Raw genomic sequence first — 72,089 nt, forward strand, 5'->3', positions numbered from 1 at the left:
GAAGCCTGTTTGGTAACCATTTCGTTTTCAATTTTCAATTTATATTTACAAAAATTTTAAAAATTGTCATAAAAACTTGTTTAATAATTTTTTTGTTTTATAAATAGTTGTCTCAATTTGTAAATTTGAGAAAAAAAATGTAAATTCAAAAATGAGTTTACATTGGTTTTTAAATAGAAATTTAAAAATTTTACTAACAATTTTTTTTTTCAATTAATTTTTTTTCCAACTAATACTAATCGAGGGGCCAATTGATGATGCTATTTTAAACCTTAGGAAGGGAATTGAAATTTCTAAAATGTGAAGGGTGTCAACGTAATTTACCCAGTGATGGCAAAATTGGTATTTAAAAAAAATTAAATTGCTGAGGGGAGAATCTGCCATGAAACTTTAAATCTCAAGGAGGGAGATGTAATTTTCAGAAGGTGAGGGGGGAACTGTAATAAATATAAATCTCAGGGGGTGTCAGTGTAATTTACCCTTTAAATTAACAAACACTTAACATATATAAATGGATCTCACTTTTTATCATATAAAGCAGTTTACTACATAATTTTAACAATACTATTACGCTGTGTTTAGTTAGAAATTTACAGAGAGATTTGAAAATAGAAAGGAAAAAAGTGTGTGAAATTAAATGAAATATAAGTATATTTTATTTACATTTTACTTACTTTTTTTATTTTCCTTTCTAAATTTTTTCTCAAATCTTTCGGCCAAATTCAACATTATGTCATTGGTTTTAAAATGATACAGTATATGTTAACATGTTATTGTTTAAAAAATAAATTATATTAAAATATAGTATTTTAATTAATAAAAATTAAATTAAAGTACCACATAAATTTATGTCTATTTCTCTACCTATTATGATCACGATCTAACCTCGTACGAACTGCCAATCCAGTATTATTTTATTTGTTTTGTGTTCTTGAGGTAGGAGGGACGTGATGATTGTGTGTGCGACAGTCCAACCATTCTTCTTCTTGATTCGTCAGAAAGTTTACCTTTTCTCTTTCATTTCCACGCGTCGATCATCCACACCGTCGACGCCTTTCTTCTAATTCTTTCTCCTTCTTTTTTTTTTTTTTTTAAATATCACATAATATAGTTTTGATAAGGTAATTACAAATTATAGAAAAAATTTATGACTAATAATTAAAATTATAATTTTTTTAGGAATTTATATTTTTTTTCTCACATCATTGGGATGTTTAACTCCGCTGGGGTTGTTAACAACTCCGCCGGTCCCAAACCCGGGTTAAGGAGGAGGGTTGTGTGTTAGGTAGCCGACAGTCAACACGTAAAAAAGCCGTTCGGATCCCTTATGAAAATGAATCTTACTTTGAATCGTTTAAATGCCAGGTCGTTCCCCTCAAGTGATGCGTTGCACCTGCCTCCGAGTGTTTCGAAAAGTGCGCAAGGGGCGCCGCATCGATGCCTAGATGCGATAAAAAATGGGCAAAGGTTTTCGCGTTTTTCTGGGCGAGCGCGGGTAAAGAAGATAGTCCATGACTATAGGTTTAGGGTAGCCACTTGGAACATAGGAACCTTAACTAGTAAGACGATGTAATTGGTAGCTGTTATAATTAGGAGGAGGGTTAGTATAGCTTGCATACAAGAAACTAAGTAAGAGTGAAAGTTAGGGAAATTGAGGATATCGGTTTTAAACTATATTATAGTGGTAAGGATAGACACAGGAATATGGTAGAAATCATAATTGCCAAGGGTCTTGTAGAGAGTGTAGTGGCGGTCACTAGGAAAGGGGATAGGATTATGCTAGTTAAACTAGTTATTGGAGGGAATATAGTGAATGTCATTAGCGCATACGCCCCTCAAGTAGGATTAGATAATCAGACTAAGAGGGATTTTTGAGAGCAAATGGATGAGATCTTACAAGAGATACCCGTAGGAGAGAACCTGGTTATAGGTGGAGATTTTAATGGCCATGTGGGCATAGATAAATTAGACTACAAAAGGGTGCATGGTGGATACAGTTTTGGTGACAGAAATGAGTCTGGATAGAGTATCTTAAATTTTGCGTTGGCTTCTAACCTGGTGTGGCCAATACTATGTATAAAAAGAGGGAGAAACATTTGATAACCTTTAAAAGTGAATTAGTTAAGAGCCAAATAAATTACTTCTTAGTGAGAAAAGTGGACCGCCTAAAATGCAATGATTGTAAGGTGATTCCTGGAGAGAGCCTAGTCTCTCAACATAGGATTTTGGTACTAGATTTATGTTTTAGATGGCAATACCAAGCTAGGAAAGATAGTGGGTGTCGTAGGACGAGATGGTGAGACCTAAAAGGGGATAAACTAGAAATATTTAAGAATCGAATGGATAAGGAAGGTACTTGGGACTTAGAAGGTGATGCTAACACTATGTGGAACTCAATGGCTAATTGTATGAGGAGAATCTCAAGGGAAGTGCTTGAAGAGTCGAAAGGAATGGGACCCAACTCTAGGGAAACTTGGTGGTGGAGGGAAGAGGTTCAAGCAGTAGTTAAGACATAAAAAGAGTGCTTTAAAAAGTGACAGAAGGATAAAACTGAGGAAAACCTTAAGAGCTATAGATTGGCTAATAAGGGGGTCAAGAAAATAGTGAGAAATACTAAGTTTAAAGCTTATAATGACCTATACATTATATTAGATAGTAAGGAGGGAGAGGAGAAGAGAGGGTATACAAACTTGCTAAGATACGGAAGAGGAAAATAAAAGATTTTAATCAAGTAAAGTGCATCAAGTGTGAGGATTCTAAGGTATTGGTGAAGGATGAAGAGATTAAGGAAAGATGGAAGAATTATTTTGAGAAACTATTAAATGAGGAACATGGATGTACGACAATAGGGGAAGAAATAGCCAGTAATACGATAAACCAAGACTATAGGTTCTATCGCAGGATTATGAATTTTGAAGTGGAGATTGCACTTAAGAAGATGAAATCCAATAAGGCTTTAGGACCCGATGATATCCCTATTGAAACTTGGAAGTATTTGGGTAAAAAGGGAGCTGCTTGATTGACTAAGTTGTTTAGCAAAATTTTATTGACTAGGAACATGCCAGATGCGTGGAGGAAGAGTATTTTAGTGCCAATCTATAAGAATAAAGATGATGTCCAGAATTGCAACAACTATAGAGGAATCAACCTAATGTGTCATATAATGAAAGTGTGGGAGAGGGTGATGGAATGCTGATTGCGAGAAATAACAAAGGTGTCAGAGAATCAATTTGGGTTTATGCTTGGTAGGTCAACAATGGAAGCGATCTATCTTTTGAGGAGAGTAATAGAAAGGCATAAAGAAAAGAAAATAAACATTCATATGGTGTTTATCGACCTTGAGAAAGCATATGATAGAGTGCTCCGAGATATAATATGGTGGGTGTCAGAGAAGAAAGGGGTGACAAAATATTACATTGACATGATTAGGGACCTGTATGAAGGGGTGGTGACCACTATTAGATCGCTAGCTGGAGAGACAAATGAACTTCCTATCACTGTAGGGTTACACCAAGGATCTACCTTAAATCCTTATCGTTTTGCTTTAGTTATGGACGAGTTGACGATAAATATTCAGGATGACGTGCCATGGTGTATGCTTTTTACAGACGATATTGTGCTAGTGGATGAGACTAGAGAAGGAGTTAACACAAAGTTGGAGATTTGGAGAATATCTCTTGCATCTAAAGGATTCCGGATAAGCAGAACTAAGACAGAGTACATGGAGTGTAAATTTAGTAACAGTAACAACGAAAGCAGAAGAGAAGTGAAGATTAAGAACCAGGAACTGCCTAAGAGTGAACATTTTCGTTATTTAGAGTCGATTATCACAACAACGGGAGAGATTGATGCAGATGTGGCCCATAGGATTAAGGCGGGATGGTGTAAGTGGAGAAGTGCGTCTGAGGTATTGTGCGATAAACGAATACCCACTAGACTAAAAGGTAAGTTCTATAGAACGGCTATTAGACCAGCTATGTTGTATGGGACGAAGTGTTGGGCAACCAAGAAACAACATGTAGATAAGATGAGTGTAACTGAGATGATGATGCTAAAGTGGATGTATGATAAGACTAGACAAGACAAGATTATGAATGAGTGTATTCGGGAATGGGTAGGAGTAGCACCGATAGAAGATAAGTTGAGAGAAAATCGATTGAGATGGTTTGGTCATATTCAACGGAGACCAACAGAGGCAGTAGTGAAAAGATGCGATACTGTAACAGTAGATGGAAGTGTTAGGGAACGGGGTAGGCCTAGATTAACATTGGCTAAAGTTATAAATAGAGATTTGAATCTACTTAATTTAACTAATGAAATGGCCTTTCATAGGGCCGCGTAGAGAAGAATGATTCATGTAACCGATCCCATTTGATGAGACTTACGACTTTGTTTAGTTTGGTTTGGTTAACATTGGGATGTAATTACCCCTGTTTTTCCTTCTCTTTTTTACCGCTCTAATTTTTTTTTTGTTTTTTGAGATATTACATGTCATCAGTGCAGCTTTCAAAAAATATATTTTGATGAAAATTTTTAAGATTTTAATTATTAGTATTTATAAAATTTATCATTGATTTGTGATTATTTTTAAAAATATTTATCATTGATTTGTGATTATTTTTAAAAATGACCATTGATGTGATATTTATATTTTTTCCAATAATATTATAATTTAAAACTTTTATTTTAAAATTTATCCGAGAATATTAATGTATGATTCATATTCATTTTCATACTAAGAACTCATTTGAGAACATACTTTTTTAGTAATTTTTTAATTTTTTGACTGAAATATGATATAAAAAATTAATATATGTGGGATAATTTTTTTATATAAATTATTAACTTTTAATTTTTTAATGATATTTTAACTTTTAAATTAAATGTTGTAAAAAAATTAATATATTAGTAATTTTTTGACTTTTTAACTAAAATATGATATAAAAAAATTAATATATTCGATTTTTTATTTTATTTTTATGTTTTTATGAAAATATATGCAAAAAAAAAATAGAAAAAAAATTTTAACCTTTTTTTTTATAAATTATTAATTTTTTAATTTTTTTTTAGTGATTTTTAATATTTTTTTTTGTTACAGGAAAATCCTCCTACTCTCCCGCAGGTCCAGGACAGCGTCCCTTACAAAGATCACCAAGGTGTCCTGTTGTCCATTCCGAGATAAGAGACTATAACATAAAAACTTGCCCCGACCTCCCAAAACAAATTCCACTTAAGTCAGGACTCGAGCAGCGGGGGAGTATTGGGCCCACGCTAAGTATTGTGGTAACAACAATTTAAGACTAACTGCCCTACGCCCAATAAATTGGCTCAAAAAATTTTGAACTTGAGACCTAGAGTCTTAACTCCCAAACTTTTATTAAATTACCAAACACCTTTGGATTAATTTTTAACTTTTTAAACTAATGTTAGGAAGGCCTAAGTCAAATTTTGCTTATCTCAGAAATAATTGAAGTTCGTGAAGGACATTTCAGGCAGCAAATCTGTCACTAAAACCGACCATATTTTTTAGACCGAGAGAGAGAGGGAGAGAGAGAGAGAGTAGTGACATTGATGGGGCTGCCACAAGAAGTACGACGGTAGAGGAGAGCGTAGAACACGGAGTAGTGGGAATCCCAGCCCCCACATACCGAACATTAAAAATTTATGGGAGGTTATTTGCTAGATAAATTATTCCCCCGTTTGGCCGGGAGTTTTTTACTCACCCAAAAAAAAACGGGAGTTTTTTTAGTTAAAATAGTTAAAAAAAAATAAAATAATTTTTTTAATTTAATAAAATAAAATATTATATTTAAATTATAATTATTTTATTTTTTCTCTCTTAAAAAATTAAAAAATTAAAAAATTTATTCCAAACAAAATTTTTTAATCCCAAACTCAAAAAAGTTAGAAAGTAAAAAATCAACCCACATCTCAAACGAATCCATATATAGTCGTTTGAGAAGTTTGGTTGAATTGGGTTGGGTTGGGTTGGGGTTAAAATATTTAGAAAAGGAGAAAATAAAGTTTTTAGTTTTAGGTTATAAATTATCTCATCTAAATAATATTTATTTTATTTTTTCTTTTATAAAAATCAAAAGAATTAAAAAAAATCAATCCTAAACTAGGTTTTTAGCTCTAGACTAAAAAAATCAAAAACCAAAAAGCTAACTCCATCCCAAACGAAACTTAAATATATTTCTAAAAATTTATTTAAAGATGAATTATACATATATCTTTTGAGATTTGTTTAAAATATAAATTATTTTTTGTGATTTTATAAATTATATTCCGTCTCTTAAAATTTCTAATTTCATAACAAATTATTCATTTTATTAATAAATTATCAAATCAAGTAATAATTTTTAATAATGTCATAAATATATTTCAATTGAGTAATGTTATGTAAATAAAAAATTCATACATAATTTTTATACATAATGATGTGGCTCATTGTGGACTTTTCACTTCAAAATAAAACACCACTGAAGATTTATTTATTTATAATAATAGTATTGCCACATCTTTCTTGTAGAGTTTTTTTATATGATTTTTATGTAAAAATAGTTTTTTTCATTTCAATGATTAATTCAAGTAATTTTATTATTATATAGGAGAACAGTTAAGGATTTTATTTTTTAATAAATTATGTAAAATAAAAAATTCTTATAAATGAGTGTTTTTAATTTTTCAAATTATTAGGGACAATCTGTATTTTAACTATATCTCAAATGATGTATTTATAATATATCCTTTATTTAAAATATAAATTATCTCATGTAATTTTAAAAATTATATGTTGTCCCTTTAAGTTTTTGTTCGTGTAATAAATGTTTCATTTTATTAATAAATCATTAAGTGAATTAACATTTGTAATAATGTTAGAAATATATTTCAATTAATAATTCAAGTAACTTTATTATTATATAGGAGAGTAGTTAAAAATTATATATATTTTCTGTTAATTCTGTTAACTAAAAAATTCTAACAAGATGATATTTGTTATTTTTAAAATCATAAAAGATAATTCGTATTTTAAGCAAAACTTAAATGGTGTACTTATAATTTACCTTTGATAGATTTAGAGTAATATTATGGCCTCGTTTGGGATGTTAACTATTTTAGTTGTTTTTTTAGATAGAGCCAACAAAAAAAAAAAAAAAGTATTTAAGATGATTTGTGAATTTTTTTTTTTTTTTTTGTAATTAAATAGATGGTTGTGAGATAAAAAATAATTGATTGATATATATGATGTGTCATCTTATTTTATTAATTATTTTAACATTTTTTTTTTATCTTTATTAATTATTTTAATCTCAAACCATCCTCCCAAACATGTATTAGAGTATCTCCCAGGGGTTTAACCCATTGGTAGTGTCAGTCATTAGCTGACTTGCTCAATTAACAAAGAATATGTAAGTTAAGTTGACAGACTTGTTAAACTTGTGAGAAGTGAACTTTTGTTAACTTATTTATTGTATTTTAGAAAGTAGGCTAAAAATTAAATTTTTGATTTTTAAATTTTTTTTTAAAAAATTATCTAAAAAATAGGGAAATTAAAAAATTTTAAAAAATCAAAAAATTACTTTTAACCATATTCCTAAAACAAGCCGTTATTTGCTCCTCGTCCTCCTTGGACAAATTCATGCTGCTTCTACTTCCTTTTGATAATCTTTTTTTTTTCAAATAAAAATTAGTTTGCCAAAAAAAATATATATATATATATATATTTTAGAATTTTTAGAAATTATTTTGTTCCAAAAAAAATCATATGGATTCACAAGTGTTTTTTTCCTTCAATTAAAATATATAACGAAACAAAATTTTAAATTTGCTATACTCTCCCCATAAAATTATTTTTAAAATAATATCTTAAAACACAAACCAAACCAGACTCAATTTTTAAGAACCAGACCCATACAATACAACCATATGAGCTCAACTCAGCCATCGTCTGGCATAAGGAGTTAGGAGTTTTTTTTTTTTGTTGCTATTTTAAAACCCACCCCCCCAAAAAAAAATTGTTATTTTAACTTAAAAAAAAATAATAAAATGATATAAGCTAAAAAATTAATAAAATAAAATGTCACATCTAAATCATAATTATTTTATTTTTTCTCTTACAAAAGATAAAAAAGCCAAAAAATTCAACCCAAATAAAACTTTTTAGTCCCAGACTAAAATAATTATAAAAAATTAAAAAACTAACCCACATTCTAAACGAACCCCCAAATTATGAGTAGGCATTAGAAAATAATATTTTTATAATATTATTTTAATTTAAACGGTAGGATTTATCAATTTTATTTACTTTTTTAGTCAATTACCTAAAAATCATATTTACAAATGTTATGGTAGCTCATGTCTTATTTAAGATTTTTTGAATTAATAAGTCATATTTAATAAAACTGAAAATATTATCAATTTTTTTTTTTAATTTTTAAAACTAAGAATATTATCAACTTTGCATAGTAATGTTTCAGATAATTGTTTCACTGACTGATAAAAAAAAGAGAGCATGAGATTAAATGTTTTTGCCATTTTACTTATTGGTTTGATTTAACTATCTAATAAAACTAATAACATTATTAGTTTTTTCCAATTTTAAAATTGAAAATATTATTAGTTTTTTCATTTTTCATTTTTCATTTTTTTTTCTTCAGTTTTGCACATCAATGTTCCATCATCATATTCCTTTATAAACACAATTTTTAGTTTTACACAAAAAAAAAAAATTTCAGTTTTTTTTTTTTTATTTTTTAAACCTCGGGGGCAAATTGTTATGAAAATACAAACCTTAGGGGGCGGGATGTAATTTCTGAAACTTCAGGGGTATCTGTAATTTAGCCAAATCTCAAGAAAGGTGTATGTAATTTGCCCCCTTTTTTTTTTTTTTATAGATAATCATAAATGATGAACAATCATTATTTAAAAGGTAATTCTGACTATTAAAAATTTAATGAGACTTAAATATTTAAAAAAATTTAATTAGAATATAAGTTCATAAATTAAAATTTATGTGTAAATGCCCATCTTTTTAATATAACAAATCAAGTGTTATAACATTGATAAGAGTATTACTCGAGGACTATAAAATAACTAGTCCAGCAGATGTGCCTTTCATTGCTCGAATTTCGATTAGCCTTTTTGATTGAATTTTCAAATATGATTTTCTATTTTATTTCTCAGAATTTTAAAATAGTTTGATAAAAATAAAAAAAATATTATTCATTTTCCTACAATTTTTTTTAGATAAATAAAATTTGAAAAATAGTTTTATTATTATTCTGTATTGAGCCAATTTAATTTTTATTTGAAAACAACAAAATATCGATTCTAATGGCTTAACCAAACAGAGTATCATGGGTTCATCATTGGTTTTACATTTTAATAATTTAAATGATTCATTTTTTTAAGTCAGTGTTTAGATTATATATATAAAGATTGAATCAATAATCGTAATAACATGATTTTATTATATTTATTTTTTTAAAATATTTATCATTTGTTTTTTATTAAACGAATGCAATGAAATCATGTGATTTCTACAATAATCGAATGGAAAACTTTACTCATACAAAAAATTCATATTAAAAAATTGATGTGATAATTTTATTTTTTTTGTAAATAAAACTCACCTCCATGAGTGTTTTATATAAAAATTATCTATAATTTTATATATATATATATATTATTACACTTATCAAATTAATCTTCTTCTTCTTTTTTTTTTTTTTTTGTAAAAAATGTACACATAAAAATTTATAAAATGAATAAATCAAATTATTAGAGTGAGACATGTATCATCTGGGGTCTACACATTTGTTATTCTCATCAATTGTGTTCAATTGCGGTCGGAGTCGCGAGAAGTAGAGATTTTGCAAGGCGCTTTAACTTAGTTGGCCAATTTTTCGGTCATCAAGTCTTTTCTTAAGTGGGAGATATTGGGTTCCATTCTTAGGAGTGAAAGGGTATGGTAAGATTTTCTTACAAGGTGTATGAATATGAATTTTAACTTTCTTAAGATGTTAATCTAACAACTAACCATTGATTTTTAACCATAAATATATATATATATATATATATATTCATATATGTGGAGGTTTTGCAATCTTGAAGAGAAGCACGTCAAGGCTAATGAATCCATGGTTAGATTGTAATTCATTTACTTTAGTATTTGTATTAATTTTTTTTTAAAAAATTTAATCCAAAGTATACCGATTTGTTTATGTTCTTTACTTTGTTATTGCTTACATATAACATTACTAACTATAATAATACAAGAATCTAATGCCACGTTTATTTGGCGGATTATGTTGGATGGAATTATTAATAAAATGATTGTTAGTGAAGAGATTGCTAATATGAGAATTGTTAGTGAGGGGATTAAGTAAAAGTGCGTTTGTTTTAATGATAGTGTGAGAGATGGTTAGTGATGGGATTGTTAAATTATTTCTATATAAAATAAATAAATAAATTATTTCTATATTAAAAAAAAATAAAACAAAAATTAAAACAAACAGTTGCACTTGGTAAAAATAATAATAATAATAATTTTTTTTATATAAAATAGATTCAATCCCCTCACTATTTTTCTAATCTCACCCAAAATTCACCCAAGCTAATCTCCCTACTAAGGGGATTAGCAAGCCGCTTGGAGTAGCAATCTCTTTTCACAAGGAAGCCACCAAACAAGTTATACTAAGACCCACCTCCTTACTACTCCAATCTCACCCCCTAATCTCCCAAACAAATATGACCTAAGTCCTAAAGTATAAAAAATAAAAGTGTGAGTTATAAAATATATGTTTTTAAATTATATAGATAAAGTATTAAATATTAAGGTGAACCATCAAAAAATCTGAAAATATGATTTTGTGAATTGTTTAGTCTTTTCATTTTTCTTATAAACCCAAATGTCCCATTATAGTGGAAATTATACAAAATGGTAATCACTTACAGGTTTGGGTTTAATTTTTTAGGAATAAAAATAGATTTCTTCAAATATAAAATTACACATTTGCGCAATCCGCACTTTATAGGTTTTGGATTTTTTCTCTTTTTGGAACAAATCTCACATTACGAACAAAAATGTAACACTCTAATATAATACTCTAATAACGGAACACTCCAATGTAACAACGTAATATTTAAAAAAAAACTATTTACTGTGTTTTTTTTCCAAACGTAACACTCTAATGTAACATACACAACATATTCTTTAGTGTATTTTTTTTTCAAACATAACACTCCAATCAATATAATCTCAAATGTAACACTCTAATATAATACACAGAAAAATATTAAAAAAAAAAATCCTTAATGTACTTTTTTTCAAATGTAATCCTTATAGTTTGAAATGCCCAAAGCTTACTAAGGAATTTTTATAATCCTTTTGGAATAGTTTGAAGAATCTCACATTTTTTTTTTTGAGAGTGTTACATTGGAGTGTTGCGTTTGGAAAAAATTCACCAAAGAGTTTTTTGTGTGTTACACTAAAGAGTTTTTTTTTTTTTTGAAGAATTATATTGGAGAGTTATATTTGAAAAAAATACACTAATAATTTTTTTTCTGTATTACACTTAAAGAGTTACAGTTTGAAATTATACATTTAGTCAAAGTTTACTAAGGAATTTTTATTCTCCTTTTGAAATGTTTGAAAAATCACAGATTTTTTTAGAATGTTTGAAAAATTTCGTGTTTCAAGTCATTTTTGTACTCATTTTGAAGTGTTTTTCAAATAAAAAAGATTCACATATAAAAATTGATCCCAAATTTGATTCTCATAAATTATATACCTTATCTTTCTAGCACAAAAGAGAAAAAGAAAAAGAAACATAATAAAAATAAGGGTGTAACTTTAAATTTAATTTTTAAATAATATAGCAAATCTACTTTTTCAGAATTAATAGGACTAATTAGATTATAAAAAAATATTTGAGACTATGAATTATCATTTTTCAAAATAAAATTTATAAGTAAATTTTTCTGAATATTATTATTAAATTTTAAGGGTTTGTTCGAGATGTAGGTTGGTTTTTTGACTTTTTAGCTATTTTAACCAGGGGCTAAAAAGTTTCGTTTGGGATAAGTTTTTTAATTTTTTTGACTTTTATGAGAGAAAAAATTAAATAATTATGATTTAAATGTGACATTTTATTTTATTAAATTAAAAAATATATTTTATCTTTTTGTGCCTATTTTAATAAATAAAAAAAAATCCCATTTAATTTATGCCAAACGGGGGCTAAATGGGGTTTGAATCAAAGTAGGGGAGTTAATAACCACCGCCATCTCTAATTATTCATCGGGACTGAAAAAAATTGGCATCTTTCAAGATTGATGCGGACCAAAACTGCCATCCCTTAAAAAAAAATAAAAAAAAATAAATAAATTCTTTAAGGGAGATAATTAATCATTATCTTTGACAAAAATTGATCCTCTAATTATTTAAATAGGTCTTATTTGAGAATATGTTATTTTATAGCTTGTTTAGCTATAAATTTTTTGGTTAAAAAAGTAAAAAATATGAAATATGTTAAATAAGTTAATAAAACAAAATGTCACATTTAAATTACAACCATTCACTTTTTCTCACGCAAAGTTAAAAAAGCCAAAAAAATAAAACTAACAAACTTTTAATCCTAACTTAAAATTGTCAAAAAGTCAAACTAAAAAAAAGTCAATTGTCAAACGGCAACTTAGTAATTTTGACTAAATGTGAGGTTGATAAAACTAGTTTATTTGTGATAACTTTTTGACTTTTTATAAAAAAAATATGTAAAAAATAAATAAATAAAATTTTTGAATTTTTTGTATAATTTGTTGACTTTTTAATTTTTTAAGTATTTTTGGACTTTTAGACTAAGAAAATGATATATAAACTAATTTTTTAAATCTATTTTTTAGACTCAATAATGAGTAAGTCATATGATTAGTTAACTTCCCAAAAGCCGACCATACTAGCGCAATTATTATGGAGTTTGATTACTTGTAAGGAATCAAACTAGTTTAATTAAAAATTGACATGAAAATGAAATTAATTGTTTGAAGGTTAAGCCTTCATCAGCGGCGGCCAAGCTAATTTGGGAATCTTAGGCATCATGTAAAATTGATGATTCTTGACCTTCAAATTTTAATTTAAATGTATAGACCTTAATTTTTAATATATAAATTTATATTAAAACTTCATTTTTCTTACTTTCGTGATACAAAATTATTAATTAAGTTTATATAATCAAGTTTTTTGGTAATCTTTTCAAATGATAATTTCGTTAGTTTATTTCTTTCTTCTTCTTTATTTATTTTTTAATAATTTGGAGCCTTTTCTCAATATGTATTTTAGACGATAGCCTAATTCGCCTTACATATTGGCCGCCTCGGTCGGCCTTTATGCAAGAGGTAAATAATTTAATTCTTATTTAATTGTCCAGATTCAAACAATTTTGGTGAGTTTTGGGTTGTCTTGCTTGACTAATTGATTGATAATGATGTAGTATTTGATTAATTAAAATGAAATAAAATAATTGTCTTTTGACCTTCTTACCCCTTCCTACTCTATTTTATGGACTCATTGAGAATCAACAAGATAATCGAAACCATTCATCCCCTAAGTTTAATAATAAAGATGATTTGTGCAAAAAATTTGTAGTACATCCGCCAATAAAATTGGAATAATGTTATATACACTAATTAGTGTACTAATTGATGATGTATCATAATTTAAGAAACTTTTGATATTTGTAATTTGATTAATGAGTTGGATCAATAATAATGTCATAATTAGTGTTAGTACACTAATTAATGCATATAACATCACCGATAAAATTGTGTGGTAATTGGGTCCTAATAAATGTTATTTCAAAGCTAAGGTCCCTATTTACTGTCATTCTAGGACTATTTTGCCCATATTTGTCCAACAAATCGTAACTTCATATTCACAAGCTTGAAGTGTCTCTTTGTTAACCACAGGATTTGTCAAAGCACTGTTGAAATTTAGCAACAAGCCATGACAAAAGAACAACTATCATCATTATTATAATATGAAAAATTCTTTTCATACATAATTTTTATACAAAAAATTTCATAAGAATAATATGGTAATGTCATTATTATAAATAAATATATTTTCAATAGTATTTTATTTTGAAGTGAGTAGTTTATAATAAATCACATCATTATATATAATTTTTTTATTTATATAACATGTCTAGATAAAGATCTTTATATATAAAAATGATTACGAGGCACACTTTAGTTCAGCATATGATTTTTATAATATATGCTGAACTGAATTGTGCCTCGTAATCATTTCTTTCAATCAGAGAAATAAGGTTATTTGGAAAACTTTGAGTTTGCTTTTTTATTGGTTTATTTTTATTTTTAGTGAATTTTTTTTTAAGTTATCATAAAGTTTTAAAGTTTAGATTCGACTTGATGAAACAAATGAAAAAATAAATAATATTTTTAAAAAAAAATTGAAAAAAGTCCATAAAAGACAAAAAGAAACCCGAAAAGAAGAAGAAGAAGTATATTTTAGACTTTTTGCTTAGTTTGGCCTTTTTATTTTTATTTTTATTTTTTTGAATTTTCTAAAAAAAAATAATAATTTTAGATTCGTTTACACAAGATGAACTAGCAAAGTAAAAAAAATAATTTTACTTTTCAAAAATAATAAAAATTAACTTGATAAAAATAACTAAATTTCTAAAAGATTTATTAATTTTACATAATTTTATCTTTAGTGGGTGTAAATAATTTTTAAAAATTCAAAAATATTTTTTTGACATTTATTTTTGTCAAAATTAATTTATATTCTATCAAATTGACGACTTTGCCATTGAAATTGAGTAATTGTATCTTCAATTGTCCTTATTTAGAACATGATTCAAAATTTAGGATCAAATGTATTACAATTAAAATGTTAGGAACCAAAGTGACATAATGTCCAAACTGTAAAGACCGTTAGTGTAATTCGCCTTAATAAATAATACTTTTGAAAGTCAATCTGCATCCGTCTGCCAATCCGGCAGATGTGGATTGAGCGGATTGGCGGATTAGCGGATGGATGTGAATCGGTTTGGCGGTTTAAAATTTTATAAATTTTTAACATAATTCAATTTGTGCATTTCCTAAAAAAAATGCATCATTCAAAGAAAAAAAGTTTGAAATTTTAAAATATTACAATCACTGCATGCCTCATTCACATATTACAATCACAGCATGTCTCATCCACATAAAGTATTACAATTTGTAGTTTTTAAAATATAAAAACAATTCAAACCACCAAAATCATGAACAGAGCAGTAGTAGAGATCGTATGCCTCTGTGTTGTTACATCTATATCTGTTTTTAAAACAAAAACCATTATTTTTAGAGTTAGATTTAAAAACAAAAAAATATAGATAAATAATACATTTATTTTTTTTCAATTCAAAAAATATATTCAAGTTAAAACTCTTTTTCAACAAAACATATTCAACATAATATTTAAACTCTTTTTTAATTGAAAACACAAATAAAATATTTAAACAAATTAAAAACACAAAGTCTTATAAATTACTAGAGATGCTCGCAGTTTGGTGGATTAGTTGCTGCCAAAGGAACCTCAAATCCGCTATCCGTTCAAAACTAGGCGAATTGGAAAAAATTAAATTGCAACCGTCCGCTCGGCATCATGCATCCGTCCAAAATGTGGCGGAACGATTCGATTTGGTTGGTTTAGACGGATCGGTATATCCACTGTTCACCCTTTTTATACTAGTAAAGACTTATAATGAAGGAGTTGAAAAAAGAAAAAGAAAAAAAAGAAAACCAAAAATTAATTTCATTGAATATCATGTATAAACGAATAAGTTATGAAATCTTGTGGCCAATGTATCTCAAGAGACTTATTGCAAATTTGTGATGATTATTTATGGGTTGGGCTTCCCTCCAGTTTGTGATCAGATTGGAAGGTACTGTTGGGTCCGTAGAGGCTCATCACAGGTCTTGTTTCGATAATTCGAACCGTTCAATGTGTATAACTCATCGAGTACTATATGCATTTAAAAAATCAAATTGATCAGATATCGATAGCTATCTCATCGAATTAGATTTCGGTTAACCATTTATTTTTTCACCATCCATTTTTTTATACAAAACGGATTTGAGCACATAGCTATTGATATCCGATCAACATGATTTTTTAAAAACATATAGTACTCGACGAGTTTTATATATTCAACGGTTCAGATTATCGAAACAAAGCCAGTGGTGGATCCCTACGAGATTAATAGTATTGTCTAAACCAATCACGGACCGGAGGAAACCAGCCCCATTAAGGATTTATTAGTCCCTAGAATTAGCAAAACTTATGTTGGGCACCACGAACAATTGTTTATATTATTATCATCAACCCATATAATATTTTGGGACTGGACTGTCTCTAGCTCTTCATCGGGCAGGACAGTCCAGTCTAGTCCATGGGTTAGTTTTTTTATCTTATTTTTATAATTCGAATCGTTCACATTTTAAAGTTTGTCAAGTTTATTATTTTTATAAAAAATTAAGTTTATCAGATAACAAAAAACATATGTTCAAATCAATTTTGTACAAACCATTTATTTTCGTACCGTCTAACTTTTTACATATAAAACTGATCTAAACATTTGATTTTCGCTATTCGAACATTAAGAACAGATCATAGATATGGAAAATCTAAAGCAGATCATATGGTAAATCTGAACTTAAAAGATGAGCAGTTGCGCTAACCGAACCAAAATTTTATCCTGAAATGAAATATTTGAATCACAACATCAATTTCAAATCTAAATCTTAAATTTTGATTTCATAATAAAATTAAGGTAAAATTTTTATGATACCAAAAATTGAGTCAAGATTTGTTATAGTTGATGATCTCAACTCTACGGTGAAGTTGATATATTATCGGACTAATTTGAAATCATTTCAGTAATTTGTACTGTTCATCTTATACAACTAATTAAGAAAATTATCCATGTAAAAAATCAAATTGACCTAATATTGATTGTCATAATATTAAATAATTTTTATTTATACGACCTTCATATTTTTAAGAATATGTAATTATTTATATCTGAACAATTCTCTTCTCAACTTGTCATATGAAATGAAATGTCCAGATAATTAACATGGGTACATATTTGTCCTACAATACGCGAAGTGCACCCATGAAATTGGGAAAATGGTAGACTTAAAAGATTTATTAAAATTTCTACTAAATATCTGTATGAGATTCACATGGCGTAGGTTTCACCCCCATAAAAATTTTAATAAATTATAAGATCTTTAACATTATTTATGAATTTGAGATCTTTAACTTCAAAAAATCCAAACTCCCTCAAATTATTAAAAAACGAAATAGATTGGACTTAACATCAAAACTTAAAAGAGAACCATAAATGGGCAAAAACTGTGATTCAATTAGAGAAATAAAAAATTAAATTTTTTTATTCTAATTAAAAAAAGCCTTAAAAAGGAGTCAAAAATGGAAAATGAGGGATCTCAACAAGGAACCAATCTGAGCCCTAGCCATGAGAGGGCAGCCCGATGTATCAGCAGTCTTTCTCTCCTCTCTTCTCTCCTTGATATATGGCGGTCAGGGTTCGGGTCAGGGCCCTGTCAATTCCACCCCAACCCAATTTTGAAAATGCTTGTAGAGAACGCAACATATGCTACAAAACCTAAATCTCACCATTACTGGGTAAGTTTTCATTTTCCATTCTCAGACGCTATTTACACTCCTAACATTTGTGGAATAGAGCTGAGTCAGTCGGGATTAAAGCTTTTGGTAATTTTGGTTCCTAGGATTGTGATTGATAACTGTTGTTGGTACACCAAATACCCTTCTCTCTCTCTCTCTCTCTCTCTCTCTCTCCCTCCCCTGACAAATCTCCTATCACCAACCTCCTAACCTCCTATCTTGTATTCATTAATTACTCATCCATTCTCTATATTTATACCCTCTTAAACTCCTTCATCACACATCCTTCTATTGCTTCCCTCTCTCTCTCTCTCTCTCTCTCTCTCTCTCTCAGAGTCCAATCCTTTGTAGTCATCTTTACTTCTGTTATCATCATCATCATCATCATCATCATCATATTTTTACCAAGTGGGTCTTGTGTTGTACAAACCCAGAAATTGTTTCGAAGCTTTTTTGATACCCTTTTGTTTTCTTAGCCCTTTCGCTTTACTTTTCTCTCTCATGGGTTATGGCTCTAGGGTTAGGGTTTTGAATTATTAGGGTTTTTTTCCTTCCAATTCTTTCCTCTTCTTTTCTTTCATTTTTGCATGGACTGATCATGAAGATGGAGACGATGAGCAAAGATCTCAAGGCAACAGCCTTTTTTAGCTATTGGAGCATCATCAAGATTCACAAAACCTTTTTAGAGCTTCATTGGAGTGGGTGGTTGGTTGTGCGTATAGTGATGGTGGCCTTTTGTGGTCCCTTCTCTTCTCTTCCTTCACTCCAGTGGCTCTTTTGATATGGGAATCTTGATGATGCTGCAGCGGCAATAAAGGGCTAATTTATTACTTTTATTTTTATTATTTTGTACTTTTTTGTTTTTGTTTTTGTTTTTGATTCTCAAAAACATCAGGTAAGGTGAAACCTATAAATCATTTTGTTAATTCTGTATAAAACAAAACCATAGATCATATGGAAAATGAATCTTGATATTCTTGATACTTGTGCTTTTTTTTTTCTTGTTTTTTGGTTAATCTTTATATGCTCATAGTCTTAGGGACACAGTTTCAAAAACAGACATATGGTTAGGGTTTGGTGTCAGCGAGAGTTAAATAATGTACGCCATGACCCATGCGGTAATTTTATGTTTATGTTTTAATCTATGTGGCTATGTGAAGTTTTTTTCTTTCAGCGATGGCAGGTCTAAGTACTTTCTCTGAAGTTTTGCATTACTGTAACCTCCTGGGTCTCAGACTCTCAGATGGTATGTCTGTAATTCTGTGGGACTTGTGTACTACTTGAAATCATGAGGTGCTTTTATTTCATGGACACTTGTGTTTACAGATTTTTACTCTTCCCACTCTCTTAAACTTTTTTCTTTTTGTTCTGTCTAAAAATCATTACTACTATTTTTTCTTTAATAACAGGGCGTCTGGAGAGTCGCCCCTACTAGGCCTCGTGTACATGTAGTTCTTGGCTCGTAAATATCATGTAATTATTGGACACAAATTACGTGACCATAAAAAAAAAGAAAAATGACGAATGGACCTAAGAAGATATGTTGCTTTGGGGTTTGATCATGATCTATTTTACCACTCTTAGATCAATTATTGGTTTGTCTGGTTTTGAATAAGTTTAAGATTACAAAAATTGATCTTAGAACTGAACACAGAATGTACATTGATAAGTAAGATTTTTTAAATGTGAATCTCTCCCAACAAATTTTATAAAATCTTATCCTTTCATATATTCCATTATCAATTTCTTATGAAAATCATTTTGTTAATCTTCATACATGAAAATCATGGAGTTCTTGGCTGTCTCCTGGTATACCTCAATGTGTTTCTCTGACTCTCTGAGATTCGTTTGTTAGATTTGATACTCTCAGTTTCTCTTTCTAACATATATATATGTATATATATGTATTTGTTTTGACTCTTTGGGACTTTAGATTTGGGTAGATCCTTTTGATGTCGTTTAATGGGTATCTAATCATTTTTTCAAAAATTGGGAAGATTTTTGGATTTTTGAGTGTCCATAAAATAGAGAAAGATATATATTAAATTTGTTGTACATTTGTGTGCTTGTATGTAGATAAATTTGTGTATGTAGTCAGAGAAAATGTTATGGGTTCTCTGGTTTTGGCAGTTTTAGGGTTTGGTATTAGAGCTCATTACATTTTGTGTCTATTTAAGATCGGTTTTATTTCATCATCTTTTTAGAAATATTAATATAGTAAAAGTCATCATATGTATATATAATTATGTAAGAAATCACATAGGAATTGTAGAGTTTTATTTAATCTTATTTTGCTGATATATAGCAACCTCTAATTATATCATACATACTGATTGAAAATATGTAAAGATTTGAATGTCAATGGTTTGATCACTCACTTCAACAACCACCAAACCACGCCCCCCCCCCCCCCTTTAATCGGTAAAAGTGTTAATATTAATAAAACATAAATAAATAAATAAAACAGAGCATATAGCCTAGACTTGCATACCTGATGAAACACATAAAAACACCATGACAATCAATGATTTGTGAAATAATTTATAATGATTTCATTTGCCTATTTTATCATTTTATTTATTATCACTTTATTATTAGTAACAAAATACAAGTGGTAGGATCTATTAAATTAATGCAATGATAATGTATGAGATATATGAGGTAATAAACAAAATATTATTATCACATTGCTATTATTATTTCTATTATTTTGTGTTATTATTATTTGTATGTTGAAGAGTCTTTTGAGGTGTACCAAATCAATCTCATCAACAATCAATCCAGGTTTAGCTGTTAACTATAAATTTGAACACATTTTTGGCTACTTAATTTTGTAGCCCTCATTCTAGTATTTAGAGTAGACAAGGGAAATCATTTATTTTTTAATAACCACGTATTTGGTTCAGCTTGTGTGACCAAACTGTGTACATTACTAAGATATTATTCATTCGCGAAAAAATAGAGAAGAAAGATTTATTTCATTAGCACTATTATTTGACATATATTTTTTGATTAAAAATTTGAGAACGGATTTGTAAATTGAAAATAAAATAAAATTTAAATAATTGAAAAGCATTAATTTTGAGTTTCATACAAAAGAGAAGAACCCTTTAAATGACCAAGGGATGTGCAGCATGATCCTCTAGATGTCTAACTTTACATAACAGCCTAACATGTTGAACTTCTCAGAGTTGGAGTTTTATTGAATTAAAAAGACTAAGAAATACAGAAATAGATCACATAATCAGATGAAGAAGTATTGTGGATCTTACACGAGAGAGTTGTGTTTGCTTTTGTGATTAATTTCCACCTAAGTAGAAGAATTGTATTAATAGATTTCCTTGGTTGTTTTGTAGGTTTCCAGTAATGTATAGTTAAAAGGTGAAAGTTGTAGATGAAGGAGCGTCAAATGCCCCATTCATTACTTGTTCATTATATTAATCTTAATCTCCTGGATTAGTTGGTCTAGTAGACCGGATACTAAATTATAAATAAATAAAAAAATTGCACTAATTCTTTGGTAGTGTGTTGTGTAGATTCTTTTGTCTTAGCTCTTTTTTCTTGGCAATCTAAGTGAATTGCATATTGGAGTTTGGTGCAAACTTACAATGCTTTGAACAATGTTCCTATACATTTCAATTTAATTTGCTACACAGTTTCAATATGCTAACATTTGTTCATTTTCCTGGGATGTTTTTTTATTTTTTTGGATAGCCATTTTCCTGGGATGTTAGACCACCCTCTTTAGTTTCTTATTTTTTTCGTTTGGGAATATGTTATTTTAGTACTTTTTTGACTTTTTGAGTAAAATATGAGGTAAAAAAAAAAGTTTGAAATGACTTTTTAATTTTTTATGAAAAGATGTGCAAAAAATTTTTAGTATAAGTTGTTGGATTTTTGATTTTTTTAGTAATTTTTTTAACTTTTAGACTAAAATATTGAGTTGTCAAACGAGTGTGCTAATAAAAAAAACTAGTCTAAAAGACAATTTTTTTTGTTTTTTAACTTTAACAAGGATAAAATATGTTGTCCAAATTAGCTCATTATTCATTGATCATGGAAATGTTTTTTGTCACGCTAAATGATTAAAAAAATACGAGAAAGTTTTTGGCAAAATATCTCTGCCAATCTATATACACATCAAAATTTAAGAAACTTTTTGAAGGAATACGATCATTGAAATGTTTTTGCAGAAGAGTTGAAAAAATTTATAGTTACGAATTTTTTTTGAATCGTGAATTTTTTTTATTGAATTACACCTTTTTTTTTTTCTTCTTTTTCTTTTAGGGTGTGTGTGTGATGAGTCCTTTTTCAACTACTTGTAAAAATGTTGAGACTCAAATGAACTCAACTTCTTGATTTTAAAAGTAGTTTCTTGTTTTAGTTCAATCAGGATCAATGATGATGCTTGTCATATTCAATTTTTGGTCAATAAAAATTATTTGCAATTGGCAAAAACAAAAATCCTTGAAATGTTTTCATAAAAAGACTACACCCCCCGCTGTATATATTACATTTTAGTTCTTCGTTAAGTCATTCTGGCAAAATGTTAAATGTGTGTCTGTCTGCTTAATAATAAGGGGCTAAAGTTTCCTTTTTTTGCTGATTTAAAAAAAAAAAAAAAAAAAAAACAAACAAACAAACAAACAAACAAACAAACTAAATGTTATCTCTCTTTTTTCATCAATGCTACATTGTGTGGTTTGATAAATTACAAAATACTATTTCATGAACACACCATTTATCGGAATGTGATAATTTCTGCATAGAAGGACCTACCTACTCATGGCCTTCTTTAATTATTTCAAATTTAGTACAACCAAACGACAAATGTCCTATTTAGATGCCATATAAAAAGAGCATAGTGGTAGCATTTGATCCAATTAACTGATGAGTTGTTGCTTTAGAACCTTTTTAGTACAATCCTCTTTTCTTTTTTTTCTTTTTTAAAGAATGGTCAATAGTTTTGCCAATCAAAATTCAACATGGCCACACAAATCACCCCCGCCTCCTTCACCACCACTACTACCATCATCATCACCATCGTTATCATCATCCAAGCTGAATTAAGCCTAAAATGATCAAAACAGCTATTTTATGTCTCCAATATTAAAAGATCTTGGCTTCAATTCTCTTTAGAAAAGGGGAAAAAAAATGTATTTCCTATTTGAAAATTCAGAAAAGTTCTTCTTGTTTGGAGTTTAAAAAAAAAAAAAAAAAAAACTTTTTTTAAAGGCCACCAATCATAAATACTGAAAATAGCTTTTTGTTTGATAATAAAATTCTTTATCCAATGGCCCATAAAATTTATATAAAAAAAAAAAACCTCTTATTTAAAGATTTCAATAGTAATCATTAAAACATATTTCTTGTCTATATATATATTTTTTTTATCAGCAAAAAGAAACTTTCTTGATGATAATCCAACATGAATACTTATGATCATACACTACAAGAAAATACAGTTTTGGCGACCACTTTTGCCGACTAAAAATATTTTGGTAACCAAAAGTTATGAAATTGGTGACCAAAAATTATGTTTGTCGGTAAAAGTATAATATTTAATTACTAAATTTTTTTAGTCGGGGTATATTAATTTTTGGCGACTAAAAAAAAATTTAGTCGCTAAAAATCTCACAATTGGTGACTAAAATAAATTTAATCGCTAAATTTGCCACAATTGGCGACTAAAAAAATATTTTAGTTGCTGTATAGATAGTTTTGGCAACTAAAATTATTTGGTCGCTGAAAGAAAAAATAAAAATTTACTTTTTATCTTTGGCGACCAAAATTTTGGTCGGCAAAAATGTAATTTCAGCGACTAAAAAATAATTCAGTCGCTGTATAGATAGTTTTGGCAACTAAAATAATTTAGTCGCTGAGTGAAAAATAAAAATTTATTTTTTATCTTTGGCGACCAAAATTTTGGTTGGCAAAAATTTAATTTCAACGACTAAAAAATATTTTGGTCGCTGTATATATAGTTTTGGCAACTAAAATAATTTAGTCGCTGAATGAAAAATAAAAATTTATTTTTTATTTTTGGCGACCAAATTTTGGTCGGCAAAAGTTTAATTTCAGCGACTAAAAAATATTTTGAACGCTGTATATATAGTTTTGGTAACTAAAATAATTTAGTCATTGAAAGAAAAATAAAAATTTACTTTTTATCTTTGGCGACCAAAATTTTGGTAGGCAAAAATTTAATTTCAGCGACTAAAAGATATTTTAGTCGTTGTATAGATAGTTTTGACAATTAAAATAATTTAGTCGCTGAATGAAAAATAAAAATTCACTTTTTATCTTTAGCGACCAAAATTTTGGTCGGCAAAAATTTAATTTTAGCGACTAAAAGATATTTTAATCGCTGTATAGATAGTTTTGGCGATTGAAATAATTTAGTCGCAGAATGAAAAATAAAAATTTATTTTTTATCTTTGGCGACCAAAAGTTTGGTCGGCAAAAATTTAATTTCAGCGACTAAAAAATATTTTGGTCGCTGTATATATAGTTTTGGCAACTAAAATAATTTAGTCGCTCAATGAAAAATAAAAATTCACTTTTTTTCTTTAGCGACCAAAATTTTGGTCGGCAAAAATTTAATTTTAGCGACTAAAAATATTTTAGCCGCGGTATAGATAGTTTTGGCAACTAAAATAATTTAGTCGCTGAATGAAAAATAAAAATTTATTTTTTATCTTTGGCGACCAAAAATTTGGTCGGCAAAAATTTAATTTCAGCGACAAAAAATATTTTGGTCGCGGTATAGATAGTTTTGGCAACTAAAATAATTTAGTCGCTGAATGAAAAATAAAAATTCACTTTTTATCTTTGGCGACCAAAATTTTGGTCGGCAAAAATTTAATTTTAGCAACTAAAAAATATTTTAGTCGCGATATAGATAGTTTTGGCGACTAAAATAATTTAGTCGCTGAATGAAAAATAAAAATTTATTTTTTATCTTTGGCGACCAAAAGTTTAGTCGGCAAAAATTTAATTTCAGCGACTAAAAAATATTTTAGTCGCGGTATAGATAGTTTTGGAGACTAAAATAATTTAAGTCGCTGAATGAAAAATAAAAATTTATTTTTTATCTTTGGTGCCCAAAAGTTTGGTCGTCAGAAATTTAATTTCCGCGACTAAAAAATATTTTGGTCGCTGTATATATAGTTTTGGCAACTAAAATAATTTAGTCGCTGAAAGAAAAATAAAAATTTACTTTTTATCTTTGGCGACCAAAATTTTGGTCGGCAAAAATTTAATTTCTGCGACTAAAAAATATTTTAGTCGCTATATAGATAGTTTTGGCAACTAAAATAATTTAGTCGCTGAATGAAAAATAAAAATTCACCGTTTATCTTTGGCGACTAAAATTTTGGTCGGCAAAAGTTTAATTTCAGCGACTAAAAAATGTTTTAGTCGCGGTATAGAGAGTTTTGGCAACTAAAATAATTTTGTCGCTAAATGAAAAATATTTTGTCACTGTTTATCTCTGTCTCTGTCTCTATCTCTCTTTGTCTCTCTCTTTCTCTCTCTTTCTCTTTCTCTCTCTGTCTCTCTTTCACTCATCACTTTTCTCTCTCTGTGTCTGTATGTCTCTCTCTCACTCTTCTCTCTCTCTCTCTTTCTCTCTGTGTGTCTGTCCGTCTGTCTGTCTCTCTTCCCCATTGTGTTCATCTTGCTCACTCTCTCTCTCTCTTCTTCTCTATTTACCGAGCTCTTCACTACAAGAAAATGCACTTTTAGCGACCACTTTGTCTCTCTTTCGCTCATCACTCTGTCTCTGTCTCTGTCTCTCTCTCTCTCTATCTCTCTTCTCTATCTGTCTCTCACTCATCTCTCTCTCACCACCCATCTCCTCTGCTACATTCACTACTGCTGCAAATGTCATTCCACTACCAGCATTATTACCATTGTTGCCACTCTACCTCTACGACTACCATTACTACCACCATCGTTACCACTCCACTACTACTACCACTACCACTACCACCACTACTACTACTATTACCTCTCCTCGACCACCGCTACACTATCTCTTCTACCATTACCACAACTTCACCACTAATCTCCTTCGCCATCACCACCACCACCACCACCACCACCACCATCACCTCTTATCCACCACCTTCACCACTACTGTCGCTCCCTCTCCTCTACCACAAAAAATTAGTTCTTGATTTTTAGTAACAAAAAAAAAAATGGGCCACAAAAAAATATTTTTCATTGACCATAAAATATTAATTTTATTTTAACGAAAAATATTTTTCATTAAAATATTACCCCTACTTCTACCAAATAAAAAAAATCATTAAAATAAAAACAAAGATAATTTTAATTTTAATTTTAAGATAATTTTAAGATGATTTTAATTTTATAGGCTAAATTTTAAGATAATTTTAAACATGATCAACATTAAGATAATTTTAATTTTATAGGCTAAATTTAAGCATAAGAATTATTGCAAAACATTATTAATAAAAACAAAGCAAAATTCTATAATAATGTATAATAGCTCGGTGCAGGATGTTGATGTAAGTTTGTAATTTTAGCACAAAAAATTATGATTCAGTTGATTCCTAATTTTAGAAAATAAAAACAAATCATTTATAGTACAAATTATTATAAAATTTATTAGAGTACTATATAACTGGGACCAAATTCCCTGGGACCAAAATTAAAATTTGCTCGACAAAGGTTGAATATGGAAGAGCAAAAAAAAAGCAGGAAAATTGAAAAAATAAATAAAATTACCGACCAAAATAATTTGGTCGCACATAACAAAACGATACTGTTTTGAATGTAATTTAAATTAAGTGAAGCACAGTGCCAACCAAACGGTTTGGTAGGGAAAAAATGGCCTATAACAGCCAAGTGAAAATTTCAAACTCTTTTATACAGTATATACCGCTCACCACTCCCGCTCACCACTCCTCACACGCACCTCATCGTCGATTCTCCTGCTCCATTGCAGTCACCAAAGTCGCTCCTCCTTCATCATTGCAGTCGCGCGTGTGGCTTCTTCGACCAAGCATCAGTGGTGCTTCGAGAAGTACTTGGGCCTCCATTGTTAGGTATGTATGTTATCTCTCTCTCTCTCTCTCTCTCTCTCTCTCTCTCTCTCTCAATCTTTGTATTACTCACATGGTTGCTCTCTATTTTCGCACCTAACAACACCACCATAACCATTTTTTCGCTACTACTAGTTCACCTATCTTCAAACAACCCTGAGATCAAGTATGGGTCATCTCTTTCTCTGTCGCTCAATTTCTCTATTTTCCTTTGTTTTCCCTAATTTTCAAGACCAATTTTTTTGTTTTCCCTAATTTTCAAAACCCTAATGAGTGAATGTTTGAAGGGATGGTCTCAAATCATAGTGCGTGGCTTTGGTTAGTCAATTCAATAAATATAATTAAAATATTAATTTCTTGTTCGAAATCAATACTTTACGCAAAATCCCTCTTCAATCTATCAATTATTTGTTGATTCATAGTTGGGTCTATAAAAAGAGGGTTCGAATCAAACTCCATGCTTTATAAATGCCAATGCGAATAACATAAAATAAAAAAGAACATCTGAAGTCTCTGGTGGTGGGTCCTGAGCCAGTTATTGACTAAGTAAGGACCGCGGTCAGTGCTAGTGCTGGAGATGAGGGTATTTTTGGGGCTTGACAGTTGTGCATAGTGGTGAAGAATGTGAATGGCGATGAATTTGTAAGGAGCTTAGGATGGGGAAGAATATTTGTAATTGAAGAGTGACTGAAAGAAAAGTTATTTCTGTTATAATGCAATTTACAGGCCTATAACTGACTTATTTATTGGAGCTAAAGAAAGAAAAATTTTAGTTGAGGAGGATAGTTCCTACACAGATGAGGGTTCTGAGTTTAATTCTTCTGTCAGTCATGTTGATGGTCGTAGATGGAAATTTTGTGAGGAACCTGGTGTATCATCAAGAGGAAATATGTTGAAATCGATACCAGTATCTGGTTTGGTGCGGAAGTTATGGTGGAGTACTCTTGGACTGCAATTTGACTGGTCCAAGGTCATTGCTAATTTCATATTGTTCTTTTTCAGTTTTTATCTCAAATTGAGTACTATGGTCTTTATTTCTTTCAATACTAGCAACCCATTTGGACCATGATTGGCATTGCTTCAAGCTATGAGGTCACCACTGTGAATTTCTATATCGTTTGATGTGTATTGAACTTTCATAAGATATTTGCACCAATTATCTGTTTTGACCTGTGTCCCGTGTAAGTTTTTTCATCAATTGGCTTGAATTACAATTCTAGTACATATGTCATATTGCACATCTTTGTTTAATTAGCATGAACACCGGTCATCAATTTATTTTGAACATTGTTTCATTGTAGTTCTGTGAGATACACTCGTTAAGTAACTTTCTTACATGTTTGTACAGCGGAATTACAATGTATCTCTTTTACACAACAAGATCCCCGATGCTCTTTGCCAATTGGCTAAAAAGATGGCAGCACCTGCAATGCCAGGTTGGGAAGAATTTCGCCCAGAAGCTGCAATAGTGAATTACTTCGGGTTAGGTACTCTTTAGTCATAGCTATCTTTTGAATGTTGTGTTTGGGTTTAAAGTAGATTAGTTGAATTTGTGTATTTGTGTAGTTAATTTTTTTTCTTGAGAATTTAGTTATTGAGATGTTAGAAGGAAAGAGCTCATAAACTCAACAAGCCAAATTATTTAGTAAAAAATGTTTGTGCACTGCTCATGCCAGGTGATACACTTGGGGGCCACCTTAATGACATGGAGGCGGATTGGACTAAACCTATTGTTAGCATCGGGTATCATGCTATTCATTATACGCTCACATTCACACACATGCACACACTTCCAATAGAAAGAGCTAAAGACATTATATTGGGCCTTGAAATTTCTATTTTCTTTCAGTTTGGGCTGTAAAGCTGTTTTCCTTCTTGGAGGGAAGTCTAGGCAGGATCCGTCAGTGGCAATGTTCCTTCGAAGTGGTGATATTGTGCTAATGGCTGTTGTTGTGCTAATGGCTGTTATTGTGGCAATATAGTAATATTCTACATATTTATTAATCTGAGGTGAATTGTGTCATCCTGTTATTAATGTTATCAGGGAGCTGTCTTTTCCATTTCATTCTCAGAGGATAGCCCCTTCTTGCTAGCTATAGGAGGCTCCAAGGGAAAATTAGAAGTGAGTGGATATAACTTTTTATGCTTCATGCTTTTGCAATTCTCTCTCTATTTTCCCCTCTGAATGTTATGTGCAACGGAACAGAAGTAACTTTTTTTTGGCTCATATATGCAGGTGTGGGATACACTATTTGATGTTAGGGTCTCTCAAAGATATGGGAAATGTAGTAATCGGAACATATCTTAATCTTTGGTTCTTGGTATTTTCTTTCCTTTCTTTTTTTGTTAGAAAAAATAGAAGAAAAAAAAGATGTTGTGGTCGGGGTCATAGCCCCAATCCCTCCCTAGGAGGATTTGGCGTGATTGGCCCATGGCTCTTGCTACCAAAGGCCTAAAGCAAAAGCAGTCATTGTGGAAGTAATAGAGCATGTGCTTAATTCATACATTCATCTTAAAATTAAAATATGTCCTCAAGGTTGTCGCCACACTTGGGCTGTCAAAATAGTTTATATACACGGGCCCTATGTCGATAACACTAGTGTTGACATAAGGACTCAGCATAAACTTTCAAAAGCAAGGATCACAAAGGATTTCCACCTAGGTTCATTGGCCTCTAAGGTTTCCATGTTTGCACTCATCATCTGTAATCACATAGCAAAAAGGGGGAAAGCTAACAAGCTTAGTTAGCAACCTAACTGAAAGAAGTTTTAAAACCATGGATATCAAAAATCCGTTATTTGAAAAGCAATAATGTACTCAAATCATGATAATATCAAGAGCATGTAATTTCCAAAAGGTACAAAAATATAGTAAAAGTAAATGTCAGTAGCTTTCACCAATCTCCTGACATGGTACGTGTATTAGAATTAGTATAGGAGTTTGCAATACATATATCCTTTCAATATCAGATAGACTCCAAATGGAGGCCTATGCAGTGGTAAACAGAGGGAAATATAACATTACATAAAGAGATTGAAGAAGTGGCTCGTATAGATTTTAGAGGTAGCTCCCACTATGCATTTTAATGCATTGTAGCGCTTAGTTTTGGAAAACTCTTGTATCTGTAATTGAAGAGTGACTGAAAGAAAAGTTATGCCATCCTTCATTCTTAATAAGATTAAGTTTTTAATGCTTTACCTTAGTCTTTCTGTTGAGAATGTAGACAAATATGTTTTGGAATTCGAAGGTGTTCACAGTCTGACACATTGTATCTGTTTCGGCACTTGTATCTGTATCCACAAATTATAGGCTAACAGTTCTTTTTTTCAGGATTCAAGTCATCTGTTTTACTGTGGCAAAACTTCATTTGTTTATAATTTTTATGACCTTGCTATAGTTGATTTTCAGGTTCAAGCCGTCGCATGGAATCATCATGTGCCACAAGTTTCACTTAGTGGATCCTTTGATCATACAGTAGTCATGGTAATGGAAATGTTTTATTGGGTCTGTTTATTAATTATAAACTTCAAAATTATTGTTTTCCTGCATTTTGCTTCTTTTTTTTACATTTTTTTTTGTGCGCATTCGTGCATTCACTTTGCTAAGTTGCCTTGCCTCAACATTATTTTGATTAAATTTATGTTTATGTGATTGCAGAAGGATGGAAGGATACCTTCTCATACAGGATTTAAGTGGTCAATTTCAGCAGATGTCGAAACTGTAGCATGGGATCCACATACTGAGCATTCATTTGTGGTCTGTGTTTACACTGTATCTATCTTGAGCTATTTTCATTTTTTGTTTTCCAAGTATGCAAAGCACAGGGGATTTCATTTTGAATTGGGAAGGCTTATAGGATCTTTCTTTTTAAGCACATCTTAATTTAGTTTTGCTTGGAGACGTCCTCTTGAAACAGAATTATCATTATCTAATTGTGTTTTCAGGTCAGTCTTGAAGATGGTACAGTTGAAGGTTTTGATATTCGAGCTACTAAGTTTGATCAATCTTCTGACTCAAAGACAAGTTTCACTCTTCATGCACACGATAAAGCTGTTTGCATAGTCTTCTACAATCCTTTGGCACCAAATGTACATATTTCTCTTCTATAGACATTTTTATTACTCGACTTCACTATACTTGCTATACTAACTGTTTGTTCCTCTGTTTTTTGTAGCTTCTAGCAACTGGATCCCTGATAAAATGGTAATTTTCTCTTTCTGATTTTGAGTTTCTGTCTCTTTATTTCTATTGGCCTCCATATTCCCAAAAATCATATTATAGTAATAGTAGTACTTTCTCAATTGGTTAATCTTTATTGCTGCAGGTAAAATTGTGGGATTTGTCAAACAACCAACCATTATGTGTTGCATCAAACAATGGTACAGTTGGATCTTCAATAATCTTATCAAAATGGGATTTGCACAAGTACTCTACTTTCGTTTATAATTGGCTTCATATCTCAAAAAGAATATCATGAATAATAGATAACAAAGAAAGAAGTTCATTAATCTCACGATCATTAAGATTTTCAAAAAATTGAAGTTCTAAACAAATGGTGTTGAATAAGAAAATACAATAGAAGCAATAGAAGCATTATGCGAATGAGATAATTGATACAAATGAGGAAGTAAATAAACTAAAGAAACCTCACCTCTCATACATCCTTCGAGAAGCGGATATTCTCCCTATTTCCCACAGTAAAACAAATAAATAAAGAGAAACGAGATATACCTTGAGAAATTAATTTCCATGGAACTCAAGAATTTTTCCAATTAACCACTAGAGAATCTAATTGCCAACCATTGTTCTGAACCCCATAAATTGTGCTTAATTTGGCAAAGCAGTGAAAAAAATAGCTTTTATAATTGGCTTTTGTCATCTTTAGTGGACTGTTAAAATTTTAATTTATATTTTTAAAATTCCAGGGACTTTTACTCTAAAATCTCTTAAAATCCAAAAAAATTGAAAAAGTCTACTAAAGAGAAAAAAAAGCCACTTAAATAATGATTTTTCCATTGATGTAGGATTGGCCAAGTTGATAATTGCACATATTGTTGTTTTTATTCCCCTCCCCCCTTGTAATCATCCTTTAGTGTGAATAATGATCACTATCTGTTGTTTACCATTTGTTCTTGTAGGACTTCTTCACAAAAATACTCACCTTTGGATTGGTTGGGCTATTTTGACCAAGAAGATGATATTCACATTCCAGATTCGAATGATGTAAGTGTAGACACCCCATTTTTGACCGACCTTGAGACTCAGACGTCACCAGTTGAGCGCTCGGTGATATTGCATATCGTGCTCATTCAGAGGTTTCAGAGTCTCGGCTGCGAGCCTTGCCTCCGGACTTCCGGACTCTTTTGTGCTTTGCCTCGGTTTGCGAACCAGGCTCCGTTTTCTCTGTTTTCTCTTCCCGAAGGCAGGGAGAGGTCTCGTAGATCATCTCTTAGTGGCCGTGGGCTACGTTTCGTGGCCGCAGGCCATTTTGCCCGTTTGGAGTCTGGTTTCCGGTTTTTCAGAGCCGTTGGCCGTATGCCTCGGTTCGGGACCGTTTAACCACCTCTGTTTGATCCAGTTTTTGGCATACACCTTATTTGCTCCCTTTCGAGGGACACTGTGGTCCGAGAGACCAACTTCGTGGGCGGACACCACTTCCGGTGCCTAATAGCCAGTTTTCGGGGCCTCGGGCTGCGCGTTTCGGCCCCCGAACCTTCATTTTGCATCGGTTTTGGTTCATTTTTGACAGGGACCTCTGTTTCATTGGTAAGAAGGCCATAGAAGGGTGGGAGGCCAGTAATTGTTCTGTCAGCCAGCTTTATCCCTTCATCACCCTCCGTCGCCCGTTTTTCCTCACTTCAAAGCCAATGTTGACCACCCTTGGGCCATTTTCTTGCACCCTAAACCACATATTTGTGATGTACACATCTGGGAGGCCACCAATATTTGGTGGCCGGCCAGTAATTGCTGTTGACCCTTTTGAAGCCCTTTGAAAAGTGGGTTGTTCTCTCTCCTGGTTCACTATCTCCAGTTTTTGACCACAGGGTTGTGTTGTGCACACATGGGAGGCCACCAATTTGGTATGGCCGACCACTAATCCTCATTGAACCTTTTGACCCTTGGCCGGCCGGCCATGGGAGGTAGCCGGCCGGCCACCTGCAACCTAGATAGCTGGCCGGTCATGATCCTTACACCCTGTTCCTTACAGCTGTATATTCTTTTTCCCCCTAGATTGTGCATCCGGGGGGGTGCATTTTTGGGGGGAAACTTGGTTGTTTTCCCTCCATTTTCCCCCCCTTTTTCCCCCTCTTCTTGCCTATATAACCAGCCACCCAGCTCTGGTTTAGGGGTTGAAAAAATGACCTAAGAGTTTTGCATACATACACCTTCCTCTCCCTCTCTTCCAAGCTTCAAACCTCTCAAACCCTACACCATTTCTTCACCAACCCATAGCCCCACTCTTCCATCCTCCATTCCAGCAGCTGGAGGTTGTTTTCCAGAGCTAAGGAGCCACCAAAATCAAGCCAAGAGGCTGTCAAGACTTAGTCTACAAGGGTAAGCTCCATTTCCCCATTTTTTGTCCATACTTTGCATGCTTTCTAAGTCATTCTTTCTTGCTGTTTTGGGCTCCGACCCTAACTGGGGTTAAGCTTATTTTGAGCTATTTTTCATGTTTGATTAAGGGCCTTTACCTGTTTGAGGCCTCCTTGTTGCACTTGCTTCATTACCCCTCTTGTATGCCATCTTCTTGTGTAATATTTTTGGCCTATGTATAAACTGTTTTGAGCTCTGTCATGAACTGAAAAGTACCTTATTTTGAGCCCTTCTTCAACATTGTTGAAGGGCTCATTACTGTTTGAGACTTCCATCTGCTACTTGCCTTTATATCTCTCTTTTGGCCATATTTTTTTGCATGATTTATTAGCCTCTTGTGCTTCTGTTTTTGGACTCTGGTCCGAACTTAAAACAGCCTTATTTTGACCCTCTCTTCATGTTTTATTAAGGGTCTTTCACTGTTTGAGGCATCCTTTATATACTTTGTGTTATATCTCTCTTTTTGGCTTTATTTTACATGGTATTTTAGGCTTGCATGCATACTATTTTGGGTCTGGCCATTAACTGTAAAATGTAATATTTTGGGCCCCTCTTCAACATTGTTGAAGGACCCATTTGTGTTTGAGGCCAGAAACCACCGCTTGCTTCTTTGTCCCTCTTTTGGCCCATTTCTTGCATGAGAGCTTAGCCATACCCGTGTTGGTTTTTGTAGTTGGTTGTAAACTGTAGAAAGTCATATTTTGGGCCCCTCTTCAACTTTGTTGAAGGGCTCTCATCTGTTTAGAGCCGGAAGCCATGACTTGCTTCTTTAGCTTGCTTTCGGGGCCATTTTTGCATGCTAGTTTAGCCCCATTTTCACTTGCTGTTTGACCTTGCTTAAAACTGTAAAAATATTTTTTTTTGGGCTGTCTTGACTCTGTCTTTACATTCCATGTTCAAATAGTGCATGTTTTGTATAGCTATAGGCCAATGCATAGGCCTAGTTTTGTGTTTCGGTTTCATTTCATGCATCGGGTACTATATCTCCATGATTCGGGACTGTTTTGGGTCATATTTTAGCGCTGAAATTTGCATGTTTGCATATCATATTTCAAGCCTTGCCATGTCTTGTTAGAGTGGCATTTTGTGCCTTAGGTTCGGTCCTCGGTTTACGTGCATGTGTGCACGCATTCCGAGTTGTCTCATTTTCATTTGATGGCCTCTTATGTGAGTGTGGCTGAGGTCCACTTGTGTTGGTGTAAGTCCATTGTGCATCGTGTATGCCATTTCATTTCATAGCATTGTGTATGCTAGGTTGTATGTTAGTGCATTGTGTATGCCATGTTACCTCGTGCATTGTGTATGCCATTTCATAGCATTGTGCATGCTAGGTTGTATATTAGTTGCAGTTATGCATGTCATGCATATTGCATTGTGTTTGGGATAGGAGTTAGCCTAGGCACGGGAAACGAGGTACGTTTCGTACTCCGAGTGACGGAACGTGTCTCAATTCCCAGTCGCTGACACTCCGGATTATCCATGATGGAGTCTAGGTTTTGTTTTGTTTTTATGTGCATTCATCCTATATTGAGTTGCACAATTCGACTCCTCGGCCATCATGCATCGATATGCGTAATTGATGGCACAAGGATCGAGGCATGCATACATTTGTGAAAATACATTGCTATGCCCCTTTCCTGCTCTCTGTTACAGCAAATCAAGAATTAGCAACCTTCCGGAGCTTGGCGCGCTTTCCAAGAGTAATTGTAAAATAGAGGCTAATTGGGGCATCCCAGTGGATTTCCGCGCAAGGCAGCCCAGACATGCATCATCCATCATCTGAAGAAGAGTCAAGGCAGTCCCTGGCTTGCATGCCAGTTTATTATTTTTCTTAGTTAATTTGTAAATTAATTAGGAATTTGTTTATATTCAGATTGTATTATTGGGACTGTGCTATTTATTCGGACCCTCTGCGCGAGGGCACAACTGTAATAAGTGTGCGTGTGTGTGTTGTATGTCTTCCAACCCCACGTCTTTCTCCCTTTTATTTATCCGCTTATGATGATTAGATTATGGCATATTTCAATTAGCATACAATATGATAGCATGTTTGCATTCATTCATCTGTTTTGCATGCACCGGGCTCGGCGCATCATACTAACTGCATTGTATTTTCAATTCCAAATTGAATACATGTTAGCTGTAGCATTTCATATGCCACGTTTAGAATAGCCGAGCCTGCTATAGTTGCATTTTTGCATGTGTTGCATTAGGCATTTTTTTTTTTTGTATAGTTAGGATCATGCATGGATTTCTAACATAGTTTTTGTTTTGGCTTGGAGTACACGGTAAGTTTTATGCCTTAGCATCCTTGCATGCGTGTGAGTGACTGCCATAAAAAGCATGCTTACCATGAGGCTATGTGCTTATGTGATATAAACTGCCTGAATGTCTGTGGGTGAAGGTTGGGTTATTTGGATTGGAACAAATCATCAACTGTGAGTTTTAAGCCCACTAGATAGTGGCAAAACCATCTTTTCTAAGCCCACCCGAGGGTGGCAAAATCTGCATTTTAAGCCTACTTGCGGGTAGCACCATCAAACCATTTTCAAAACAAACAAACATGAAATGTTTTGTTCCAATTCAGGCGATCCAGTCTATACTTGTATGCTGTGCGCATCACATAGTACATCTAGGCTAATAACCGGAATAAGAACACACAATGTTTTCAAAACTTGATATCATGGTTAGTAGAGGCCGATCTTTGATCGGGCGAGCGGGGGTGCTCACGAAGTGACCTTCCCCAATCGTACCCAAGTTCCCGAGCCGAGGCAACTTTGGTGATGATGGACACGTGGCCTTAGGCAACGAGTCAGGGTTTCCTAAATTTCTCAAAATAAAATATTTAGGTGGCGACTCTGTATTTAGCAAAGCAGTCCATGTTTGGCACTTCTTTCAAAATCTGTTTTCTCAAAACGATTTGCCGGATTTGGACTCCTTGGTTCAGATTACGAACCGTGACAATTTGAGAGTCCTGAGCTGTAGTGAACCCCAAAATGAACGGAACGGGACTCACCCTCCCGGGGCGTTCGGGGACGTCTACAGTTTCTGGCGACTCTGCTGGGGATTTAGAGAACTTGACTCGAACTCATGATATCTGTTTTTGACTACACTTATGTGTTTCTTTGCATTGCATGTGCATTGGTGCGCCTAGGACACCGTGTTTGCCACCTGCTATTCCTGAACGGTTTGCCAGAGGCTTGTCTTGTCAAGGCATGACCATAAGGCTGACCAGTTGTGGGCTCTGCCAGTATGGGAACACAAACCCTGGTTTTACCGGGGCACCCTTTTTGACCATTCGACCTAGTGCATATTCGGATCCATAGTGACCATTCCAAACTAGGATAGGTTGCTTACCCGTTTATAGGTTGTTTGAAACCGCTGCGTGCGTAGTGAAACCCTAGCTCCTGACAAAATAGGACAGGGAAACCCTACCCCAACATAGGGGTGTTTTGGCTCTCACTTATCTGTTATGTGCTTTAGAGTGCGTCTCTACAAGAATGCATGTATCAGTGTATGAGTTTGGGCACCAGGCCTGCAGGCATTAGTCAGTATTTGAGAATCAGTTATCTGCGGATATCAGAGATTCAGTTTTGGGGGCAGTGATTCAGGGATAATAATCAGTGTTGGAGGACAGTGTGTATTCAGCTTATCGACTGTGTGTTGTTATGCCCGGCGGTGTGTCATGCATTTACTTTAAGCTGTTATGCTGTCCGTTTATCTGTTTATTTATTTCCTTATTGCTTTATTTATCTTTTTACTAGGGCAGTTCTAGCACAATTGCTTCCAACCCAGTAGATATTCCCCAAGCATTTTGGACACGAGGTCGTCGACTCAATCGATTTGAGGATCTAATTGACGGACAGCCAGTGTTCCATTCTCTACCCCCCGTTGTCAGAAGAAGGCCAAGAAAGCGCAGTGTGTCAGAACAGAGGTTGCCAAAACAGTGGGTTACTCCATCAGAGGACAATAGAACTGAGGTCTCGATTGTTGCTATAGAAATAGACATACCAGTTAGTCGGATGGATCAGCAAAATACATCAGGAATGGAAGCCTTGATGCGCCAAATGCAGGAGAGCATGAGACAAATGTAGGAGGATGCCGCCCGTCAAGCGGAGTTCTCCAAATAGCAGGCCGCGATCATGGCCCAGCAGGCCGAGCTAATCACTAGACTGCAACAGCAGAATGCAGCATCTGCTTCACATCAAGTTCCTCCTCCGCCAGGGGCTCCATTACCCGAGCAGGCACCTACTGTCCAGAATGCTCTGCCAAAAACCCAGAACACCGTGCCAAATATCCAGAACATACAAGAGGACACGAACCTTCCAACGGGGCCAGCTCCGCCCCCGCTTTCTCCTCAACTGTCTAAGACCCATACACCCAACCGCCCAGACTCCCCCTTCGAGTTTGAAATAGACCATACAGCTCTGAAACTGAGCAAGCTTGAGAAGCTCTTCAAGAAATCACAAAGGGTAAAGACTATTCCGGATATCGAGGATGGATATACCGACGTGGCCGTGACATTGCCCGATAGGTTCAAGATGCCGCAAATTGACCGTTTCGACGGGTCCGGGGACCCCATGGTCCATCTTCGGCTATTCTCAGACATCCTGCGGCCAATAGGCTTAACCCGACCACAAAAGCTTTCGCTGTTTGGCCGAACCCTGTCAGGTGTGGCCGCTATCTGGTACGCGAAGTTAGAAGACGAGGTAAAGAGGAGTTGGGATGAAATGGCCGAGGCCTTTGTCGCACAGTATTCGTACAACACCCAGATCGAGATTACAATTCGTGATCTCGAAACGACAAGGCAGGAGCCCAAGGAAACTTTCTCAGATTTCGTAACTCGGTGGAGGGCAAAGGCGTTGATGATGACTTTGAGGCCCACTGATAAGGACCAAATCAGGATGATTATGCGCAATCTCCAACCAAAATTGATGCAGAAAATGATTGTACTCCCCTTTCCTACTTTCTCGGATCTACATGAGATGGGAGTACAAATTGAAGACGCGATGAAACAAGGTCTGATTGACCAGGACAGGGAGCAACCCCGGAGAGAATTCAACCATAACAACAATGCAGGCCCGAGTGGCACTGCAACCACAAGAGCTTTGGAGGTCAGCATGGTCACCACCATTCCCCCTCCCCTTCCAAGGCCCATGGCAGCCACACCCTTCTCCGGTGCATCCGGAAGCAATACTCAAACATCTAAATACCAGCCCAGAGGCCAAAGAACCTTCACCCCACTATACATGCCTTTGTCTAAGGCTCTGGGGGTCTTAATCAGAAAGGGGCATCTAAAACCCCTAGAGCCGAGGCCATTGCTGAATCCACTCCCTCCCTCTCACAACCCAGCCAAGTACTGTGCATATCACCAGCAGCACGATCATGATACTGACCAATGTTTCAGGCTGCGTCACGAGATTCAAGACCTCGTTGACAAAAATGTGATTTTGCCGCCAGAAAAACCCAACGTCACAACCAACCCCCTCCCTACACACAACCAAACTCCACCTCCCAAAAGAGTCAATCTTATCCAGACCGGGGTCGTGTCTTACGATCCTAGCATCTATATTACTCCTACCCATCTACCTAAGTCGGAGGTGTTCTTTCCCGACTGCACTGACTTCTTGTGTATGTTGGACATCTCCACAACCCAACCAGAGCCGACGGTGGTGACTATCGAAGATGGGGCAGGGCAGACTTCGGGAAAGAATGAGATTGTTGAGTCTGGGATTGAACAGAGTTTTGCTGGGGAAGCCTATGATCCAAGTGAGTACATCTTGTCAACAGGCCAGATTAGGCTGGGTATAGAATTGCCAGGAAAAGAAGAACTGTGTATGATCCGGGGGGATGGATTTGGGCAAGGGGCAGATGATCTGACAGCTGTAGATGAGGACTTTGCCAACCTATAATTTTTCGATGACCAAGAATCAGGGGACGCGGCAGTCAACTGGTTTGACTATGAGGAATCGGCAGAGGCCACTGGATGGCTCGATGATCAACCAGATGTGGTGGGAGAATCCCAACCAGAACAGGGCCCGGCAGGGGCAAGAGTATCAGCTGTGGCCGGAAGGGCCGGAAGTCAGGTTACATTGCCGGAGAGCGCCGGTACGAAGAATTTCGCTCAGGATGGAAGCATCAACAAACTGCACTGACGCAGGTAGAACAACAGGGTTCTGAGAGAACCGGGAAAGCCAAAATCCATGAGGGGATCGAAAGTGCCGCGCACACAAGAACAGAGGATGCTGTGGGCATGCAGACTGAAAGTGCTGTGAGTACAAACATGTCCGAACCAGACAGGTGTCTTTTGAATGCCAGCGGAATGTGGTGGGAAGACGATGACTTATGTCTTGCCCACACAGACGAAGACTGGGGAAGCAACCAACCGGACGACACTTGGTACCTCGATGAGGTTGATCACATGACAAGAAGCGGGCGGTGCTTCAAGCCCCCGCACTTAGACTAACCCGAGGCATCCGGGAAGGATAAAGAAGCTGAGAAACAAAAGGAGAAGCAGATCGAAGAGGAAGCTGTGCTGAAACAGCTAAAGAAGATATAAGCAGACATCTCCATCTGGGGACTGCTTATGGCGTCACGAGTACATAGAAAAGCTGTCTTATCTGCTATGGACAAGTCCAAACTCTCCATAGATACTACACCAGAACAGCTGGTTGGGCTGGTTTTTCTAGGAGGAGGTTCCCTGGCATTAACCTTTTCAGACAAAGAATTACCACCTGAGGGCACAAATCACAACAAACCCCTCTACATTTCCGTGGAATGTAGAGACAAGTGGATACCGGTGGTACTTGTTGATACCGGGTCTGCTATTAATGTCTGCCCGACCAGAACAGGGTATGCAATCGGGTTGAAGCCCGCGGACTTCGTATTGACTACTCAAGTGATCAGAGCATACGATAATACTAGCAGGGAAGTGATGGGGACTTTCAAAATTCAGACTCAGGTTGGTCCAGGACAACACAACATTGAATTCCATGTCTTGGACGTTCCCGCAACCTTCAACCTACTTTTGGGGCGACCGTGGTTGCACCAGGTCAAGGCAGTCTCTTCCACTTTACATCAGATGTTGAAGTACCCTCATGGGAAGGGGGTGGCTATTGTCTTCGGGAATTCATCAGTCCATCCGCCGCCGGAAGTGTCCACACCAATCTTGGAAATCGAGCATGGCACTGAGGATGTGTTCTTATCAGGGTTCACTTTGGATGAGGCTCGAGTGGTGCAGAATATTATGGCTGTGAATGAGGGGGTGTACGTCAGTGCTCAGTCCGTCTACCTCATGAACAAGCTACAACACATCCCTGGAATGGGATTGGGAAGGAGCGGCCGGAAGGGCGTCCCAGCATTGGCTGAAGTGCCACACAACCCTCATACCTTTGGTCTGGGTTATCTGCCCACCAAAGAGGACTGGGTGAGGAAGGGAAAGGAAATGGCTGGAAGGGCCAGAGCAAAGCAGGCTGGGAAGCCTTTCGAATTAATGCATCGGCCCATTCGGGGTACCCTAAACGGACGTTTCGTCCGGGAGAGGGAAGACTTTCCGTTTTGCGGCTTCCCAGACCCATGGCTGAACGCGGAGAGGAAGCGCGTGCCTGGTTTCGAGATCTTCTTCGACTTGCAACTACCCAGGGATGACGTTGCCGAAGAGCAGACAGACCCATCAGCGGAGGTTGAGCAGTGTAAGGCAGTGGATTCCGAGAGCACCGAACTTGAGATGGGGGTAGCGCTGGCATGTCTACTTTCAGATCCTTCGATCGACCAAAAGTGCTTGGGGGATAACTCCTCGGTTTCCATGATTGAGGATGAAACGGCTGTGGGCCTTCCAGCGACTATTTTGGATACATCTATCGCACCCTCTCTCACCTGGCAGTACGAGGAGGGATTTTTGTCCAGCAGCACCGGGTTAGGTAGTGAACCGGAATCTGATTCCACCGAGTCCTGTGAGTCGGAATCAGGTTCCAGCTCGACTGAGTCTGAGTCTGGTAATCCTGGGGATGATAACCCGGATGCCACAGTTATGTCCAGGTCGTCTTTTTCTTTCTCATTTGAGTCTGTTGTAACCGAGAACTCGGACGATTTGGATGTGCTTAATGAGAATCAAGTGACTGTGGTTTGTGAGTACTTTTCTGTGCCCTTAATTTATTGCATAAACTCAGACTTTCAAAATTTTGATGAAAACGACGAGGAAGAAATTCCTCCGGTTTTGCAACGTCTAATTGAGCAGGAGCAGGAGAGATTTGTCAAACCCTTAACTGATGAAATCATTACCGTGAATATTGGTACTGAGGAGGACTCGCGGCTGGTCCAGATCGGGTCCACGTTGTCTTCGGAGGAACGGGAGCGCTTAGTCGCTTTATTAAAAGATTTCAAAGATGTTTTCACGTGGTCCTATGAAGACATGCCTGGGATCGATCCTGAGATTGTACAGCACCGGATCCCCCTTGACCCCGAAGCCCGACCTATTAAGCAGAAACTCAGAAGGATCCACCCGGACTGGGCTCTCAAGATTAAGGAAGAGGTCACCAAGCAGATCGATGCAGGCTTCCTGCTGGTATCCGAATACCCGACTTGGTTGGCCAACATCGTTCTAGTGCCGAAGAAGGATGGCAGGATCCGGGTATGCGTGGATTTCAGGGATTTGAACAGAGCTAGTCCGAAGGACGACTTTCCCTTACCGCATATTGATGAGTTGGTAGATTTCACAGCAGGGCATGCTTTGCTCTCATTCATGGATGGCTTCTCAGGGTATAATCAGATAGTAATGGCACCAAAAGACAGAGAAAAGACAGCATTCACCACCCCGTGGGGAACATACTGCTACAGAGTAATGCCGTTTGGGTTGAAGAATGCCGGAGCTACTTATCAACGGGCCGCGACCACAATATTGCACGACATGATCCACAAAGAGGTTGAGGTATACGTGGACGACATGATTATTAAGTCCAAGGAAAGAGAGGGCCACTACACTGCCTTGCAAAAGTTCTTTCAAAGGATCAGAGAATTTCGGTTGCGGCTAAATCCTCAGAAGTGCACGTTCGGTGTTACAGCGGGAAAAATGCTGGGATTTCTGATTATACAAAGGGGCATCGAGGTCGACCCTTCAAAAATCAAGGCCATCTTAGAAATGCCACCACCAAGGACTGAAAAGGAGGTGCGAGGCTTTCTGGGTAAAGTGCAATTCATAAGACGGTTTATCTCAAAATTAACCTTGACTTGTGAACCACTTTTTGGTCTCCTAAAGAAAGGCAAGAAATTCCAATGGGACGACCGATGCCAAGCTGCTTTTGAACAGATCAAGAAATATTTACAGAACCCGCCCGTGTTGTCGCCACCAGAGCCGGGGAAACCGTTGATATTGTACCTTTCAGTGACTGAGACTACAATGGGCTGCATGCTCGCACAAGAATCAGAGGATAAGGTGGAGAGGGCCATCTACTATCTGAGCAAGAAGATGTTGGATTACGAGACCCGCTACACTCCGCTTGAGAAGGCTTGCTTAGCTTTGGTATGGGCTACCAAGAAGCTACGGCACTACTTGTTAGCTCACTCCGTAATGATGGTTTCACGATTAGATCCCATCAAATACCTTTTCAAGAAACCGGCACTTACGGGTAGGCTAACTCGTTGGCTGCTGTTGCTCTCCAAATTCGATCTAAAATATGTGACACGCAAGTCAGTCAAAGGAAGAGCAGTGGCAGAGTTCTTGGCTGATCATCCAGTCGAAGAAGGTGAAACAGTGGAGTACTTATTCCCAAATGAAGCCATTTTGCACATCGACGACGAATATTGGACGATGTACTTTGACGGAGCATCAAATCAATACAGGTATGGGATAGGAGTGTTGCTGATAGCACCCGACAATTCCCGTATCCCTCTATCCTTCAAACTCTGGTTCAAAGTCTCGAACAACGAAGCAGAATATGAGGCGCGCATTGCTGGCCTAGAAGCGGCCCTGGAACTAGGGGCAAGACGTTTAGACGTCATCGGGGATTCGAACCTTATTGTATCTCAGGTAAACGGAGACTGGAAAGTCAAAGAAGAAAAGATGATGATGTACCACCAGACCTTGGACTTGCTAATCCCTCGGTTTGAGAAGCTAAACTTTGCTCATCTTCCAAGAGAGAACAACAGGTTTGCAGATTCTTTAGCAACTCTATCTTCCATGATAGACATTCCATTTGGAATCCGGATGCGTCCAGTCGTCATTGACCAGAAATTTGCGCCGGCCTACGAGTCGATCGCCGCTATAGATAAGGTTCAGGATGAAAACCCCTGGTATTATGACATTTGGAATTTCGTGAAAAAGAAGCATACCCGCCAGGGGTAAATGCCAAGGATAAAAGGGCAATCAGAAGAATGGCCATTCAGTTCATCATCTGTGGGGGTAAACTGTATAAGAGAGGTCATCTGGGAATGCACAAGCTATGTGTTGAAGCCGAGGAATCGAAGCGCCTGATGGAGGCCATCCATGGAGGAGAATGCAGTGCACATATGAACGGCGTAATGCTAGCACGGAAGATCCTCAGACAGGGTTATTACTGGTCCACCATAGAGGAGGATTGTATTAGTTTTGTTCGGCGATGCCACAAGTGTCAGATTCATGCAAACCACATGAACATCCCGCCGTTGAAGCTGTACAACATGACTTCGCCATGGCCTTTTTCAGTATGGGGAATCGATGTGATCGGGGCTGTCACTCCGAAGGGGTCGAATGGGCATGAGTTCATCCTGGTTGCAATAGATTATTTCACGAAGTGGGTCGAGGCCCAATCGTATGCGGTGTTGAAGGTGTCACACGTTGCGAAGTTTATTAGAAACAATATCATTTGTCGCTATGGGGTCCCAAACGAGATAATTTCAGATAACGGTTCCCACTTCAAGAAGGAAGTGATAGACTTGTTAGAGAAATACAATGTGGCTTTTCATAAGTCATCCACATACCGGCCGCAGACCAATGGAGCGGTTGAGGCGGCCAACAAGAATATCAAACACATACTACAGAAGATGGTGAAAACCTACCGGGATTGGCTAGATAAGCTGCCATTTGCTCTGTGGGGCTACAAGACTTCAATCAGAACTTCTACCGAAGCGACTCCGTATTCATTAGTTTATGGGATGGAGGCCGTTCTACCTATCGAGATTGAGGTTCCGTCATTACGAGTATTGGCTGAGTGTCAAATAGCCGAAGCAGAATGGCAGCAGAGCAGATTTGAGGAACTCATGCTTTTTGACGAAAGAAGACTGAAAGCACTGTACCATGTTCAAGGCTATCAGCGCAGAATTGCCCGGGCTTTCAACAAAAAAGTTAAGTCCAGGAATCTAAAGGAAGGAGATTTGGTGCTCAAGGACAACCGAGCTCCCATCCACGACCCAAGGGGCAAGTTCAAACCCAATTGGACTGGTCCCTACATCATCAAAGCTATCTGGTCAGGTGGAGCTGTGGTTCTGATGGATCTAGATGGCCTAGAGTTTTCCCAACCGATCAACATGGACAAGTTGAAGAAATATTACCCCTGAGAGGCTCGCTAGGCCAAAAACCCGAAAGGGCGACCTAGGCAAAAATTAGAACACAAAGAATTGGAAAATATAAAAACTGAGCTCGCAAGGTTGAAAACCTGCAAAGGGCGACCTTGGCAAAAGTTAGAGCGTAAAAGGAGAGTGAAAATACCCGAGTGAACGTAAGCTTGAACTACGTAAGGCTTGATTCCCATCTTTGGGATACGTAGGCAGCTTCACCCTGTAGTTCAGCCATAAACTTTTCCCCAATCAACTTTGTCCATTTTGACCATCTCGGTCATCTTTATCCATCAACATTTATCGTGCTCTCTGGTGCAGTGCTATTCAGACTAGGGGCAACTTTCCGTTGCCACGACGGTGTAGCGCTATTCAGACTAGGGGCAACTTTCCGTTGCCATGCAGTGCCGCGGTACTCTTCAAACTAGGGGCAACTTTCCAGTTGCGAGGATCTGGGGTTGTGCATCTCAGTGACAGATCTTAGGCGTGTCCAGTTCTGATCCATATCGAAAATAGTTTTGAAAAGTTTTAATAAAAGTTGACTTTGTTCAAATCAATCTCTTTACAACTAAGACCATTTCTGGACCAAAGTGGAAAATGTTCAGTACCACAACCTTCAATTTCATTGATTTCAAAACAGAGTTCTCCTGCTCTTGCATACAATCGAAGTTGCTTTTTATTATATTCATAAAGAAAACTTGAAAGTACTAATAAAGTAATAAATCCGGGGCATAGTCAAGTCAAGTGTCCCTGCGCCCCCTCCCAGAGTTGGTCGAAGCCTCTGACACCAAGCTAGGCCCAACCTGTGCCTCCTCGTTGAGCTAATCCAAGCACTCGTCAGACAAAGTGCAACTGAAAGTGGAAGCAGGAGCTAGAAGCTCTCTAGTCCTCCATGCTGTGGCATATCGGGCAAGCTGTGCACCTCGGATCAGGAAAGCAGCTGGGTACTCAATCCCCTCTGGTGGGCAAATCTGATCATGACCGAACTGGCGCAGGAACCAGAACGGAAAGTAGAACACACAGTGGGTCAGACCAATCAATTGGATCCCGATCAACCGGGACATGCTATAGCTCATTGCTGGGAGATTGAGCCAAGGACAACGCCAAGCAATGCGATCTACAGACAGATTGTACATCCAGTCAAACCACCATCTTTCATCAGGGGCATCGACTAGGCGCTGTCGAAAGAAATAGCCTCGAGCTGAATAGGCCGGGCAAGAGTCTACAACCTGCAATTTGTCCATTAACCATACCTGGGGAGGGATGAAAAATGAGAGAATAAAGAATAGAGAGATGTACGGTGAGGGAAAAGCGAGAAAAGGGTTTTTGTGAGAAAAACCGAGCTTGAGGGCCGAGTGATGTGAGCAAATACATATGTAAGATTGGGTGGGAAACATTACCTGCAGCAGCAGTGGACTCCCAGCAAACCTAGTCGTCTCCCGGCGATAGACAGAATCCAAGCCCATCAGCGTCTCGGCCAAGGTTATGGCGATGCAGCTCTTTCCTTCTTTCAAGCCTTGAGCAATTCCAATCAGACGAATGCTAAATCCCCCAAAACTCGGGGAAAGCAGAAAGTGAGACAGTAAGCACAAGCAAAGGGCGTATTGTCGGAAACCTTGCCAATAATGGTTGCTGCGGTTACCAGCGTCAGAAAAGCGATGAATCAAACCAAGGATATCCAGTTCTCCATTACAGATCAGAGACCGAGCATCATGCGCGGTAAGTCCACACATCCGCCCTAAAACTTGGGCGTGGCCAAAGCGGAACTGGGGCAAGATCTCTTCATGACATTCAGACTCCATCAAAACTTGAAAATCTTCAAAAGTTGGACATACCTCTTGACCGCCGAAGCTAAAGACATGCGTCACCGGGTTCCAAAACCTCGCCGCGGCATGGAGGAAAGGGAGATGTAGCGGAGTGCGGCTCAGCATAAATAGTGCATTCAAGCCGAAACCCCGGAAGTTTAACTTTTTCGAGCCATCTAGAGAAGCGATCCAAGTTGTGAGATTTTCAACGAGAAACGCCTCCATTCTTGTGCAAAACTAAGATGAATCGAATCAAAACACGGAGCTAAGGCTTTTAAAGAGGAAAAGACACTATTCAGGGGGACAAGTGTCAAAAATTGGGCGGCTGCAGAGTTAAGTGGCCGGCCGGCCATCTTTTCTGGCAGGCCGGCCATCTCTTGTTTCAAAACTGGCCGGTGGCCCCCTCTCTGCAATAAACCTGGCCAGCCGGCTCCCAAAAGTGGCCGGCCATGCTCCAATGTATGCCTTCAGCCCTGTTTTACCCTCCGAGGGAAAGTTTCAGCCATTTCCATGCAACGGATGTGTCGAAGGCCTCTATTTCCCTCTGAGTCGGATGCGTTCCGTTGCCCAGATCGTCCGATGTACACTTCGTTTTGTTTTGTTTATCGAGTTGTTGTTTTGTTTATCGAGTTGTCGTTTTTCTTATCGAGTTGTTTGTCGAGCTGTCGTGTTTCGTGTTTTTGAGTTGTTACTCTTTATTTAAGCTTTTTGTTTGAGTCTTGTTTATCGAGTTGTCAACATTATTGTGCTGTAAACTTGCTAAGGTTTTGTTATATCTTAGAAAGTTAGGTTGTTACGTCGGTTCACTACCTGACTGGGCAAAATGCACAATACACATTTTCTATTCAATCTCATTATGATGCAGAATGATGCGATATGATGCTAAACGTTTAAAATACAATACTTTTTTCAAAAGCTGTTTCATCCCATCATGCCTCGCTTGTTACAACATTTTACAGACTAAGGCACAAGTTTTACAGAGAATAAAACTGCCTGATAATGTACAAATGTGCTACAACTACTAGCGAAAAGATAAATAAAACAGGAAATAGCCGCATCTGTGCTCTCAAGAGCAGTAATAAGAGGCCCTCTTCGTCCTCTTCTGCGGAATAGACTCTCCGCCGCCATCGCCATCGCCCTCATCTGAATCAGAGCCATCATCCTCGGGATCCCCCTCAGCCTCGCCTCCACTCCCAGAACCAAGGCCAGAGCCGTCCTTTCCATCAGCAGATGTCTCCGACTGACGGTCTGCAATCTCCTCCTCCTCATCCTCACCAGGCTCCTCCTCCACAATATGTGCTCTGCGTCTGCGAGACAACCCCTCTCCTCGGAAAGGCCTGGATGGCCCAACTCCTCGGAAAGGCCTGGATGGCCCAGCTCCGTGAAAAGGCCCAGATGGCCCAGCTCCCCGAGAAGGCCCAGGTGGCCTGGCCTGCGGCTGATCATATATCGGGGGCATCTGAAAATAAAGAGTTCAATTCAAATACATCAGTCCAAATATGTACATTAGATGCAGATACAAGCAAAAACTACATGAAGTGGGTGCATATAAACATAGTGTATAAATGAGGTGTGTGTCAGATGTGCTCTACACAAGTAGCCTATCAATGCAGTAGAAATCAGCATATCATCAGAAGTATGATAAATGCCAGAAAACTAAAGAGTACCTGGAAACCCATGACGGACAGCTGCGCCTCTCTCCGCAAGACCATGCCCTCAAGTGAGGCCACCAATCCGATCACCCCCTCCATGTACTCTCTGGGCGGCTGCAGATACGAACTCATAATCATCAGTGAATAAAGGAATGTCTAAGTGTTTGAATGATAGATGAAAAACAGTGGGGCGTACCGGCGGTGAGTCGGGATCGATGACGTATCGATGGTCAGGCATGGGAGGCTCTATCGGAATCGTGTAGGAGGCCCCGTACCGCCATTCTGTCAACTCGGTCGGCATGTCTGGCCATCCAGGATGAGGATAAGTCGGAGGAATCGGGGGAACAAATCCACCCCCACCTCTAGATGTACTAGCCCTGCTGGTGGAAGGGGCATCTGCAGCCCGAGCCCGGGCCTGGCTCGAAGATGGCATACCAGCAGGCCTCATCATCGGAGTGTGAACTCCCTTCAATGGGGGCATCAGGTATGTGTGACGGTAAGTAACGTAATCCCCCTTCGCAAGATGTAGCAAAGCATCAGTACCCAACATAGCATTGATGACTTCCCGGGAAATGAGTACATCAGCAATCTGCATGTCGGCTGGGGGTGCTGAGGGAGGGTCTTGAGAAGTGTACCCCCAGACCTGACGCAAGAAACGCTCCCCCAGAAAAAAGGCCCTACCAACTGGCCCTTCGAACAGGAGCCTGAACCGGGAGGCACCCCACCCTCCAGCAAACTGGAATCGGAGACCCTCACCTAAGGGCGCCCAGGGCTGCCATGTAATCTGCAGATAACAGGTGCATAAACCAAACAGAAATCAAAGATGTACGGGACAAATCAAAGACGAAAACAGAAAGAACTGAGAGTTCTGAAGTACTTCCGATGGGCGCACCGTGTTGAAATACTGTCGCAGGTAAAGGAGAGACTCCCGAGGTCTTGGCCGATGCCGGCCTTCAAACACAAGTGAATACGGGGTCATGAGAGGTGCCGCTACCATCAACTTCAGGGCCAATGTCGGGAAATATACATAGACCCACAACTGTAGAAAACAGAGCAGAATATGAAATGCTGAGGGCAAAATGCACGATACTGAGTATAAAGCGCGCCATGTGTGCCATGTGCAAGTAATGAGGAGCAGAAATGTAAATCAAAGAGGGTAGAAAGTACCTCCCAGGCTCTCCAATAGCCGCCAAGTAAGTCCCCCCGTCCGCGTGAGGTCGCACTCATGTAGCAATAAAGGGTGGCCAAGACGGCACCACCCCAGTCATACCGCCTGACCTGTGACAGGTCCACCAAGGCACTCAGCAGATAAAGCCCAACAGTGTTCCCTCTATCAGCAAACAGAGTGGTCCCGAAGAGGAACATTAAAAAGCCTCGGGCATACTGTGCTGCCTCCTCAAGAGTCCCGGGCTCCATCTCCACCCGCCGGAAGTGGGAAGAGAACCAGGTATATCGGACTCTCCCCGAAGCTCTGTCAACAGGCGGGCGAGCCCCTAGCAGATATATCCGAGCGGCCTCCCACTCGCCCATGTCCTCATCATATGGGATCGCCCAGCCTCCCACATCAAGGCCGGTCAATACAGCGAAGTCAAAAGGGGTCATAGTCATGTCCCCAGTGGCAGAGAAATGGAAAGAGTTGGTAGTGTCCCACCATCTCTCCACCAGGGCGGCCATCAGCGTCCTCTTAGCAGGACAACGAGATAGTCTAGCACAGAAAGGCCCGAACCTCGCTAAGTCAACCAAATCCCGAACGGCCTCCGGGAGCTCAGCATACCAGTCTCTCACCGCGGTAGAACCGTACCCCCGCACGGTGCGAGAAGTCACCTGCATTCAGAATGAACACATGTTTCAGCATGAAATGAATAAAGCTGCGTGCGAATAAAATGAATAGGCTGCGTGCAAAGTAAAGTAAGTGTGTGCCGTGTGTTCACCATCAATTTGGGTTGTGTGTTCAAATCTTAATCAGTGTGGGCTGCGTGTTCACCTTCAATTCGGGCTGTGTGTTCAGAAAATCAGTGTTTGGGCTGCGTGTTCAACTCTCAATCAGTGTGGGCTGCGTGTTCACCTTCAAATTGGACTGTGTGTTCAGAAAATCAGTGTTTGGGCTGCGTGTTCAACTCTTAATCAGTGTGGGCTGCGTGTTCACCTTCAATTTGGACTGTGTGTTCAGAAAATCAGTGTTTGGGCTGCGTGTTCAACTCTCAATCAGTGTGGGCTGCGTGTTCACCTTCAATTTGGGCTGTGTGTTCAGAAAATCAATTTGGGCTGCGTGTTCAAAACTCAATCAGTCTGGGCTGTGTGTTCAGAAAATCAATTTGGACTGTGTGTTCAGAAAATCAGTGTTTGGGCTGCGTGTTCAACTCTCAATCAGTGTGGGCTGCGTGTTCACCTTTAATTTGGGCTGTGTGTTCAGAAAATCAATTTGGGCTGTGTGTTCAGAAAATCAATTTGGGCTGCGTGTTCAAATCTCAATCAGTCTGGGCTGTGTGTTCAGAAAATCAATTTGGGCTGTGTGTTCAGAAAATCAGTGTTTGGGCTGCGTGTTCAACTCTCAATCAGTTTGTGCTGCGTGTTCACTTTCAAATTGGGTTGTGTGTTCAGAAAAATCAATTTGGGCTGTGTGTTCAGAAGATTAGTGTTTTGAGCTGCGTGTTCAACTCTCAATCAGTGTGTGCTGCTTGTTCACCATCAATTTGGGCTGCGTGTTCAACTCTCAATCAGTGTGGGCTGCGTGTTCACCTTCAATTTGGGCTGTGTGCTCTAAAAATCAGTGTGGGCTGCGTGTTCACCTTCAATTTGGGCTGTGTGCTCTAAAAATCAGTGTTTGGGCTGCGTGTTCAACTCTCAATCAGTGTGGGCTGCGTGTTCACCTTCAATTTGGGCTGTGTGCTCTAAAAATCAATGTTTGGGCTGCGTGTTCAACTCTCAATCAGTGTGTGCTGCGTGTTCACCTTCAAATTGGACTGTGCGTTTAGAAAATCAGCGTGTGAGCTGCGTGTTCAACCCTCAACCGATGTGTTCCGTGTGTTCACAATCAATTTATGGACTGAGTGTTCAGAAATTCAAGTGATTGAACCGTGTGTTCAGAGTGCAAATAGAATGCAAGAAAAATTCGTAATACGTTACAGAAAAGGTAGGAATGAAGTAAATACCTCTCGTGCCTCATGGGAGAGATGATACTCAGGCTCCCGCAGGAGGAGATCCCCGGGTGCTCGCTCGTCGAACTCGGTGAAATGATGAAAAACAGCCCGCGAAAGAACGTGTACTGGTGGGCCATACCTCTCGGGTATGAAGGGGCGAACCCTCGGAGGCAGAGACATGATGTCAGGCTCACCTTCGGCGCCTGGAGAACCTCCGCCGTGGGGAAATTGACCCGCCATTTCGAGAAATCTGCAAAAAGGGGCAAAAATGAGCCAAAATTGGAAAAAGTCAACAAAAGTCAACTCTCGGGAAATGAAAAAGTCAACAAAAGTCAACTCCCGAGAAAATCTTCCAAATATTGAGACAAACTCACCTCAAGTGGCAAAAATGAGAAAAGAAGCCCCGAAACCAAATTTTAATCGGTTCAAAGTGCTTGAAACTGAAAGATTTCGCGAAAACAACTTGCGTGGGACATTGGAAAACGCGTATAGAGCCCAGATCTGAGGGAGAAAGTGGTTTGGGAAGCTAGAGAGGAGGATTTCGGAGCTGCACTTATGAGCTCAAAGTGCTTGGATGAGTGTATTTAAAGAAAAGAGGCCGAAAAGACAAAACTGCCCGGGGATTTGGCAAAGTGGCCGACCGGCCACTTTTTCTGGAAGACCGGCCATTCACTTTTCAAGAAATGGCCGGTGGCCTCCCTCTCCCAATTAAACTGGCCGGTGGTGTTCCCCACCTGCCCTCCAAGGTCCCTGCAAATTTTGGGGAGGATTGGAGTCCCCGAGACCTGAAAAAGTACAAGAGAAGTGCATTTTCTGTCGCGAAATCGTTCCGCCGGAACTTCAGCTTCAACTTCCAATGCATGTCTCATCGTTTACTCATCGAAAGTGAGGTATATCCTTCTAAACATGTTGTAACCTCTCCGGGAGGTGGACCAGAGGCCGCGATCGAGTCACCCTCGCCGAAACGCGCGTTTCTTCCCGCATTGCGATGCACTTTTCTATCAACACCGCAATTGTCTGCATTCGACATCACATTGAACGCATGCTATTAGATATGCTGTGCTTGTTGAGTTTCTTTATTTTGCAGGCACGATATTGTATGTACGGTTCATTTGAGGCTGGTGCGACCAGACGAATCGCGCAGGTATCGTATCCTCTCCGTGTGAGACATGGCGAGGATTGAATAATTTTCCGCATTCTTAACTGCATGAAATGTAGTTGTTGCTTTGCATTCTTGCTTAAAACTGTTGCATCTATTTGCGAATACTTGCTTCATTACAGCTTGCTACATTTGCACGATCATTGAGTTACCTTCGACTTCTTGCATTTTCGGTTGCATTTTGCCCCTGCCTGCGGGCATGCCTGCGGGCACATTTGTGTTATTTTGTATGTTTGTCTAAGTCTTCGGCCTTGTCAAAAATGGGTCGTCTCTGGGCTTTGACATTCACTCCCGTCACTTATGACTTTCGAGTTTTGTCAAAGAGGGGCAACTGTAGACACCCCATTTTTGACCGACCTTGAGACTCAGACGTCACCAGTTGAGCGCTCGGTAATATTGCATATCGTGCTCGTTCAGAGGTTTCAGAGTCTCGGCTGCGAGCCTTGCCTTCGGACTTCCGGACTCTTTTGTGCTTTGCCTCGGTTTGCAAACCAGGCTCTGTTTTCTCTGTTTTCTCTTCCCGAAGGGAGGGAGAGGTCTCGTAGATCATCTCTCAGTGGCCGTGGGCTACGTTTCGTGGCCGCAGGCCATTTTTCCCGTTTGGAGTCCGGTTTCCGATTTTTTGGAGCCATTGGCCGTGTGCCTCGGTTTGGGACCGTTTAACCACCTCCGTTTGCTCCAATTTTTGGCATACACCTTATTTTCTCCCTTTTGAGGGACACTGTGGTCCGAGAGACCAACTTCATGGGTGGACACCACTTCCGGTGCCTAACAGCCAGTTTTCGGGGCCTCGGGCTGCGCGTTTCGGCCCCCGAACCTTCATTTTGCATCGGTTTTGGTTCATTTTTGGCAAGGACCTCTGTTTCATTGGTAAGAAGGCCATAGAAGGGTGGGAGGCCAGTAATTGTTCTGTCAGCCAGCTTTATCCCTTCATCGCCCTCCGTCGCCCATTTTTTCTCACTTCAAAGCCAATGTTGACCACCCTTGGGCCATTTTCTTGCACCCTAAACCACATATTTGTGATGTACACATCTGGGAGGCCACCAATATTTGGTGGCCAGCCAGTAATTGCTGTTGACCCTTTTGAACCCCTTTGAAAAGTGGGTTGTTCTCTCTCCTAGTTCACTATCTCCAGTTTTTGACTACAGGGTTGTGTTGTGCACACATGGGAGGCCACCAATTTGGTATGGCCGGCCACTAATCCTCATTGAACCTTTTGACCCTTGGCCGGCCGGCCATGGGAGGTAGCCGGCCGGCCACCTGCAACCTAGATAGCTGGCCGGTCATGATCCTTACACCCTGTTTCTTACAGCTGTATATTCTTTTTCCCCCCAGATTGTGTATCCGGGGGGGTGCATTTTTGGGGGGAAACTTGGTTGTTTTCCCTCCATTTCCCCCCCCATTTTTCCCCCTCTTCTTGCCTATATAACCAACCACCCAGCTCTGGTTTAGGGGTTGAAAAAATGACCTAAGAGTTTTGCATACATACACCTTCCTCTCCCTCTCTTCCAAGCTTCAAACCTCTCATACCCTACACCATTTCTTCACCAACCCATAGCCCCACTCTTCCATCCTCCATTCCAGCAGCTGGAGGTTGTTTTCCAGAGCTAAGGAGCCACCAAACTCAAGCCAAGAGGCTGTCAAGACTTGGTCTACAAGGGTAAGCTCCATTTCCCCCTTTTTTGTCCATACTTTGCATGCTTTCTAAGTCATTCTTTCTTGCTGTTTTGGGCTCCGACCCTAACTAGAGTTAAGTTTATTTTGAGATATTTTTCATGTTTGATTAAGGGCCTTTACCTGTTTGAGGCCTCCTTGTTGCACTTGCTTCATTACCCCTCTTGTATGCCATCTTCTTGTGTAATATTTTTGGCCTATGTATAAACTGTTTTGAGCTCTGTCATGAACTGAAAAGTAGCTTATTTTGAGCCTTTCTTCAACATTGTTGAAGGGCTCATTACTGTTTGAGGCTTCCATCTGCTACTTGCCTTTATATCTCTCTTTTGGCCATATTTTTTTACATGATTTATTAGCCTCTTGTGCTTCTATTTTTGGACTCTAGTCCAAACCTAAAACAGCCTTATTTTGACCCTATCTTCATGTTTCATTAATGGTATTTCACTGTTTGAGGCATCCTTTATATACTTTGTGTTATATCTCTCTTTTTGGCCTTATTTTGCATGGTATTTTAGGCTTGCATGCATACTGTTTTGGGTCTGGACATCAACTGTAAAATGTAATATTTTGGGCCCCTCTTCAACATTGTTGAAGGGCCCCTTTGTGTTTGAGGCCAGAAACCACCACTTGCTTCTTTGTCCCTCTTTTGGCCCATTTCTTGCATGAGAGCTTAGCCATACCTGTGTTGGTTTTTGTAGTTGGTTGTAAACTGTAAAAAGTCATATTTTGGGCCCCTCTTCAACTTTGTTGAAGGTCCCTCATCTGTTTAGAGCCGGCAGCCATGACTTGCTTCTTTAGCTTGCTTTCGGGGCCATTTTTGCATGCTAGTTTAGCCCCATTTGCACTTGCTGTTTGACCTTGCTTAAAACTGTAAAAATGTTTGTTTTTGGGCTGTATTGACTCTGTATTTACATTCCATGTTCAAATAGTGCATGTTTTGTATAGCTATAGGCCAATGCATAGGCCTAGTTTTGTGTTTCGGTTTCATTTCATGCATCGGGTACTATATCTCCATGATTCGGGACTGTTTTGGGTCATATTTTAGCGCTGAAATTTGCATGTTTACATATCATATTTCATGCCTTGCCATGTCTTGTTAGAGTGGCATTTTGTGCCTTAGGTTCAGTCCTCGGTTTGCGTGCATGTGTGCACGCATTCCGAGTTGTCTCATTTTCATCTGATGGCCTCTTATGTGAGTGTGGCTGAGGTCCACTTGTGTTGGTGTAAGTCCATTGTGCATCGTGTATGCCATTTCATTTCATGGCATTGTGTATGCTAGGTTGTATGTTAGTGTATTGTGTATGCCATGTTACCTCGTGCATTGTGTATGCCATTTCATAGCATTGTGCATGCTAGGTTGTATATTAGTTGCATTCATGCATGTCATGCATATTGCATTGTGTTTGGGATAGGAGTTAGCCTAGGCACGGGAAACGAGGTACGTTTCGTACTCCGAGTGACGGAACATGTCTCAATTCCCAATCGCCGACACTCCGGATTATCCATGATGGAGTCTAGGTTTTGTTTTGTTTTTATGTGCATTCACCCTATATTGAGTTTCACAATTCGACTCCTTGGCCATCATGCATCGATATGCGTGATTGATGGCACGAGGATCGAGGCATGCATATATTTGTGAAAATACATTGCTATGCCTCTTTCCTGCTCTCTGTTACAGCAAATCAAGAATTAGCAACCTTCCGAAGCTTGGCGCGCTTTCCAAGAGTAATTGTAAAATAGAGGCTAATTGGGGCATCCCAGTGGATTTCCGCGCAAGGCAGCCCAGACATGCATCATCCATCATCTGAAGAAGAGTCAAGGCAGTCCCTGGCTTGCATGCCAGTTTATTATTTTTCTTAGGTAATTTGTAAATTAATTAGGAATTTGTTTATATTCGGACTGTATTATTTGGACTGTACTATTTATTCGGACCCTCTGCGCGAGGGCACAACTGTAATAAGTGTGCGTTTGTGTGTTGTATGTCTTCTAACCCCACGTCTTTCTCCCTTTTATTTATCCGCTTATGATGGTTAGATTAGGGCATATTTCAATTAGCATACAGTATGATAGCATGTTTGCATTCATTCATCTGTTTTGCATGCACCGGGCTCGGCGCATCATACTAACTGCATTGTATTTTCAATTCCAAATTGAATACATGTTAGCTGTAGCATTTCATATGCCACGTTTAGAATAGCCGAGCCTGCTATAGTTGCATTTTTGCATGTGTTGCATTAGGCATTTTTTTTTTTGTATAGTTAGGATCATGCATGGATTTCTAACATAGTTTTTGTTTTAGCTTGGAGTACTCGGTAAGTTTTATGCTTTAGCATCCTTGCATGCGTGTGAGTGACTGTCATAAAAAGCATGCTTACCATGAGGCTATGTGCTTATGTGATATAAACTGCTTGAATGCCTGTGGGTGAAGGTTGGGTTATTTGGATTGGAACAAATCATCAACTGTGAGTTTTAAGCCCACTAGATAGTGGCAAAACCATCTTTTCTAAGCCCACTCGAGGGTGGCAAAATCTACATTTTAAGCCTACTTGTGGGTAGCACCATCAAACCATTTTCAAAACAAACAAACATGAAATGTTTTGTTCCAATTCAGGCGATCCAGTCTATACTTGTATACTATGCGCATCACATAGTAAATCTAGGCTAATAACCGGAATAAGAACACACAATGTTTTCAAAACTTGATATCATGGTTAGTAGAGGCCGATCTTTGATCGGGCGAGCGGGGGTGCTCACGAAGTGACCTTCCCCAATCGTACCCAAGTTCCCGAGCCGAGGCAACTTTGGTGATGATGGACATGTGGCCTTAGGCAACGAGTCAGGGTTTTCTAAATTTCTCAAAATAAAATATTTAGGTGGCGACTCTGTATCTGGCAAAGCAGTCCATGTTTGGCACTTCTTTCAAAATCTGTTTTCTCAAAACGATTGGCCGGATTTGGACTCTTTGGTTCAGATTACGAACCGTGACAATTTGAGAGTCCTGAGCTGTAGTGAACCCCAAAATGAACGGAACGGGACTCACCCTCCCGGGGCGTTCGAGGACGTCTACAATAAGTAATTTTTTTTTCCTCCTTTTAGTTATTGAATACGTGCGAAAGTTTTTTTCATTATTTTAATTTTTCCCTTTCATATTATTATTATTATTTTTTAGGGTGGAATTATTAACATGCCTTTTCATTTTAGGTTTTTCACATTTATAAAGCAGGATCAGATGGACCAGTTATTTTTTGTCTGCATGGAGGTGGTTATTCTGGGTACGTTTGATTTTATTTTAATAGAATTGTCTTATATTCTTTCATAGTATTTCTAATGCATGAATTACGAGAATACTGAGATCCAGACTAATGCATACTGTTATGTAAACTTTAGTGAGGTTATCAACAAACTAATATATAAGGAGAATCAAAATAGTCTATATTGTAGTGCAATATCTTATCTTTCTGGCTTTCTTAGTTGTTGTATTCAGAAAAAGACAAAACTGCAACATATATCAGTTTGAAACAAGAGAAATAAGTAGTGAAGAGGACTCACTTTGAATAGTAATTTCATAACATAATTTTTAAGGGAAAGGAGTTTAATGTTTTTTATTTATTTATCAGAATTACAGAAAATTTAACTTGCAACTTCATTTCTGTTCTGTCAATGATCTCGTACAGATTCTCCACTGCAATGTTCCATTATGTGCCTTTTGATTATCTGTAAATATAATTTTTTTTCCCAAGAAAATGACACTGTCTTCAAACACCCCCACCCAAATCACTTACTAATTAAAGAAAAAGAAAGTTACATTAACTAAATTTTATTCACATTGTTTTGTTGTTGTGTATGTCTTACTTTTATATGGCTGCAGTTCTAGATTGAAAGAGAACCAAAAACAAAAAAAGAATAAAGATTGCATATGCTGATATTATTATTTCAAGCGCTCTGCGACTTGTTTACCTTGGTACATGACAAAATTCATTTGGACAGTCTTTCATTTGCATTGACAGCTAGTAAACTTAAGGAAAAGTCAAGGGTAGTAGCCATGGACCTAAGAGGACATGGGAAATCATCCACAGAAAATGAACTAGACCTATCAATAGAGGTATGTATTTTTTGGGATAAACAAGAACTACTGAAAAGGATGTGTTCCACTACTCATGCGCATCATCTGTTTTTTTTTAAAAAAAATTTTAATCTCCGAAGATTTTTTTATACCTATCTCTTTGCTTGAATTTAAGTGTTATTCTATTGGTTGCAGACTCTGTGCAATGATGTGATTACTGTTGTGAAACCAATAATAAATGACCAAAAAAGAAAAATAGAGAGCATAGTTTTGTTCTGTTAACACTATTGGATGCTTGCCCTTCTATTATGTCATAGGTTGCTCTTGAAACAACGTGTTACAATGGAGGTTATTCAGTGGATGACTTTATGGAATATATTCAAGGATGAATTTGAGAATGAAAAGAACATGCTTGGTGGTTCTTTAGGTAACAGAGCAGCTGAAGATTTGAGACAAAGAGTAATAGAACATGTAATCTTTCACTCATGTTCAATTATATATTTCAATTATATGCTGCAATGGTTCATCTACAAGACATGAATCACTTTGCTTGGTTCCCATTTTTTAAAAACAGTTTTAAGAAAATTCTACACTCTTATTTTCCATGTTTCTTTTGTTTTTACTGAATTTTTTTAATATTTTATGCAAATTTTTTACTTTTTAGACACACCTAACATAAATACACCTAAAAAGTAAAAAAAATTGTAAAAAAAATCTTTTAAAAATTCACTAAATACCAAAAATACAAAAAAATACAAGAATTTCGTACATTTTTTGTATTTTTATGTATTTCTTAATTTTTTAAAATATTTTTTCATATTTTTTTTTACTTTTTAGACACATCTAAGTAAGGTGCATCTAAAAAAGTAAAAAAAATGTTTAAAATTTTAAAATATTCACTAAAAACAAAAAAATATGAAAATCAAAAAACTCAGTTTTCAAAAAACTTAATCCAGAAAACTCAAACCAAACACAGTGATTGTTTCTTGCAGAACATCCTTGTTGTCTCAAAGTATTACTGAAGGATTACCTTGGCGAGACTTGCTGAGCTGCTTTGTCTCATTGTTCAGGTATGCGAATACTTAATTGTGGTATAGTCATCATCAAATGTTTGTAATGTAATCATATAAATTTTTTGCCATATGGTTATTTTTTTTTTATGAGAATACTTCATTTTGGATGTTTTTCTAGATTCTAACTTTTCTTATTTTATTTGTAGGTGACTTCCAAAAACGATCAAGCACAAGGCTGATGCTTCAAAATCATATATATTCCTTCCTGTTTTAGAAATTTTTTTGGATTCCTTCATTGATTTTCCTTTTAATTTTTGTTCAATTACTTACTGGTTTTCAATGGATGGATGTTTAAAACTTGTCTCAATTAATGTTTTGAATGGAATGATTGTAAAGTTTGGGATTTATCAGGAAAATATGATGAATTTTAATGTTATATTTAGGATGGGTTGAATGAATTTTGTTTAATATTGGATTGAATGTTTATAAACAAAAATTGATTGTTCAAAAAAAAAAAGAAAAAAAAAAGAGATTTGGCGACTAACTAATTAGTCGTTGATTGTTTAATGTCTTTTGGGGACAAAATATTTAGTTGAGAAAAGTTTTGGCGACTAAATAATTGGTCGCCAAATTCTATACTTTTGCGACTAAAATCATTGGTCGGCAATTCCTTACCTTTTGGCGACTAAATTATTAGTTGGCGATTCCTCAACTTTTGGCAACGAAAATAGTTGGTTGCTGATTTTTTGCTTTTGGCGACAAACATATTTGGTCGGCAAAATATCACTTTTCGCGACCAAAGTGTTTTAGCGACTAAATGAATTAGTCGCGGTAATGATATATTTAGCGACCAAAAATTTAGTCGGCAAATCTAACTTTTTCCCGTCTAACAAAAGTTTTGGTCGCCAATTACTTTTACCGACCCTCAATTGACGACCAAAAAAATTGGTTGCGAATGACTTTTGTCGACTAAAAATGGACTTTTGCCGACCAAATTTTTAGTCGGCAAAAGTGTAATTTCTTGAATATTAATATTGCCAACCAAACTATTTGGTCGTTGAATGTGTGAATTGGCTACTAACATGTTTGGTCAGAAAAATATGACTTTTCGCGACTAAAGTGTTTTAGCTACTAAATGGATTTGTCGCAGTAATTATATATTTAGCGACCAAAAATTTAGTCGGCAAATATAACTTTTTCGCAACTAAAAAATTTTTTAGTCGCTAATTACTTTCCGCGACCCTCAATTGGTGACCAAAGTGGCGACCAAAAAAATTAGTCACGGATAACTTTTGCCGACTAAAAATGGACTTTTTCCGACCAAATTTTTAGTCGGCAAAAGTGCGAATTCTTATAGTGATACATCAATAAAGGAAGAGACAAGTAAAAAGCATTAGTGTACACTACCTAATCCCAACTAGGTTGGCACTAAGGAAGATACTCAATCATGTGCTAGTTCAAGCCAAGAGATTGGTGAGAAACCAACAAAGAAAAAAGGAAGAAGAACACAAAACAAAACAAATGCATCCCCCAAGTTGATGGAGAACCAAAGGCAGCCACACCTTACGCATTTCCTTGTATCACCTCTATAACTCAGCTCCCATAGTAGTCCAAAATTCAGCCCCCACCAATGCAGATCCTTACTTGGTTAAAATTAAAAATGACATAATTGACTGAAAACTTCTAATCCTTAGTGAAGCTTTCAACCATAATGCAACTCTAATTTTTATTAGTTCACATAAACTCCCTTGTATTTGGTATAGCCTTCGTAAAAGCACTTTCATTCCTAAGTTTCCATAAGGACCATAGGATTGTTGATGACAAGGCTTTCCATAGTTTCTGATAATGCAATAACTTCAATGGTGGGTGGGTCGGACTGATCCACGCTTCGAACGGGTTTGTTGGCCTTTGTGTCCTCAAAGCGTGCCTACAAAAGGTCCAAAGGGAAAGATAATCCCCCAACGGACACTTCGACGATCAATTTAGGTTAGAGCTTGATTGGCTAAAGAGAGAGAGAGAGAATGAGATAGAGAACCTAACCTCGATGTATCTCAAAAACTTCATTATATCCTTTGCTCATCATTTTCTTGTCCATTCCAAGCTATCTTGTTAGCTGAAAGTCTATAGCCTAGTTGATATCATTCATGGTGAACCTGCCTTTTCCGGCGTAAAAGGGTTGCCGTATTGAATGCTACGAAGGCCTCATTAAATGGCTGATGTGTGGGTGCAATAACTTTGTAGGATCTTTGTCTACTTACGTGGCTAGGCCTCTACTTGACAATGTTTGAATGCTATTGGTCTTGGCCCAATATTGATTTCTCAGAGTTACTGGGCTTTAATACATGGGCTGTGAGTTGGGCCTTGATTCGTGGGTAGGGCTCTCTTGGGTGCCCATTAGTATCAGTAGTCCCCTATTTCCAAGTGCAACTTTAGTCCAACGAAGGGAATAAGAGTGTGGGAGGTAGTCCCCCAAGGTCGGGTGGGGGCAAGGGAAGTGGCGGGGCGCTTCTAGGAGAGTGGTTGATCGTCAAGATGGCTGAACATGAAGAATGACCGTCAGGCCAACCAATCACGAAGGTGGCTGATCGGGAGGATAACCGTCAAGCTGGCCAACTATAAAGATGGCTGAGCGTGGGGAATGACCATCAGGCTGGCCGACCGCAAAAATGGCCGATTGGGAAAAATGACCCTCAGGCTGGCCGACCGTGAAGGTGGCCAAGTGTGGAGAATGACCGGCAGGCTAGTCGACCGTAAAAGTGGTTGTGCGTGAGAGAAGACCGTCAAGCTGGTTGACTGGGAAGGAGGCCGAGTACAGGGAAAGCCGACCGACAATGGAGGGGCATTGATGGGCATGAGGCTCGAGGGTCAAAAATGCACGTGATGATGTGAAGTGGAAAAGACGAAAAAGGAAAAGATAGTTAATGATGGTGGCGTAGCACGTGGGTGCGCGTGAAGTGATCAACACCGTTTGATAAAAATATAGTATTGTTAAGGGAAAGTGAAAGGGTTGTTTATAGCGGGGGTTTTTTAAAATGGGGTTTTATTTTGGCGATTGAGTTTTAAATTGGCGAAGTTCAATTACAATCCGTCGAACACAGGCAAACCTTGGACGTTTGGGCTGGTGCGATTTACGTATCTAATCACGAGAAACTGAGAGATCCCAAAGTTGACCTTGTTCATTTCGTGTGATTCACCATTGTTGCACGTTGCGAGGTTTCTTGCCCCTGTGGCCGAAGCGATTTACAGAAATGTGAGCGGGATGGCAGAAGAAAGGACTCTGACACTGACGTATGACGCTTTAAGAGATGACGATGGTATTGCCCTAGCGGAGGAATATAGGTTAGAGAGGCTGGGGGAAAAAATGGGGGAGAGACCACCACGACACATGTCAACGACAATGATATCGGCTGCTTAACCTGTAAGTCAAATGGCCCCCAACCATTGGTACACCAAGGCAGATAAATCGATGTTGACGCTAGAAGATCTGAAGGAGTTGTGGTTGAAATACCAAATTCTGACGGAGGTGGAGTTGAGGCTGCCGTTAGGGAAAGAGAGGACATCAGATGTGAGTCTTTCAGAGTTTACACTCTATGAAGAGGCGCTCCGAGGAGGTTTGAGATTGCCCATGCCACAAATCGTGGTGGAGGTGCTGAACCAACTAGAGGTAGCGCCTGGCCAGTTGATGCCGAACGCATGGAAGATCTTGTTAGCATGTGCGATCTCCTGGCCACGGGCGACCGATAAGAAGGCGATGACGATGGAGGAATTTTTCTCATGTTACAAAACCTCAGGCCAGTAGGAGGCCTGGGTGACCTTGCAAGCAGTGGCGAGTAAGGGGTTGGTCGTCGGATTGCCCTCGTCTATGAAGGGTTGCAAACAACGTGGTTTTTTGTGTCAGAGAATGGTGGAAGAGGGGTGCGGACGATATGGAAAGTCCTCACAAAGTCATTGGAACCGAAGTTGGACGCAGTGGCGGAGGGCAAGGTGAAGTAGGTGAGGGCTTGAAAAGAGAATGCGAGGTTGAAGTGGGATGACCTGGTAAAGCCGTTAGCGTTGTTCGCTTTGAATATAGGACCAGAGCCCTTCGAGGGAGATCCCGCTCTTGAGGAGGTAGGGGCCATGAGAAAAACCCAAGAGGCAGAGGATCGACGGGTGCTGGTGGCGGCTGAGAGGTACAAGGAGAAGGAGTTGGGACTTGCCCCGAAACTGATCAAAATGAGGTTTATCCTGCCGCGTCCCAAAGGTGTAGAAGGGCGGGACTGGGAAATATTTGTGCCGCTGAAAGCGCCTGTGGATCCGATCAAGGAAAGGAGCAAAGTAGAAGTGGACCGAGTGTTGAAGAAAAAGAGGACGCCAAGGGAGGGGAAAGAGGAGAGGAAGGCAAAGAGGAGAAAGGGGAGGCAAAACAAACAGTGGAGAAAGTGAGAGGTCCAAGGCTTGGAATGGTGACTGAGAGAGGAGAGGAGGACCCACCGATGGCGAAAATAGTGAACTTAAGGGGAATGAGGAGGAAAATGCGGTGAGTAGATGGTGGAGCACCCTTCAGAGCAGGAAGTAGGTGTGGGTGGCGTTGAGCCAGTAGTGGGCGTCTCTTCAGCCAATGGGAAGGGGTTGATAAGGTATGATGTAGAAGGGAGACGCCCTGCCGTGGCACGTGGGGGTAGTGTTAGGGTAGACCCAAGCGTGGGGGGCAAGGGTACCGCCATTCACCATTTAAGTGTCATGATCGGTCGGTCGTCAGTTGAAGGATAGAAGTCGTTAGAGGTGTCACTGACAGCGCGAACGGCGTCAGAGCATTTGTTGGGCACAATAGAAGATGTTGCCGTGAGGGGCGTTTCCAAGTTTGGGAAGGCTGAGCTGATGAGGGCTTTCTACTCATCGTAAATGGAGTCTCTGACGTTGGCAGCCGTTCTCTTAGGCAAAAGAGTGAGCGCAAGGATGGATATAGAGCCCCTCAAAGCACAATTGAAGGCAGCGAATGCAGAGATAGGGTAGTGGTGAAAAATGTCATGAAGTGTCTGTGCTAGAGGCCTGATGTATTTTAAGTAGGCTAAAAACATGGAAGTGTTGGCAGTGGTGCAGGGGTTCATGGCTGAGAGAGCTACAATGGGACAGACAGAAGTGGCTACAACATTGGCGACCGTGAATACTGATCTGAACCAAGCCAACTCCGAATTAGAGGTTGTGCGCCGTGAGGTAGTGATGCTGGAATTTAACTTGGCAGCTGAGCAAAAAAAGACTGGCGAGGTCTAGGAAGCTTGCACCACTACCAACGAAAGGTTGGAGGAGGCCCTGACCAATAACGAAGAATTACGTGATCAGACTATGATGGAGAAAAAGGACGCAGATGCACGAATTGTAGAGTTAGAGAGAGGCCTCGCTGCCACAAAGGAGGCTTTGGAGAAAGAGAGGGGAAAGTCGGCTGAGCTAAGCAGAACATTGTTGTCAGAGAGAGCTACCTACCCTGACTTCTATGGTGCAGTTGTGGAACAATACAAGCAGTCGACAGAATTCCAAATAGCTATAAATGCTGTTGTAGCTGCTAGTCTGGCCAAAGGCGAAGGAGATGAGGCGGGGCCTTCGAATGCAGTGGCATTTGAGCGGGTGAAGGGGCAAATGAAGGCAGAGATAATAGAAAACTTCCAACATTCTGACATTTACAAGCATCAGCTGAGCCTGTATTGGGATAGTGGGTGGATGAGCTGCCAACGGAGGGCAGCAGAGCTCTTCTTAAGCATTGACGCCAAGCTCCTAAGGCTAGGAGAGGGAGACATCGCACAGACCCCCCTGGATGAGGGTATTGAGGAAGAAGATCTAATGTCCAGTGGGGAGGAAGGAGAGGGGGGTGGGGAGGATTGAAGACATTGTTGTGCTGTTAGTAGTCTTGTATACTTGTGTTTGTAAGGATTTTTGTATTTTTTGTTTTTATTTATTGATTTATATTTTGTGGGTGGTTGTAAAGATTTAACTTGTTCTTGTGTAAAAAAATTTGGAGTTTGGAAAAAGTTTTGTGCCGAATTACAAAGAATTGTTCTGTTAGTTGGTGGAGTAATAAATTATTTCTGTGTTGCCTTTTGTAAAGATAAACTGTTTTGCCTGTTGTCTGGATTTGAAAGAAATGACAGAGATAGATTTTTGGGCACTATGAAAGCAATCTTTACGAGGTGGGGACTTCAACAATCAATAACTTAACATTTTGCAAAGCAATCTTTGTAATAAAAAGATGTGATGATATGAAAATTGGATTTATAAATGGGAAAATTGCCTAAATAAACACGTGATGATTATGGTATATACATCATACATCAATTGGAAGATATAGTACACTTAGTTTGAGTGAAGTTTGCTGGGCTCAGTTTGGCTGAGCACATTGGGCTCAGTTGTGTTAAGGCTTGCTGGACTCAGTCTGGTTGACGAAAATAGATTTTGGGGACTATGAAAGCAATCTTTATAGGGTGGGGACTTCAACAATCAACAACTTAACGTTTTGCAAAGAAATATTTGTAATAAAAAGATGTGATGATATGAAAATTGGATTTATAAATGGGAAAATTGCATAAATAAACACGTGATGATTATGGTATATACATCATACGTCAATTGGAAGATATAGTAGACTTAGTTTGAGTGAAGCTTGCTGGGCTCAGTCTGGTTGAACACATTGGGCTTAGTCGTGCTGAGGCTTGCTGGACTCAGTTTGGTTGAGCACTTTGGGCTCAGTCTTGTCAAGGCTCGCTGGGCTCAGTCTTGCTGAGGCTTGTTAGGCTCAGTTTGGCTGAGCACTTTAGGCTCAGTTTGGTTGAGCTCTTCAAGCTCGGTTTGGCTAAGACATTTAATGCTCAGTCTAGCTGAGGCTTACTTGACAAAGGTTGGCTGAGCTCTTCAAGCTCAGTTTGGTTGAGGCTTAGTGGACTCGGGCTGGCTGAGTTCTTCAGGCTTAGTTTGGCTGAGCTCTTCCAAAAGGTACAACACGCATAATGGGGATTGAAAATTTTTGTCATTAAGGCATAGTCATGCGATCATAAGTTCATACATTGTATGGCAAGGAAAAAATGAATAAGTGTGCTGACTAGCAAAGTGAAACCACACAACAATTGAACCATACAAAATACAGAAGATGCCGTTGCAAGTGTTCTGACCAACAAAGTGAACCATACAGCAATTGAGACATACAAAAAACTGAAGAGGCCGTTTTACTAGAAATATCGCTTCAAGTGCTCGGCGTTCCATGGATGATGGAGGTCTCTACCCGCCATATCTTGGAGATAGTAAGTGCCTGGGCGAGGTCTAGTTTTGATGATGTAAGGTCCTTCCCACTTAGCTGCTAACTTGCCCTCGGTCGGGTTTTGGGTGGCAAGAGTGGCTTCTCGTAAGACTAGGTCTCCCACTACGAATTCTCAGGGTCTGACTCTGCGTTATAATGTTTCTGCATTCGCTCTTGATAAGAAGCCAGCCTAACAGCAGCCGACTCTCGTAGTTCTTCAATCAAGTCTAGCTTGGCCCGTTGCAACTCGTTGTGTAGTTCTATGTTTAGGTGTATTATCTGAGGGATTGAAAGATCGATTTCCACAGGGATGACCGCTTCAGCGCCATATGTTAGGCGAAAAGGGGTTTTGTCAGTGGGAGTTCTTGCTGTCGTTCGGTAGGCCCAGAGCATATTTAAGAGTTCGTCTGCCCAGAGTCCTTTGGCGGCTTCCCACTTGGTCTTGATTATTTTCAACAGAGAGCAATTGATGACTTTAACCTGCCCGTTAGCTTGGAGGTGGCCAGGAGAGGAGAAACAGGTCTTGATGTTAAGTTTAGCACAGAATTCTCTAAATTTGGCATTGTATAACTACTTACCGTTGCCAGAGACAATGGCTTGACGGGCCCTAAAACGGCACACAATGGACTATCAAATGAACTTGGTTGTATTATGCTCGATAATCTTGGCAAGAGGCTCCGCTTCTACCTACTTGGTGAAGTAATCGATGGTGACCACATCGAACTTTACTTGGCCTCTGTCGATCGGTAATGGACCGACAAGATTGATGCCCCACTTGGCGAAATGATAGGGGTTACTGAGCGTGATCAGTTCTGTTAGAAGAATGTGTGCGATGTTGGTGAAGTGTTGGCATTTGTCACACTTGAGTACAAAGTCGGTGGCGTCCTGTGGAGGGTGGGCCAAAAGTAGCCTATGCGAAGGATTTTATGAGCTAAGGACCGTCCTTCAGAATGGTTACCGCAAACCCCTTCATGGACTTCTCTCATTACATAGGTAGCTTGGTCAGCATTTAGACATCTGAGGAATGGGCATAAGAATCCTCGTTTGTATAAGATGCCATCGATAATAAAATAGTTTGATGACGGAGATCTGATCTTGTCAGCCTCCTGTTTATTCTTTGGTAGGACGCCCTGTTCTAAGAATGGGATAATGTCTTGGGCCCATGGGATAGGTTCATCTTGGAGCAGGTGAACCTCCTGTTGAGTTGGTGTAGCTCAACTTTTCGTGCCCCCTTTTGGAAGACGAATAAGCTCTACAGTATTGGATTCCCGCGGTTCTAAATTTGATCTCACAAGTGCAATGTGAAATAGATAAACACCAAAGAGTCCAAATCCGACAAATCCTTTAGAAGATCGATTTTGAATCAAATTGCCAAAAATAGACTGCTTTGCTAGATACAGAGTCACCACCTAAACATTTTTGAAAAATCTAGAAAACCCATGACTCGTACCAAAGGCCACGTGTCCGTTATCACCAAGATTGTCTCGGCTCGGGAACTTAGGTACGAGAGGGGAAGATCATGAATTGAGCACCCCTGCTCGCCCGATCAAAGATCAGCCTCTACTAATCATGATGTGATTCTTATTTACATTATATGCTTTTGTTCCGATTTATGAGGCTACCATTACTATGTGATGCGCACATACACAAGTATAGACTAACTTGCAAGAATTGGAACACTTGATTCATGTTTGTTTTGAAAATTGTTTCGAATATGTATCATATGAAAAAGTGATCGCATATGAACATCACTCAAATTATTCCAATTCAAGCAATTAGCCTTCATCCATAGGCATTCAAAACAATTTATCAGATAAGCACTTAGCCTCATGGTAAGCACGCTAAACATGGCAACATCAATATACAATATGCTAAAGCGAGTAAAAACTTACGTAGTACTCCAAGCCAAAAAGACAAAAGAGTTAGAAAAATGCATGATCCTAACTATGTAATATGAGTGGTGCAACACATGCGATATGCAATTACTAGGCTCGGTTATTAATATGGCATATGAATCAGTTTGATAAAATGCAGTCTAAGTACGTATTCAAAGAAGTATTTAACTAGCAATGCAAGTTAGAATAATGTGCCGAGCCCAATGCATGCAAGACAATGGATGCAAGGCATGAGAAATGCTAAACAAAACATGATGCCCTAATCTAACCATCATAAGCTAGTAAATAAAATGGAGAAAGACGTGGGGTTGAAAGACATACACATTATTAAAATATTTGCGCCCTCACACAGGAGGGTCCGAATAAACTAACTAGCTAACTAATTAAAGCTAAGCTAATTAATTAACTATTACAAACCCAAAAGAATAAATTAGCTAAGCCACTTAACTAATTATTACAACAAATTAATTAACTATTCTGGCTAACTAATTATTACAACAAATCAAAATGAACTAATTATTTACATGAATACAACATAAAGAGAGTGCTAAGCTAGCTATTCTAATTACTCCGCCTCGGGAAACGAGGAATGCTCATGCATTCACGGACTTTCCACCCGAAAAGTCACTATTTTTGCTGCCAATTGCCTCGGTTGCACAGTAGAACATTTGCACTGTTTTCCACCTCAAGACCAATTATGTTCAGCTTCAAAAGTACACTGCTGAATTTTGCACTAGTGGCTAGCAGATGGCCTGCCGTCCATTGATGGTGGCCTGCCGGCCACTGAAGGTAGCCTGTCGGCCACTGATGACTGGATTGTCTTGCTGCAATAGAGAGCAAACATAGCAGGGACAAGATATTCTCAAGGATTTGTTTGCACAATTTACCACTTCTTATCATTTGAACTACTTAAAGGAGTAGTAAAACTTGATTCACAAACCATCAATCTATGCAATTTCATTGCATGATGGCTTATGAATCAAAGTGTGTTGAATCAAAATGCAACAAAACAAGACTTTCAGAACCACCTTCCTATCATGAAAGATCAAGGGAAGTAGTTGACAATGAATCTTATACCGTTTTCATCACTAATGAGTATGAAATGACTCAAGATTCAAAGGTTCAATTAACATCGATTGAACCCAAAACAAATTATTATCTTGCATCACTTTTAGTTTCCATTTTATTACTGCATTTTAATTACTTTTCATTCTTTAGTCAATTGAGTCCAAAGGTGAATTTAAGTCCTCTAATGAAAATAGGGCTCAAACCAAGTGTTGCTTTGGGCATAAAAGAGACATCATAAATGAACCCCCAAAGGGATTAAACCATTAAGCATGACATCTCAATCTCATGCTTAAACAAACAAGTAGTTTGAAACCACTTTCAAAGCAAAACAAAAGCCAAGAAAGGAGGGAGGTTGCAGAGGTAATTAAGAGTGATCACAAGTATGGTAAGCCATAAATAAACACAATCAAGTCAAATAAGATGGTGTCTAAGGCCTAAAACGTCAAACTCATGAGGACAATTACACTATAAGCATGCAATACAAGGCTTGAATGCAACAAACACTTAAAAATAGTCTTAAAACAGCCTTAAATAAGTCCTAAAATATACTGAAATTAAGACAAAAATAACTAGAATAATAAGCTAAAACATAGATCATGCTAGGCTAGTAAGCAAAACACAAGAAGGAGAGACTAACCCCTCCAATTTTGGATTTCAAACCATGATTTTAGCCATTAAAATAACTCTGAAAATCAGTGTTTAAAAGCTCAAAAAAAAAGGTAGTGTAAGATTGGGAAACACAAGGGTAAAGGCCTTGAAAGCAAGGTGTAAAGAAGAGTGAACCGTCCCTCAACCTTTATTGGCCTTAAAACCCAAGTTTCAGCTCAAAAATACAGAGTTTTTACACCCAAAAATAGTTGGAAAATAGTAAGAAAAAGAGTAAATACAACAAGTAAAGAGACAAAGCTTTATACCTCTTGAATAGGAGATCACTTTCAAGTAATAAAATAAGGCAAACACATCCTCAAAAGCTCAAACAAGGCTCAAAGATATCTCAGCTCAAAGATGGAGAGGTTTGGTTAAGAGTGTATAGGCAAAGGTGAAGAATGTATAGGCAAAGGTTAAGAAATTTGCAAGAGAGAGAGAGAATTGTAGAAATAGAGAAAAAATTTTGCTCAAAAATTTTTCTAACCCCATGGCAAGATGGGAGGTCCTTTATATATAGAGAAACATGAACTTCCATCAGAAACATCTAGTCATACACGTGGGAGTAGATGCAAGCATCTGTGCAAACAGCTGGCACAACTATCATAAAATATCTGCAAAAGACATTGGTGGCCAGCAAGCCACGTTAGTGGCCGGTAACTAGAAGAAATGGTCGACAGCCAATAGGAGTGGCCGGCAGGCCACCAAAGGTTACAGGCTTGATCTAAGGTTTTGGTCCAAAAATAAGGCAATATGGATGTAAGGTTTGAAAGGCTTAAAGCTGTGACATTCCGCTAAGGACTTCGAGCACTTGACAAACATATACACTCAACATTGGGTGTGCAAGCGATGACGTCCAAGTTGTAAAGGCCGTAAAAAATGGGATATCTATAGTTGCCCCTCTTTGACAGGGCTCGAAGTCATAAAATGACGTTAGTGAATGTCAAAGCCCGAAGACGACCCATTTTGACAAGGCCGTAAGACTTGGGCAAACAAACAAAATATAGATGCAGTTGGCTGAATCTGAGGGTTGCCTACGTATCCCTTTGCAAAGAATCAAACCAGCATAGTTCAGGAGCTGAATGCAAAATGATACACAATACAACAAAACAATCTAATGATATACAATGTAATGAAATAATCAAACCACAAGCAATGTTTACCACACAAATATCATAAAGAGACGGAGATGCAAATCAAACTACGTTTTATATAGAAAAGAAGTGGGCATAGCCGAATGACGCCTAACACAAGCTAAGTGCCTATATCCCCAATATTGGCCTCAGCGCAGCATGGATGCTTACACATAACAGAACCATATTTCAACGTGAAAAGGGTGCGAGCACATACAAAACTATGTTTTTCGTAGAAAGAGAAAGAGTACAAGTAATTGGGTGGTATGATATAAGTGAGGAATGATTTGTTGGGGAAAGATAATGATCTTAAATGCTAAATGTAATAAGACAAAGTACGATGCAATGGATGCAATGAATAGAGGGTGCAAGCCGAACCACATTTTACCTAGAAAAGGTATGGACACAAAACAAACCACGTCTAACATAAAAAAGGTGTTGACACCCTCAATACTGGCCTCAACGCAGCATGAGTACTTACACATGACAGAACCATGTTTCAACAAGGGAAATGTATGAACACATGTCGAACTAAGCTTAACATGGAAAGGATACAGGTAATAAAACAATATGATGTAATGAATACGATGGGAAATGTAGTAGATGAATATGGTGACATACTTCAACCACACTGGAATCATGAGAGGAGGAAGAACAAATTCCAAACA

At 37.9% G+C, this 72,089-nt stretch overlaps 2 long non-coding RNA genes across 2 annotated transcripts; both read left to right on the forward strand.

The window, feature by feature from the left end:
- Nucleotides 1-17,514: 17,514 nt before the first annotated feature.
- LOC114284099 (uncharacterized) lies at nt 17,515-21,389 on the forward strand. Its single transcript, XR_003636775.2, has 3 exons — nt 17,515-17,719; nt 18,894-18,965; nt 21,076-21,389. It is a non-coding gene; the product is annotated as an uncharacterized LOC114284099 (long non-coding RNA).
- A 10,538-nt stretch (nt 21,390-31,927) lies between these two features.
- Nucleotides 31,928-58,444, forward strand: LOC145789621 (uncharacterized). The gene is made up of 3 exons (XR_014327741.1): nt 31,928-32,013; nt 57,542-57,612; nt 58,328-58,444. It is a non-coding gene; the product is annotated as an uncharacterized LOC145789621 (long non-coding RNA).
- Nucleotides 58,445-72,089: the final 13,645 nt, after the last annotated feature.

Source organism: Camellia sinensis, chromosome 1, assembly GCF_055761805.1.
Source record: "Camellia sinensis isolate YWXY chromosome 1, ASM5576180v1, whole genome shotgun sequence".
Taxonomy (NCBI): Eukaryota; Viridiplantae; Streptophyta; class Magnoliopsida; order Ericales; family Theaceae; genus Camellia; species Camellia sinensis.